The sequence below is a fragment of the Scaptodrosophila lebanonensis genome, unplaced genomic scaffold (genome assembly GCF_003285725.1).
Source record: "Scaptodrosophila lebanonensis strain 11010-0011.00,11010-0021.00 unplaced genomic scaffold, SlebRS2 tig00000053-arrow-pilon, whole genome shotgun sequence".
Lineage (NCBI taxonomy): Eukaryota > Metazoa > Arthropoda > Insecta > Diptera > Drosophilidae > Scaptodrosophila > Scaptodrosophila lebanonensis.
This window is the reverse complement of record NW_022060548.1, coordinates 1904879-1970328: the sequence shown is the minus strand read 5'-3', so window position 1 is coordinate 1970328 and position 65450 is coordinate 1904879. Positions and strand designations below refer to the sequence as shown.

Sequence of the window (65450 nt, the reverse complement as noted above, 5' to 3'; positions counted from 1 at the left end):
GATTTTTCGGGCGGCAATATTCGCACGAGATTCAAGTGGCCTCCGTTTGAATTAATAATAAATAGAAGTAACCTTTGGAATCTAGAAGTGGATGTTTATTTTATATGTATATAAATGGGCAGTAATAATCAGGGACTGTCTAGTTAACGTCTTTAAAGGAACAGTTATCTTGTCACACATTTGTTGGAGAAGCACAAAATCTTATAGGATTCTTAAATTTTTTTTGTCAGAGAATTCCTGACCAAACAGAAATTTTAATTACGATTTTACTATCATCTCAAACTATGTTATTTAAAAAATAAAAGAAGTAATATTAGCTGATAAATTGATGCACTTTTGTAAAAACGAGTCGATCATTACTTAATTAACAGATAACTCTAAATTTTTAACAACAAGTGGAGCTCGAAAATAAGCTTTTTACATCCAGAACAAATCAGATTGTCTTATTTTAAAATTATTTGCAATGCTAAGTTCTTCGAATTTCGATCATGAAGGTTAGCTCAATAGTTGCTCTGTATTATTTTCCATTTTTTTAGTCCGTCTTCTGGATTTATTTAAGATACAACTTATAGCTTTCCAATCAATAAAAAAGTGTATAATTTTGAGTAAGTTTTTTATGTTTAATCCATTATTGCATCATTAATTCGCTTCTTATAATGATTCTTAAAGCTTTTCCCATCGTAAATAAATCAAACATTTTCCTTTTCATTCGACATTTAACACCGAATCTTTTTAGTTGTTAACCGTCATTTACTCATACATTCTTAATTCTACTTATTGTTATGATTATTAAGCTTCCATTCATTAAATAAATAAAATAAAATTAATCTATATTCCATAACTCTTATAATTGTAATCTTTTTGTTTTACAATTCTGCTTGTAAACTAGACAATATTTAAATGAGTGGCCTAAGACTTCCTTTCCTTTTAAAATGCCGAAAATGTTATGTTCTAAAATGTTTGCCAACAAATTAATGAATTGCATAAACATGGCAAAAATTGTTCTGTAATTCTACTTATTAATGCCGAGCCATGGCATGGGGGTGGTCATCAAATGTTGGGCATCAATTTTAAGTACATTAACGAGCATGTTTATAAACAAATTATGCCTGTTGTGCCCACTTCATATACAGATGTGTAAGCTATTGGTTCGCCGGCAGTCTGACAGTCTGCTTCGCCATAGTTTTGACCATAAATTGGCATTTATGTTTATGATTATGCGCGAATGCCAGAACAAGAACAACAACTGCAACAGCAAAAATAATAGCATGAGTTAAACTCATAATGTTGCCTTCAAATGTGCACATCAAAACTTACACTGCGCACATTTTACGATGGCCCAAAGAAGTTGTAGAGTCCCCGGCCCCCAACCCGCCACTTCAAAATGCATATTTCAATGTCTGTCTGTGGCAAGGTAATAAAATATTTGCAAAAAGGAGAAAAAAAAAACTGAAAATGAACAACGCTCTTATGAAACAGCATCTAAATCTTGTCTAGCGTTTGCTACAAACTCCCTCCCCCAGCCCCTCAACACGAATGCTACTTTGATTGTTTGTGCCCTTTCGGCACATTAAAAAAAATATTCAAAAAAAAAACTGAACTCAACTCAACTCCTGCGCATCAAAGCGCTTGCTTCAAGGCCTTTTTACGAGCGCCTCATAAAAATGCATCGTACGCGAAAAGCTGCAGAGAAAAGGAGCCAAAAAAAAAATAGATTTTTATATTGTATGCAATTCGAAATGCCTGCGCATGTCAGGAGACCAGACATCATCAGCCAGCGGCCTAAGCCTAAGCATACGTATGAGACTCCACTTTTGGGTAATTAAATTTCGAAAACTACAAAGTCTGCGCCGAAGATCTTTGCACGTTTTTGTATGGTCATAAAAATATTTTTATACCCTGCACTCCAGGAGCAAACAAGCATCTTAAGTTATTGAAAGATTTCAGTCTAATGAGCGTCTGAATGTATGAACGCTCCCTACTTGATGACTATTTGAGCTAGATTCGTCAAATTTTGCTTAAGGACTCCTTAAGTGTCTCTGAGTGCAAAAATCAGCTAAACATTCTGAAAATTAATTAAAATCTATCGATATTATTATAGAAGTCTTACAAAAAATTACTTCGATTCATTGAGGAATTTGTATTTGCTATTCAGTTAGCTGTGCCCCGACTAAAACCATATAAAATATTTAAATTATTCTTTTGTATTAGATCTATTTAACATGAATTGTCTCGGATACTTTGGGGGAGATATTATAAAGTTTATTAGAAACAACAACAAAATTTGTATATATTTATTTCCCCAAAATTGTTCATAAGTCGCTTAGACTTTTTTTCGTGCCAGCAAATTAAAGGATGTCTAACATTCTGCTATACTTTAGCTTATGTTCTTCTCAAGGTGCATCAAACTGCGGTTGAAAGGATATCAGCTTTGTGTTGCTCAGCAGTAGCTTGACAATACAATTTTGCACGGTCCTTTTGAGGCATGAAAGGACAGCCCTTCACTGTCACTAATCAAGCTTAACAAAAATCGAAAAATCAAACAAAAGAAAATCCCCAAAAACTGTAGCAAAAATCAACAATTATTTAAGTGCAAATGTAAGGTAATAAAAACTGGCAAACAATACGCGCCAAACTTTTACGAGTCCTGGAACAACAACAACATCGTTTCATTTGTTTCATTTGCGACGCACTCCAAAAAGAGCAAGAATACGAGAAGAAAAGAAATATCCTTCGAATTGACACTTCAATTTCAAATGCGAAATGTCGACGGTCACCGTTTCCCCCTCTGTACCCCCCTCTCTAACCCATCTTACCTGCTCTGCTTCTTCTTCTTCTTCTTCTTACACGTCAGGGTTGGCAATAAATGCATAAGTTTTTATTTTACGATATTTTGTTTCCATTTAGTGTGCACAGCGAGAATATCATAAAAATGTTCCTCAGCTTCTGTGCGAGTGAAAAATGCAGAAAAACTTCCGCTTCTTTCTATTTATCTTTATTTTTGCAACACCCCAAGGGGGAAGTACCTGCTGGCCCCTGTTTGTGGTGTCATCGTTGAAGATGGGAGCTAATTTTCATGTTCAATTGCTAGGAAAATTTGCTGCAAATACATTTATTGCTAGTGCAACATCAAAGGTTGACATTCTAGCATAGGCAAGAAAGAAAAAAAAACATCAAATGCGAAACATCGTTTGATTAAAGTCTACGATTTAATATTAAAAGTATTTAGTATTTGCTGCCATTTTTAGGATCTTTTAACGCAAGCTTTCATTTGGCAATATAACAACTTTGTTGCATTGCAAATTGTATAGGAATGTTAAGCATAATAAACAGATACTATATTGTTATACTACTTATTTATGTATACTATAAGTATGTTGTTTGTAGCATTTTCTTGTGATATACAATTTCCGTTGATTTCTAATTTCCGCCGAGTCGTCATTAAAATGGTAAACAGCGAATCCCTTTATTTTTTAATGCTGCTCCCGAACCGTGCGTCTTCCGTACAGATCTTAAATGGCCAACCATAATAAATATGCAATGCTTGCCATAAAAATAAAGGGGCACAAAGAGCAAGAGAAGAAAAGTTATAGTTTTTAGTGAACGAGCGAGTTTCGAAGTTTCAGCTTACGCTGCTCAATTTTCGCCTCGACTTAGCCGTGTCCAATTCAACCATCCAGCCATCCATTCATCCGCTCGTCCAGCCATCATCCATTCGGTATTGTGTTTATTATTTTTTGGTGTTTCGTTTCGTTTGCTCCTCTTTTTGTTTTTATGAGGCCGCGCTACGATGCATTTTGTTTGCCTCCTTTTTTTTAGTGGACACGCATTATTAAAAAATAAACAATATTTTGTATATACACGCACTAATACTTATGTGTGTGTGTGGCTCTGTTGCTACTTTTTTTTAAGTGCTCGTAAAAATTCGAGCTGCAGAGCAACACAAATACATTCGAATAATAATAACAATCACGAGCTTGTCTGGCTATTTGGTTTCGTTTCGAATTCAACGCCTTGAGATTTATGCGACAACTGAGAGTGTGAGACTCTCAAGTGATTCTCAATGCGCACTTTCAAAAACGAACACACACATACGAGTACTCGTGCAAATATCATAAATTAATGTAAAGTGCTGCTCAGCTGTCTTGATTCAAAAAAGATCTTACATTTGTCGTTTCAACAGACAATATTTTTAATTATTTATTATTTGCATTGTTTATTTAAATTTCTTTTTTTTTTGGAAAAGTACGTAGTGTGCTTTCTTAAAGTAGGATTTTAAATTAGACAGATGGGTTTTAAGTTGGCTGGGATATTGTATCTATGGTTGGCAAGGATTGGCAGTACTTGGCAATATGGTATTCAACTTATGCTAACTAAAGAGCCAAAAGATTTCGATTAATTTATACATATCTTAATAGAAGAGCTACCTAATATAAGAAAAGAAGTTTCCTAAAAGGGGATTTAATCATCTTTAAGCTCCTATAGAACCTGATTAGGAGAATATATTTTTGATTAAATAATTAATTAATTATTAAAGGATCACTTTTTTGTCAAGTTATAAATAAGAGGGCATTTTTCATGATATTTTTTTCTCTTCTAAGAATACATTTAGCAGAAATGAATGAAACTTAGAATTTAATTAAGAAGTTATTATAACATTATTATTATTATTTTTATACCCTCCAAAGGGTACATAAATTAGATCAATTTTTTAATGAAGGTTCAAAATCCCTTCAACTTAAATTTATAATGAGCAAAAGCATAACAAAATGTTTGTTATTTTTTATAAATTAAATTCAAACCTAGGAAATGTCAGTTTAAAAAAAAAAAAAACTTTTCAATAAATGATTTCAAAAAGTTAATAAATTAAAGCACAATCATTTTTATCATAATAAAGAATTGAAGAATTTCCAAAATTATACATAAATTCAAAATACAAATCCACAATTTAAATACATAATTTAAATTGAATTAAATACATAATTTAATTTATACAATTGATATTTGTTTTTAAGTATTAAGTATTGCTTCCCATTCTTGAAAGCCAATGATGTCCCAAAAAATGGATTTAGATCTAGACATTCTATTTGCTAAGTACATCTGAAGTATAATAGTTCTGTTTTCCACATGAAACATAGCTCCTTACATATCCAACAATATCGAAGGATGTTGTGGATTTTCTTTGAAAAGTTTGTGATTTTTTTTTTGCTTAATATAAGTACGATATACAAAGTTTTTCCACGTGTATATTTGTATGCGTTGCGACAATTAGAAACGCCGCGCCCTAGAGCCAAATCCCAGCAAGCCTGCAATATCTTAAAGTGCATCATAAAAATCACATTTCGAATTATAAAAAAAAAGGAAAAGGAAAGGGTAGATGAGTGTGCAGAAAACGCAGCTGCTACCCAAAACCAGCCAACAGCCTCATATTATGCGCTCTGGACCTTAGGTAGAGCAACTAGCCAAGTGGCTCGCCAACTGGACAACTCAACGTTGCTACTATAAAACGTGCTTTTACGAGCTAGCGCTTATCCTCATCCTCGGCCTTAGTCTCAGTGTCGTCCTTGCCACCGCGCAGGTAAAAAGCTTATTTTGTCTTTGTTTGCCTTTTGACTGGACATTACAATGATTTTAATGGATTTTATGGCCAAAGACATTGGCGGACTTGGCAAGACATTGCACCCATATGGGCGCGTTTTAGTGCCCCCTGATCATTAAAAATTGTTTTATGCAGCAATCGCGCTCAAGAAAATTGCTGATAGCATATTGAATTTCTAACTAATTAGTGAATGCGGCTAAAATAATAAAAGCACAACAGCTGCCACTCTATAGAAAGGCTGAAGAAAAGTGTGATTATTATCGGTGGAATATTCTTTAATAATAGAAATAATTTACTACTAGTATAAATCTGAGCATTAAAACCGAAAGTAATAATGGAATGCCAAGTTTTCAAGGCCGTTGAGTGTAGTGTTAAGCTTTAGAAGGAAACTACAGCGTGCCTGACAAAGTAAGGAACACCTTTAGAAACTAAAAAAATTAAAAAATTGAATTGATTTTTTAGAGAAGTGAGTTTATTTAATTCCGCAGCTTTTAAATAGCGTTTTAGGTAGTCCTTTAGGATGGTGGTTTGAATAGCTTCGACACTCTTTCAGTGCATTCCTTTTTAATGAAAAAAGGCAATTGTCCAAATACATGTTACTCATGATGGTTAAAATGCGGCCTTATGTCAAAAATAAAACACAAGTGTCGACTGATGATATTCCGATATGAAACGCAGGTGAAACAAATTCTCGATGAACAGTTCTCCTCGAACCGAATAACCCAATCAAGATTGTCTTCTTTTTTTTTGAAAATTATATTGAAAACACGTTTAATGACAAGTCGAAAGAATGTACAAGAACATTTGGTCTTCCTTTGACTTCTTAATGATGATGTCTTTCGAATGTAGAATTTTATTATATTTTTATTTCATTGTTTAGTTTATTTTTGAATTGCATTTCTACATAATATACCCTTTTAAATCGTTACAAGTATCACTTTTGAAACTTTTATTTACGATTTAAACATTTAATTAAGCCATAACTGATAAAAGTCGCTACAAACTTTAAAAATTTGTAAGTTTAAAAGGTTTAAGTAACATAACACAATGGTAGTTATACAAACATTATTTATATTGTAATACTTATCTTTTTAAATATTGCTCTAAAAAAAGAAATTAAGCTTCCGCTTTATTCATATAAATATTAATTTGAAAATATTTTTTTATTTTGCCAATATGGTAAGGTCTAAAGACTGCTCGATGGGAAAAAAGGAAATGTAAAAATGCTCTTTTCAGGAGCATTATCTAATAACAATATATATTCCCATTCAGTAGCTCTTTTGTCTTTTAATAATAAGTTATAAGTATATAATCTACACTAGCTATATTTATTAATTTCCAATAATAACTCATTAATTTTGTCTTATTTTCCCTCATATAGCGATAATTAAAATGACACCAAAAGCTGAAGTCAACTCCAGGCCACTGGTTTTAAAAGAAGTCCTCCAATGTTTGTCGATGGCCACAGAAATAAAATTTAGTAATAAAAATTAACAAACATAATTGAATGAATAAATAAATAATTTATCAATTTTCCTCAGTCTTAAGGAATATAAAACAATGACAAATTATAAAAACGATTCGGGTATTTCAGCGAGTTGGTAAGCTGCTTGAACTTAAAGAAAAACTATTCAAATTATAAAACAACACTAAGACGCTGAAATGTCATAATCGCTATATAAATAGAGTTTTTCAAATTGATCTCACTTTGAATTGCATAAAACCCAACAATGCTTGTTGATAGTCTTTAATCCTCCTTTACTAAATATAAGCACTACGAGTATATACCCACATATTTAACATCAACTAACTACGCAAAAACAATTTTTCCAAATACTTGCAATAATTGTAAAAAAAAATCATTTTGAAAATGTAAACAAAATTAACTCAACAATAATTGAACATTAATAGCATGAAAATCAAAGAAATTATGTAAAATGTGTTGCTTAGTATATAAATAAAGTAAAATATTTAAATGAATTTACCAAATTCAATATAATGAAAAATTGTACTATGAACTTATTGTTTATAATGTAACCAATTAATTGTATTTGGCAAGATGTTTCTACTGAAGCTTTTCTTGATCACACCTTCGTATTTCTAAACAATTTTTATTTCCGATAGTTCAATTTTCTTATCATATGCGTAGTAATTTGATTTAATAATTGAGTGATTAGAAGAACGAGTTAGAAAGTTTTTGATTAGGCAAATGCTATGAATTCGGTAAAGAAAACAAATTTGTTCTGTTCCATTAACTACTTTGAAAACCAATTAACTTATTCTGTTTATAATTATAGAGATTGGCACATTTGAAAGGCACATCTAAGATTCGTGTGTTAAATAAAACTTAATATAGAAGCACAGTTTATAAGCTTTAATGTGCGCACGTAATGGGAACTCTAAACAATAAATATGAAGCACATTTTTCCTCAAATATATTATAAATATCTAGTCTCAAGCTTACAATTTCTTATAATAAAGCCGCACACGAATAATGAAATGTTCAACTAGCTAAAATCCTAAATCGAAATAAAACCCATGTAGCTATTCCAAAACACTATTTAATTTGTATGTAAAAATAAAACAATAATCATTATGTGGTTTCAACATTATGTATTTATTTATACCTATTTAATATAAACATACTGGGCTGTGTGGGGTTTGTTTTTCGACACTTTGCGCCAGAAGTGATGGCTGCTTTAAAAATATGAACTTAAACTCTTCTGTTTTTATATTATTTTAAACCAAAAACGTTATGCTATTCAAATAGTAATTAAATTTTGTTTGGCTCTACATAAAATATTAAAAATACAATTTTCAAAAGCCGTAGTAAAATGTTTGAACTAAAATAAACCATTGTAAAATTTGAAACTAAATGGATTGCTTCAAGTTTATAAAAGTCATTGCTAGAAATGAAATACGCCCATATCAAAATACATTGCGAGGAAACTTGAAAGCAATCAGGCAATAGTGAAAATGAATAAAAAATGCTGTAAATAAACTAAAATTGTTGATGCCTCTTTAGTTTAAGTGGAATGATTCATTTTCAGAAAGGAATTGCCTAACTTTAAATTTAATACAAGTATTGTGGCACAAATAACAGCACTTAAGCAATAACTAAAGAAATTTAGAAAAGAAAAAGAGGGACAACATGAAACTGAATTAAAAAACGACAAATAAAACTAGAATTCGAGCTCAATCCGTTACATGCCAAACAAACCCTTGAGATCGTCAATGGTGAGCTTGGAGCTCACCTTGGCGCCCGTGAGCACGCCTTCGGCCAATTCAAGCTTTTTATCCTGCAGCGCCTTGATGCGCTGTTCAACAGTGTCCAGGCACATAAACTTATAAATGATGACATTCTTTTTCTGGCCGACACGATAAATTCGATCCTGGGCCTGTGCCTCCAACTGTGGATTCCAGTGTAAATCAATTAACAGAAGATGATTGGCACCCACCAGATTTAACCCAACACCGCCAGCAGTTAATGATAATAATAGAATTCTCTTCGAGCTTTTGGGATCGTTGAACTGGTTGACAATGTCCTGACGATGTTTTACGGGAATGCTGCCGTTCAGCGACAAAGTGCTTATTTTGGCAGCCTCCAAGTGATCGCGCAAAAGGTCCAAAACAGATGTCCATTGCGAAACTATAATCGCTTTATCTTTGGACTTCAAAACATTGCTCTTTAAAATGTCCATAACCTTGAGCATTTTTGTTGATGGCCGCTTCAGATCGAAGACAGGATTGGTACGCTTCAACACATTCTTCGATGCCTTGGCAATGCGTGCCTCATCGCCGCCACTACTACCGCGTGAGCGACGCGACGATTGTGAGGAATCGTTAATGGCTAGCTTGTTCAGTTGATCTAGCAAGTCAATTTCTGGAGACTCAGCGTCGCTTTCATCGCCACCCAAGCTTTCAGAGCCCTCCAGCATCTACAAATTAGTTTGTGGTAGAGTTTTAAGTCGATTTTAAATTGAAATACTTACCGCATCGATCAAACCCGGATGGCAACAGATTTGCCGCAAGCGCAGAAGCAGGACTAAAATATCATGAGACTTGACTTCCTTATCGCCATGATACATCCGCGAGAACTTCTCATGCATTTTATAGTAGGCCCCATTGGGATCTTTGATTTGACTGTAGGTCGGTTTGTTGGCATCGTTAATGAAATTCAAATCGGAATCCTTTTCAGCACGCTGAAACAAGAATTGAGCAAACAGGGTGCGCGAATAAGTCATAATCTTTTGGTAGACATTCATTTCATCTGTATCGAGTGTAACTTCAATAAGACGCATCTCCTTATTCGGCAGATTATCCAGCTTGCCTTCGAGTTGCAGCTGAGCTTTGGTGCGGCGCAACATAATGGTTTTCATTAATGTATTTAGACGCTGTTGTCCACCAGCGCTCTTGTTATCGATCCACTTTTTCCAAGTTACCAAATCATCGAATGGCGAACAGCGCAGAAATTTCAGAAGCGCATAAACGTCCAGTTCCTTATTTTGTATGGGTGTGCCCGTCAATGCCCAACGATATTTACCAAGTAACTCGGAAACAGCTACCGACGACTGCGCCTTATGATTTCGCACCACATGCGCCTCATCCAATATTATGCGATGCCATTTTAGCCCAAACAGAGCCCCATGGACAGCCTTGTGCTCGCGTGCCACAATATTGTAGGTGGTGACAACAATGTCGTAGGTTCGCAAATGCTTGGCCTTTGTCTCACGATTGTTGCCATGATGAACGCACACAGTCAGTTTGTTGCGCGACACCTTCGATCCAACCTCACCCTCCCATTGCAGCAGCAAACTGGCTGGGCAGACAACTAAAGTTCCGCCTTTATAACCTAAAATAAAGCATAATTCAGCGTTCAGATTAAATTTAAATAAAATAATTTCCGCCAGTAGCTTACTTTCTTTGCGGCTTCCCTTGGAAATCCAGCTGCCACCACTTTTACGTTTATCACGACGCTCGCCTTCAGAGTCACTGTTGGAAGAATTGGCGCCAGCACCAGCCTCCCGACGGTTTTTGCAAGCCAATACTGAGGATATCATAGTCAGTGTTTTACCCAAACCCATATCATCAGCCAATATGCCACCACGCGGGTTCTGCTGCTCACGCCACTCCATCCAGGCGAGCGCATGTTTCTGATGGTCCATTAAAGTCACCTTTAAGCCCTTCGGATCGTCAGCCAGCACTTTTTCTGATGGACAGCCCTTCAAAGAGCCATGCAAATCCTGAAATCACATTTCACCATTAGTTTTAATATATTTCCTATCCAGCTTTCTCAATATGTCTGCATATTAGTCAGTTTATATTGTGTGCGACTAGCTTATAATCAGCGCATGCGCAAGGCACTTAGCCATTAGCCACGCAGGCGACAGTCAACGCACAGTAACTCGTGCCAAATTGAAAGCCAATCATGGCTAGCACCAAGCTAGCATGCGTCTCAGATATCCATTCTTTACAGATTCATCACGAAATATATGGTAAAGGTAGCAGAGAAAATGGGAGACTTTTTATATCCTAAATATTTTTATAGATTAAAACAAAGATTGGTGCAAACGTCGACAGAGACGACAATACTGATTGTTATATAAACATGTATCGTTTATGGAAAATCAAACTTGGAAGATGGAAAAGCCTCGCCCATATCTCTACCGCCTGATCAACTAATAGATTATATACGTTACCTTCAGACGATCTAAAGTCAAAGCTTTTTGTGTATTAAAAGTGGCCATGCCTTTGGCGCCCGTATGAGTTGGTTGAATTTGATGCACCGCTGCCGAAATATCATCCCAACTGGGAGCTCCAGTTTCGGGCTTACGTGGTGGTGCTGCTGCTGGCGGCTGCCGAGGCTGTGGACTCGATCCTGATGAACGCATTCTTCTAGGTTTCGAAGAATTCGGTTCTTCCTTCACCTTCAGTCCACTCATATAAGCTTCTTTTGCGTAAATGTCACGTCGCAAGCCGTCAATGCGCTTTTTTATTTGGCTACCCTTGTCCGACAACTTGTGGGCCACCATATTATACAGACGTTCGGCCTCGGCCTGCTCAACGCGCATCTTAGCTATGGTACGCAATTCCTGTTCGTAGACGTCTTTGTCCACGAACTGCGGTTCATCTTCTTTTTTAATTCTAGAGCGGCGTTGTGGCTCAGACGATGTGCGAGGCTTGGGATTTTGAATGTATGGTTGAATGGTTGGTTGCAATAAATTCTTGGTACTCTTTACCGCCGGAACTTGTCCGGCACTGTTACGTGGCGAGCGCGTGGATTTACGTGCAAATGGAGGCGCTGAAATGTTCTCCTTATTATAGCTCCTATCTGAATCAGTACTCGAAATTTCAATGGGTGTTTCCTTGTTGCTCAAAATGAGCACATCACTACCATTAGATTCGTCTAGCGAATGTGGAGCTTGAGTTATTGGGAACAATGTGGAATGCAAAGATTCTTCAATGTTGTTGGCAAACACAGTACTATAGCGGGGGGATAGGGCCTCATCACTGGTGGCTGCCCGATAGCGTGCCGCAGCAGCTTCTGCAGCTTCATTAAAAGTCTCTTCGGCCTCATCGGTTTTGTACTGTTCGTCATCCTCCTCCTGCATAACCGCCAATGTGGGACGTCTAACAGCATTCGAGTTTCGTGCTGGACGCTCTTCATCGCTATAGTCGATCTCGCTGGAATCGTCGCTCAAGTCCTGCGGTCGTACACCTGTAATGCTCATTCGTGTGGTTGGGGACAACGCACGTGCATCCAATTCGTCCTCTTCCGAGTCGGAGGCAATAGCAGGGCGTCGTGATTTCTGATTCTGACGCCGCGCCGGACGCAAGCTTTCCTCCTCGGACTCAGTGTCCCCAACAGTCACGTTGCTAGCGCCATTGTCATTGACGCTACGACGGGATGAGCGGCTTGATCGGCCTGAGCGTCCTTTTGAAAACACAATTACACATTATGTGCGTTTATGAAGGTAGTATTATACACACCTGTGGAGGCACTGATCACGCTCTCCTCCTCGCTTGTGAAGTATTCATCCTCGCTAGACATATTTCTCACATTAAATACAAATTGAAACGTGACACATGCACAAAAAAAGCAAGTTAATTTAAAATTTGTAGCTGTAAATTTCTAGAGTTGCCAGCTAATGCGCAACTATATGCCGCGCGATAAAATTATTGTATGGCAGGCTCCCGCGTTCTGTTCGATAACTTCAAAAATAATTATTTAAACGACATTCAAATTTAAAACAAGGCCAAATTAAAAGCAAGTATGTAAGCCCTAATAGGTACAGATGAAAATTATACCAAATGTAAAAAATTACGTTAAACGATTAGGTGAAACGACCAAAATATCGATAATAAATAAAAGGTGGCCACTTTATGTTACGTTTCAAAAGGTAACTGACACAGAACTCCACGAACTGGAAAACATCAATGTTTACCCACATCGTTTCGATGTTTTTGGGGGAAGAACATCGTTGAAGTGAACTAGAATACGATATTAATATATACTCGTACATATGATGAAAACACATACATAAATAAGACTGCAACTGCAAGATAATAATATCCTTTGCAATTAGAATTTTTCAAAAACATCTTAACGTACTTAGCTTTTCGACTTCGATTTGTTTTTCAGTGGGAAAGGAATAAAAAAACATCGAACATCGAAAAAACTATCGATATTTAAAATTAATTTCAAAACATCGATGTCTCATCCAGCATAAACAAATCAAAAATAAAGTCGAAATGGATAAAAATCTGACAAAATCGGATACAGACGATGAAAGCGAAAACGTCAACGGGATGTTTAAGGATGAATATGACAACGATACCACGCTCACTATATTCGTAAGTGCCGACGTGTACGAGAAAGAGATGCGAAGCTTCTGCGAGATGCTGGAGAGGGTTCAGCGGGCAGAAAAAACATTTCGTGAGAACAAGGGCAGCTCAGAGGACCACGCACTGTTGCTCAAGCTTCGCGACCGACTGAAACCCCAGGCCGACTATATGGATGCGCTGCGGATCAAGGATGAGGATAAGAATCTGGAGCAGCCGCAATGGACGTGTTTATTTTCCAGTCTGAATCGCCATCGTTACGACAATGGGGAATTGTCGCTGGAACAATTTTATCTGCGAAAGAAGAACATTATCTACGGCCTCAAGATACTCTTCGAACCGCTAAAGACACGACCTAAGGCAGAGGAATTTGCTAACCAACCCACGGCATTGCGTGTCCCATTGATGAAGCATCAAAAACATGCCCTGAAGTGGCTTAAATGGCGCGAGGATAAAGCTCAACAAATACTTGGCGGTATTCTAGCCGATGATATGGGTTTAGGCAAGACCCTAACCATGATTGCACTTATCTTGGATACACACGAGAAGTGCAATGTCAGTGCTAATAAACCGAAACTCGAATGCAGGCCATGGCAGTCACAATTCCAGTATTCCAACCTTGCAACGAGCATAAAGCTCAGGAGCAGTCTATTCGGCTGTGATGAGGACAATGTATATACAACCATATTTTATATATTTGATTTTCATAAAAACATTTCCGTTATAATGATAATTCTGCTGTTTTAGGATAAGGATGATGATATCACTAAAACACAGCTCTTAAGGACCGGACTAAAACGCAAAGTAGAAAACGAATTAAACCAACAAATTAAAAGCACTACCCATGATGAAGAGGAAGACGACGATCTGAACAGGTTGTGCAAACGCCAGAATAGACGGCAATTATTAACCGTAGGCTATGTCCAAGCTTATCTTAATATTAATTATGGACATAATTGTAAAAATAATGCTTTGGTTATTTTTTAGGATAGCGATGACGAAGATGGTAACCACCTGTCCAGCCAAATGAAAGGGAAAACAAAGAGTTATATAAAAGGTACACCACTTAGCGACACTTCGAATGTTGCAGGTCAACAAGCGAGTGAAAGACGTCGGAGACCAAATGCCGCAGGAACATTGGTCGTGTGCCCGGCCAGTGTTATCCATCAATGGCATGATGAGGTTAAAGAAAAAGTGAAGGAATGCCCTCTACTAGTCCATGTCTATCATGGGAGTAGTCGTCAAGATATTGGCTTTCAAAATTTCAAGAGCTTTGATATCGTAATAACATCATACAACACATTATCCGTTGAACGTCGAAATCTGGGCGATGCCTCTTGGCTATTTATGGTCGATTGGAAACGCATCATACTGGACGAAGCCCATATAATACGCAATGAAAAGACAATCGGTTGCGATGCCGTATGTAAGCTTCGCGGCAAATATCGCTGGGCATTAACCGGCACACCCATCCAAAATCGCGCCCGCGATGCCTTCGCCCTGATGTTATTTCTCAAAGTACCCGAATTCCAGAGCCTTAACGAATGGAATAAGAAAGGCCATCACCGCCTGGGTCTGATGCTTCATCCTCTAATGCTACGACGCACGAAGGAGGAACTACAGGCAAATGGGGATATGCCCAAGTTACCGAAACTGGAAATCAAGCAAATGGAGTTGAATCTCTCGACTCAGGAAATGGTCGCCTACCAAATAATATCGGCATTCTCTGAAATCTTATTTGCACAATTTCTTTATCAAATAGAAGAGCGTAATGCAGATCTCGATTATCACAAGTCGGACGAAGCGCCCCGTTTTCTGCGTTCATTCAACGAACACAAATATCAGGAACTCCATCAAAGATTCCTGCGCGCCCTTGGCCACAAACCGGGAGATCAAATAAGCGGCATTATAATATTGGTGCTACTATTGCGATTGCGTCAGTTTTGCTGTCATCCTGGTCTGATGGTGGGCGTAAGTATTAATTATTAAATTTATTTCCTTAATCAATTAAATTAGTTATTAATTGCATTCCATATTCTCACAGATGCTCACTGGCGTCCTCTCGGATGCAGAAAAAAATGAAATGGTCGAGGATGCGCTAGCTATGCAGGGTGAGCTCAAAATAGATGTGGTGGCCGAGGTAAAAAAATTCGAGAGGAGTGTGCATATTGATTTGGAAGAGGAGGAAACAGAATCCAGAACTGCAGCACTCAATTTGCTGAAACCCAGTCATCCGTTATACGATTTCAGCCAGCCCTCATCGAAAATGTTACAGATCCTGGAAACTGTCGATCGCATACTACTCGAAACAAATGACAAGCTCATCATTGTATCGCAATGGACTAGTTTCCTGAAAGTGATCCGACAGCACGTGGAGGCTAAACATTGCAATGTGGGTCTCGATTTCAACGGCCAATTGAATGTGCCTTTGCGGCGTTGCGTGCTGGAGGAGTTTAAGGATATCACGAACGATAAGCGGGTCCTGTTCCTTTCGCTCACCGCAGGCGGTGTGGGCCTCAATTTGAATGTGGCCAATCATTTGCTGCTCGTCGATCTGCATTGGAATCCGCAGCTGGAGCGGCAGGCACAAGACCGAATTTATCGCTATGGCCAGCATAAGCCAACATTTATCTATCGCTTTATGTGCGTCGAGACGGTAGAGCAACGCATTAAAGCTTTGCAGGATCACAAACTGGAGATTGCTAATGTGGTGCTCAACAAGGGTGTCATGGAATCTGGATCCGATGGTGGCTTAACATTGGTGGAGCTAAAGAAATTATTTGGCTACATGCCGCAAACTAACAATCGTACCAGTATAAAGAATTGAAATGTATATAATGCATGTTTTACAATTCACATTTTACTGTCATAAGCAAGAAAATATACATATGCGTTAGCTTTCTAACAGAAACAAGAATGGAATGCTAGCATCGAGTGAGCTCAACTCTTAAATGTCCTGTAAATGTACAAAAAAAAAAAATAAAATCAAAACTTATAAACCGTACATAGAGTCGTACAGTTAAAAAAAAGTAATTTTTTTTACCTTAATATTGTGTAGCAGCAACAGTGATAACACTTATCGCTATAACTTCCTTTACACATACACACTAAAATGATATAATTGAGAACTGAAGACTAGTCGCTGCCTTTGTAGGTGACCTTCTTCAACTAAAGACTTGGATGAAAGGTCACAAAAGGGTACTCCGGACGCAGAGAAAAGACGAGAGCGCATAAGATACCCCTCTTCGAAGCAAAGCGAAAGCACTACCAAAGTGGAGATAGTTGCAATGGCGGGTTTTAGTGGGTGGTAGTCCCACATACCTCCCTTTGACGGCAGATCGAGATGCATGCATCCAAAAAAATTAAGTTGAAAATTCCAAGAATTACAGGAGTCATGGAAAATCAGGAATAGCGTGGGGGAGGAAGGGGTTTGGTGCAGACACGGCTAGATCGACTCGTCTTGCCATACAGAGAATATACATACATGTATGTATGTATGTACATATGTATATACTTTGACTCACTCACTTTCTCCCTTCGGACAAATATAATATAAGTATATAATCTTGTACCTTTCCGGTACGTTTATTATGGTATCAAAAAACGTTATTCAACAAATGTGCATTGAAAATTTCGCATTACACTTTCAATTTTGTAAAGATTCAAAAGCACAAATGCATGCCAGAGGTGTGCTTAATTTCTAAATAGGGATGTGTAACATTCCGCAAGATACACAATGGAGCTGCTTAAGTAAATCCTGGATGACTTTTACTTCTTCAGAATGGCGTTGGCAGCGCTCACAATATTGCGAGCCGATATGCCAAACATATCGATGAGCACAGCTGGTGGACCCGAACGAGGAACCGTCGGCACATACAGATGCTTAACCACGAAGCTTCGATGCTCGGCCAAAGCGCTCAGCACGGCCTCACCCAGACCACCTTGCCTATGTAGAGAAAAGGGAAATTTGTTAGGTCAGATATGCAAATAGTTTGCACACAAATTCAGAAAATGTTAACTCACTGATAATGATCCTCGACGACAACAACGCGCCCGCCGCATTGTTTTCCGTGCTCCACAATCAAATCGACATCAAGAGGCTTGACTGTGAAGGGATCAATGACACGTGCCGTAATGCACTCCTTCTCCAATTGCTCGGCGGCGGTCAAACACTCGTATAGAGTGATGCCGGCACCAATTAGGAGGAGCTCATCGGAGGGCTTTTGACGCACCACCTTGCCACGTCCGACGACGAACTTCTCATCGTTGTTGTAGATGACACAAGTGTTGGGACGAGAGGTGCGAATGAAGCAGACGCCCTTGGTGTTGGCAGCCAATTCAACGGAACGTTCGGTGCTGACCGCGTCCGACGGATAGAAAATTGTGCTGCCTGGAATGGTGCGGAACAAGGCGATGTCCTCAAGACCCATCTGCGAGGGTCCATCTTCGCCGATGCTGCAGCCACAGTGGGAGCCTACGAAATTTACATTCGTTTGCGAAATGGCGCCCATGCGAATCTGATCGAAGGCACGTGTGAAAAAGGTTGCAAAGGTCGAGACAAAGGCAACGGTGCGACGACGACAGGCGGCGCCAATAGCCACGCCCACCAAGTTCTGCTCGGCAATGAAGCATTCAATATAACGCTCCGGGAAGGCCGCACGCAGCTTATCCGAATACGTCGAATTCTTGGTATCGCCATCCAAAGCAATCACGCGATCGTTATCGGCCGCGATCTTAGCCAAGGCCGTGCCGTAGGCCAACCGAGTGGCCACAGCATCGCCCAGTTTATAGTTTGGTGGCTCACACAACTTCACATTGGAAATATCAACCTCGGGCGCCGCGCCAGTCTTGCCCAACTTCTTGGGAGACAGCTTTGCATGCTGATTTATGATTAAACCCTGCAAGTGTTTAATGACCTCGTCGGCCTTATCGCCCAATGGCTTGCCATGCCAGTTATCCTTATCCTCAATTCTAGGGAAGTCCTTGCCCTTAAAGGTCTTACAAATAATGGCCGTAGGCTTCTTTTTGGTGCTGGAAGCACAATGGAAAGCCTTGCACAGCTCATCAATGTCGTGGCCATCAACAACCAATGCGTTGAAGCCAAACGACTCCAGGCGATCGCGATAGACATCCATTTTGTGCTGCAACGATGTGGGTTCCGATTGACCCAATCGATTTACATCGAAGATCACGCACAAATTGTCCAGCTCATAGTACCCGGCGAAGTGGAGAGACTCCCAAACAGAGCCCTCGGCCGATTCACCATCGCCCACAATCACATAAGTACGATAGTCGGCCTTGTCGAAGTTCTTGCCCACATACGCCATGCCAGCACCTACGGCAACGCCCTGACCCAACGATCCAGTGCCCACATCGATGAAGTTAAGACGTGGAGTGGGGTGTCCTTCCAGATCGCTGTCGATCTTACGCAAATTCTTCAGCTCCTCCACCGGGAAAAGACCAGCCTCGGCCCAGGCGGCATACAAAATGGGAGCGGCATGTCCCTTTGACAGGATCAGGCGATCGCTGGAAGGATCACGTGGATGCTTCAAGTTCAAACGCAACTCCTGGAAGAACAGTACAGAAAGGATTTCGGCCAGCGAAGCACATGATGTGGGATGTCTGCAAAATACGTAGAAGGAAAAATTCAATTACTGAAGAAATATCTTTTGGGACTAGAAATTTCGAGTTATTTTTTAATCGTTTTGCTTTACATAACGTAGTTTTTTGCTCAAAAACGAATGTTGCATTTCCATTTAATTAATTATCAATTTATTTTCATTGCTGAACTTTCAATTTTAGCTCAAAGTTTAGTATTTAGTGTAGCATCAAAATACATTTATTTACACTCCGGAAGAGTAATCTAAAATAATTTAATTTGCGTATATTTTATAATCTTCAGAAAAATTTCTGCAAAAACTGCAGTTTATTCTCATACATGTTTGGATAATTTTTCCCATGCTCTTGTTATTTAAAGCTATTTATACTGTATCTGTATCTTTGGCAAAACTCCAATAACTCAGCCGCAGAAGCCGCAAGATTTTTGCTGCTGCTGCTGGCATTGGCAACCCTACACCAAAAGAGGGGCTCGTCTTTCACTGTTGCTTATAAATAAACACATACACAATCGTCTTGACTTGGGCAAAAGATACAAAACCTAATAGGTATCTATGTATGTACATATCTACTCGTACATACATGGATCTACAAACATGCAGTAGAGTACTCCCTGCCAAAATTTGAAACCGGTCTCTTGGACCTTGAACCTGTCTGACTCCGTCTTCCTAAATGCTTTGTCTTGGAGGTAAGATTCTAAAATAAATAATTCGCAGACATTTTGTGCATGTATTCCCAGCCCTTTCATTTCATATTCAACACGTGCTGAACAAGTTCTTTCAGAAAAGGAACAATTTTTGTTATACTCAAGACATTTAAAAGTTCTGAGCAGCTTGCTATCAAAGATTAAAAATTCCTATCACAATCGAATGGGGAGGTGCCTATTTGTTATAAATGGAAAAGGGGTTCGACGCTCTGAAATATTTATAAGTATATTTAGATTTCTAACATTTAATTAAAATATTCCAGCAAACTCCTATAGCAACAATTATACCTAAACTAGTTAGCAAATGGGCGTTTATTATCCATTTGTTTGGCAATTAGGCTTATCTAAATCATTTTAATAGAAAGGTTGTAAAAACGTAAATGGAATAAAGTTGTTGAATGTACAAACAAAAAATTATCTTCATTAATGCTGTTGGTAACACTTTAAAAAGGTTATGAACGCGCTTTTCTCTGAAGCTTAAAGCAAAAGCTCATGTGAAGCAAACTTTTTTTTTATAAATATATTCCCTGCAGTGCGACAATTTACTATTTAACTACATTTTCGGGGAACTAGTTACTTCGCAACTATTTACTGTTACAAGAATTTACAAAGTCTGATTTGTTATAAAGTTATTAATTATCAAAATGGCAATATCGTAATCAATATACAACGTTAAAACAGAATCTCATCAATTTAATACTGTTTCGTTGCGTTTTTTATTGCACGAATTCAATAGGTTAAAGACAATGATTATTTAATTGTAATTACAAAATAAAATAAAAAACTCAATTATGCCTTTTAATACAATTCCGGACACAAAATAATTTTGTTACGAGTAGTTTTACACAAGTTCAAAAAACCGCTAGAGTTTCAGCCTAGTTCATAGAACTGCTGGGCTAAGACAATGCCGGTTAGTCGGATATGTATTAATATGTGTGTATATATGTGTACTAATTTCAACACTGAAAGTTGAAGAAATAATGCCTAAATAGTAATAAGAATAATTCGTGAAGGTCAATAAAGGTCAATAAAAAATTAAACAATCAGTTAAAATGTGTGCAAGTCGACTCTTAAGCTTATCAGCACATTACACAAACACACACACACGCACACACTAGGCACGCATTCGTGAAAAATCTGTTAACGGCGTTGCATTAAGAAAACACGTGGCTTGGTCTTTTTCAAGCAGGGGTCACCTTTGGCTTGAAGAGTCCAGCGATTGCAACAAGTGCCAAGGTGCACAACTATTTCATTTGTTTTTGCATACACTAATAGGCGTATATATACAGAAACGTATGACATACGTATATATTTAGTACGACTTCATCAACTTACCCCGATTTCGAGGCTTGCGTCGAGGTGATAGAATGTATGCGCAAACGTTGTGCCAAATCCTTCAAGGTCTGTACAGTTTTTGCCTCCGGCTTGTGGTATGACATTTTGACAAATAATAACTGTCCTAGGGAGTTCCGGTTAAAAAGTAGGTTCTTCTTAGTTAGCGATAGGGCGAGATTAACAGCTTGTTTGCCAACGACTGTAAATGAATATGCCGTCTTGAAGTGCTACAATAAACACTACGAAGTGGCTTCTCCGACGGTGGTTGCGGTGGAACTATGGGCGACGACGACAACGAACCGATGTAGCCGGCGTTTGAAAGCAAACTGCTACGTCGGGCTCTGAAGTTGTCGTCGTTGAGTTTGCCGCTTGGGGACGCAATTTTAGCGCTTGCTTCAAAAAGCTTTGTCATGAACAGCAAATATGTATCTTTGATTGCGACGCGCTTATTGAGCTGAAACGAGACGGTTATACACAATCCCAATTAGTTTTCTATTCTATTCTCATATGTTGTACGTATACAATAAATTCGTATTTGAACATCGCGCTTTTTGAACACAATGACGCGCTCGTAGCTTGCGTGTAAATTTAACGAAATAATAATCACACACACACAATGCGTCGGCAGCCAAATGCGTATTTTGGTCAGCGTCTCAACAACCCTTCGATAGCTCAGTTGGTAGAGCGGTGGACTGTAGAACGGTAACAAATGCAATAGATATCCATAGGTCGCTGGTTCAAATCCGGCTCGAAGGAGACAGAATCTTTTTTTCTACTTTTTTAAAATCTCTTTTTATACACGTGTGTTTGCGTACTTCAATTTTAGTGTATCTTAATAAGGTTTAATCTAACGCTTACCCAAATTATGGTAAACTTTCGGCGATGCTCACTCTTAAATTTTGAAATAGAAATTCCAAGGGCCAAAACAATTTTAAAATTCGGAATTTTAAAGTAAGTTGTGTATGAATGATTTTAAAACAAATGCTATAGAGTATTTTGATTCTCCATAGTGTGAATGTATATACATACATATATGTGATAAAGCCAAAGTATATTTGCCTAATTGTATAAATGCAATTGTATTATACAATTATACAATGTATTATTATTCAATTTAAATAAAATATAAAGAGAATTTCAAAAACAGTGAAATTAAAAAATTAAAAAAAATTCGATCCTTCGAGCCGGATTTGAACCAGCGACCTATGGATGTCTACTTTTTGTTACCGTTCTACAGTCCACCGCTCTACCAACTGAGCTATCGAAGGCTTGTGAGGTGGGCGTCAAAATACACATTTGAGTACACAACAAACAAAAACAAAGCATTTCACAACTCGTATGGTATTGTAATATTGATACATTTATTTAATCTATCTATCTTCTTTTATCTTATTTTAAAAATACAAGAGTAAAATTAGAAACATACGTAGTTTGCTTAGTATTATTATTATTATTTTTGTTCTTTTTAGTTTTTTTTTTGTTATTCTTTATTGAGTCAGAGCTTCTGTGTAAACGATATTTGATGTTGTTGTATCGTAAGGCAACAAAATAAATTGAGGGAGCTCCAACACGTAATAGCTCAACAAATTGTTGGCCATAACTGTGAAATAATTAAATAATAACAATAATATGTGCACAAATAGCGGAAGTTAAGATATTTTATAAAAATCTTGTAGTAGGTCACATGGGTATACGTAGAAAGAAATAAAAGAAATATGAAAAATATGAAACTATTTTGTATGCATTTGAAACGTCCATTACCAACAGGTGCGCGTCCGGCCAAGAGAGGTTTTCTTTCAAATTTGATGTGTGTATCCATGTCAGCGTTCGTTAACACGAGGTTCGCGTCCAGCCAATAGAGGCTTTAGTTTGTATTTCTCTAAAAATATTGTCCGCGTCCGGTCAAGAGAGTGTCCACCCAAGAGAGGCGAACTTGCTCTAAAAAGGACACCAAAACGGATGTTCTAGAAAAAGTGTCCGTCTAAGAGGGATGTCCGGTAAGGGAGTTTTCACTGTATGTAGGCTATGTTAACCGGGGATAGTGTAGCTTCCCAACAGTGAAAGACGCACAAGCAGATTGATTGTGTGACTACTCGATTTTCAGTAGGATTTACTAATCACCCCAACGGTATTTTTTGGTGTAGATGTTGTTGTAGGACTCCCGATTTAAAATTTCGTGCCTTAAATCGGTCCACTCTTTCCTCTTTATAATATTAGTATCGATAAGTTCTTCTGTAGTTCAAAAATGCCTTAACATTTTCAATTGACAAATTTTATCAATGCTAAAGGTGTTAACAGGCTCTTGTAGGGCTCTCGATTTAAAATTTCGTGCCCACTGCTGCTTTATATTATAAGTATCGGTAAATTCACCTGTAGTTCCAAAATGACTTAACATTTTCAATTGACAAATTTCAACCATGCTAAAGATGTTAACAGGCTGTTTCTTTTCAATTTCGTATCTGACATAAGCCACATCCGTGTCATTTAACAGTTCATTGTCATCGTAGAGACCTAGTCTACATTTAATGGATTTTGAGGAGACCGGGCCATCATATTTTGGAGCTTCATAAATAACCATTCTACGTGATTTTATTATTTCACTGGGCTGAATAAACGCTGATTTCCATTCTCCTTCGGCTTCGCAGATTCTAATCAGATAGTTTTTTTTAACATCGGAAAGTAATAGATGTATCCTAGTTTTCCCATCAACAGACAACTCGCTATTGCAGCAATAATCGATACGTACCATATCACTCGCATTAAGTATGCCTTGTGAAATAATGGTATCGGCTATTTTTTCACGTTTTTGGCCATTTATGATAAACGTGGTAAAAGCTAGATGGACCTTTAAAGGCGTAAAATAACATATTCAGAAAGGAAACTTCATAATTTTATTATGTATGGTGCACTTACCGTTTCGTCCTTGCCAGACTTCTTCAACATCACATCATCAGAAGGCATCTGAACTAAATCAGCGGTAATTGGTGCCTTTAATCTTGCTAAATTCTCTCGTATCTCTTTATATCCGCTCTTAACAATGCAATAGTTTTCTAATTCAAATTTAAAAGTCGTGCTGTATACATTATTAGAGTCGACTTTCATATAAGCGGACACGGGCTCAAAATTTAAATTGATTTCTCTCCTTTCATTTCTTTTCCGGGGCTTTTCGTAGCCTTCTTTTTGCCCAATGTACTGCAGTGTGTTTCCCGATACGAAATATTCTTCGGAACCTTCCATCTTTTTAACCAATTGACACACAATCATGATATCTTTGCCAAAATGCTTAGGGCAGCTCAAAGATACGGCCGGCCATTTGCCTTTTTGTGATTTCAGGGGTCCTCGCAGCCCTTCGCTGATGTAACGAAAGTGATGGCGACCCGAGGGCTGCGCCGAAAATTTAAAAGAAACTCCCATATTTTTCTTCATTCTTGCCTTGCTGTTGTATTGCTCTCTTATCGACAACTGCGAAAAAAAAACGGCATTTTTATTTATATATAGCGACAAAAAGCTTTTGAATCTTTGTATGTATGTATGTGTAACCACTCGGGGACTTTCTTTAATCACAATTCTATATTGCTTACTTGTAACCATTATCATTCTAATTAAAATTTTCTAGATTATGTTATTTTTGGGAAACCATTGTTTTGTATTAGGATATAATGTTGAACAATAACTAAACTAACTAAAATAGTATTTAATTTAAAAAAAAAATGTATTTCAAATCTTTTTCTCACCTCACTTTTAAAGATTTAAAAAATTTGTTTCTTAAGATAAATCCACAAATTTTGAAAATTAGAAAACTTACCGAACTGGCAACTTAAGACAGTTCTTATGGTCTCTGAGATCCAGGTGTTCATACGGACGGACAGACAGACAGGGCTAGATCGACTCGTTTTGTCACTGATCAAGCAAACCTAATATACACTTGTACAATATACCCATGTACAGTATTTAATCATAATCAGTTCTGATTTGCTGCAATAGGCTCATAGCATAATGGGTGGGACTGATAAACTAATTAGTAGCCAATGGGCTGTTATGATGTAGATAGGCTATTTTTTAAAAAAAAACATTTGAAACATACATATACTAAATATGCATATATAGCAAGTGGATTCTAAAAAAAATCAACAGTAAGCATTTCTTTATAATGCACATTCTTTAGAAAATACTCACTACATTCTGATTCCTAGGCACAACAAATTAAATCTACGAACACATGAGTACATACATACGTAGTACGGCGTATGTACACCCGAGAAAAAGGGGCCTTAGCCCAGGTTTCATTCACACAAACAAAGCGAGCTTTTTATACTCTGCACATGAAATGTACAAGAGTATATTAGGTTTGCGGGAGCTGAAAAATGTAACAGGCAGAAGGAGGCGTGGCAGACCCCACAAAGTATATATATTATTGATCAGCGTGACAAGACGAGTCGATCTAGCCCTGTCTGTCTGTCTGTCCGTCCGTATGAACACCTGGATCTCAGAGACTATAAGAGATAGAGACACCAAATTTTCCACAAAGATGCGTTATGTGTGTATTCTATACGAGTTTGTTTTATTTTTTTGATTTTCCCCCCCCACTTCCCCCCTATGGGGGTTTTCCCGATTTTCCATTCGTATAATCGCCTATATCTCGGAGACTATAAGACCTAGGAACACCAAATTTTAGTCCAAGATGCCTTGTGTGAATACGCAGAAAATGTATATTTTGGAATTCCCCTCCCTCCCCCCTCTTCACCGCAAATGCGATTTTCTCTAACTCCCGTAATTCTTGGAATTTCGAACTAAAATTTTGCAAATACCCCCAGTTAGTAATTATGTGTCCGTATGCCAAGTTTCACTATGATAGACCGATTTACCAAGAAGTTATAGCCATAAATATATTTGCTGCTGCAGCGCTGCTCAAGCGCTACTCAAGCGCTGCCCGCGGCTGTTGTTGATGTTGCTGTTTGGTTGACTGCGAAAATGCTTACACAGACACGAATTGATGCGCATAGGCATACATACACTCACACAGACGCAATTGCTATGTAAATGTGCAATTATACACCCTTTACGTGAGTTCGAATACCGAGAGAGGTAAAATCGATCGACATTTTTTTTTTATTTTTTTAATTTTCTTAATTTAATTTCAGTAATTATTCTGAACATATGTACAGAGTATTTCAAAGTCGCGACACCCGGCAAGTAAAAAAGCTAAAGTTACTTGTTTAAAGCTTTTTGTGCGATACAAAAGTATTTGTTCACGGCTAGCTTGTTAATTAATTACCGTTTATTTGATTTGATCCTTTCAAAAACTGGTGTTTAAGATTTGATTTTGCTGTACACTAGTATATGAATTGAATATTATAAAAAGTAAATATAACCGCAAAAACGTACTCCCCGTAATCACAAATACCTACAATGTAAGCTATAGATTGACAGAAATTAAGGGTATTGCTGTTATTTTGGACCCGATGTAAGAATAAGATTGCGAAATATATGCTATTTAATATTTTTTTGAATTTGTTGTTTTGATGTAAGGGCATTAAAAACCTTAATCCCCCTTTTTGTCTAAAAACGTTACACGATTAGAACATTTTGTATTTGTATAGATGATTTTTGTTAGATTAGTATGTCTTTTGTGGAACATATAATCCATTAATTCTTTGTTTGACTTGATAAACACAAAAATAACACTAGGGAGTGAATTTTAGCGCCAACTAACGCGACGAGTATTGTTTCACTAGTTCAGGGTAACTAGTTCGCGTGAACTGAGACAGCAGATGACCGACTCCACTCCAAATGGTCCTCACCGGCTGCGTTGACAGCTGAACATAAACTAAATCGTATCCATAATAACAAATCATGTCTAGCATAGCAAGGAACAGTTACAAGTTGTTTGTCGGTAATCTGCCGTGGACTACTGGGAGCAAGGAGCTAAAAATATACTTTTCACGCTACGGCCATGTGTCAAATGCAGAGGTGGTTTTCGACAAACTGGGCCTATCAAAATACTACGGCTTCGTGACGTTCAGTCAACGCGACGCCTATAATAGCGCCAGCAATCAGAACACACACTTTTTAGAGGGCCGCGTGTTAAACGTTCAGCGCGCCAATGAGAACTAGAGATAAAACGATGAAAACAGAAGTTAAAAATAATGTATTTTACTCAACCAAATGTTGATTAAAGAAGGTGACAAAAACGTTATTGTGCTGGTTTGGAATTTTGTTCAGCTCGCGTGGGTGGCAGATAGTCCCTGTAGTTGGAGCCCACCGCATCCTGCACGTTATCGAATCCCTTTTCGGCAATCAATATGGAGAGCTGCTCTTTGACACGTTCCACGAGTTCAGGTCCCTCGTAAACGAGTGCCGTGTATATTTGCACATAGGAAGCGCCTGCTTCGATTTTCTCATACGCATCGTAGCCGGAGGAAATGCCACCGACCCCGATGATGGGTATGCGGCCATTGGTGAGGGCATACATTTGTGCCACCATTTGGGTGGTACGTTTGCGTAGTGGCTTGCCACTCAGGCCACCGCCCTGAACCGCCGTCGATGTGTCCTGGAGATTCTCACGCGTCACCGTCGTATTGGCCACAATGAGACCGTCCACCCGACTCTTTTTCTTTGTAATCACATTTACAATATCACGCATGTCCTGCAGCTCCAAATCCGGTGACAATTTTAAAAGTACTGGTACATTTGGGTTCTCCGTAAGGCCTGCACGCGCATTGTTTACGGCCTCAAGAAGCTCTTGCAATCGCTGCTTGCTCTGTAAATCCCGTAGGCCGCGTGTATTTGGACTACTTACGTTCACTACAAGATAATCGGCCACAGGACCAAAAGTCTGCACCCCCAGCACATAGTCATCGACGGCGTTTCTTGTGCGCCGATTGCGGCCCAAATTAACGCCTATCACACCATTGAAATCCTCTTTTTGGCGTTCGTGACGCAATCGCTGGAGCACCGGCTGAGCACCTTCGCTATTGAAGCCGTATCGATTTATAATGGCCCGATCATCACTGAGCCGGAAGACGCGTGGCTTTGGATTACCTGCCTGTGGTGCTGGCGTCACAGTTCCGATTTCTATGAAACCAAAACCTAAATCGTGCAAGCCTTCGATGGCTTCACCATTCTTATCAAAACCGGCGGCTATGCCCACAGGATTACTAATCAGACGGCCAAAGAACTTCGTGTGCTGCAAATAAATGCTGATAATTCAACTTTAGGAATGACTTTCCTCCCACTTACCAGATTCAAATCGTCTGGATACTCAGAGGCGGGCTAGATTATCAATAAATGCAGTTTTATTATTTAATTATTAATATTATCATAAAGAGTATTATACTTACATATAGGCGGTGCTTGCAGGCCCACACTGCAAAATTGTGGCTCGTTTCTGCCGGCAAGCAGCGGAGGGCGGGCATAACAAACGTTCCAAATAGATTATCCTGATTGTGGTAAGCCGTTACTCCCATGAATAAAGCTGTGGCGCCGGCCGTTACAATGCTCAACGAGCGCAGGCGTCCCTATGCAATGGAATTTTAAACGAAATAATCCAATTTGCAAAAAATAAAGCACTCACGAATTTCTGTGCTTTGTCCATCACCATGCTTGCATACTCGCTGAATCGGCCCATTATCTCAGTCGATGGTTGGTCGTGCTTTACTCGCTGCCAACTGTTGCACGGTCGTGAGTGCCTAAGCGTGAGCGGGTGGCCTTGTGGTGTGGGGGTGGATGAAATTTATAATATGATTTATATTTTTTTGCATCAATTTATCATAAATTTTGTCATTATTTTTATTGTGTTGAAAATCAGTTTGATTTAAAATCCCAAGCATTTCAGCTATCGATAGCAATTGAACGACTAATCAAAAACATCAGATGAGCGAGTTATTAATGCGCAACACATGAGGGACTGAAATACATATTTAAACACATTTTTTTTCATATTCACAATTAAATTAGAACGGCAGCATTGTAAACAAAATGCAAAAGATATTTGGTATGATTTGAAAATACAAAAACATCGATATAAAAACAACGATAGTGCTATCGATTGTTAATCGAAATCGGTTAATCGAAAATAGTCATCTGGACGTGCGACTTCTTAGGGCGAAGACACTGAATCACAAATGTTGCTTACACGTAAATAACGCGAACAACACAACATGAAAGGCGGCACCTTTCGCAACACACAATGGGATCCCATACTGCTGACATCACAGATTGTATCCATGCAGTGTTGTGTGTACTTTACACTCGGCCTGCTGATCTTCATTGCCAACTACCTGGCTGGAGACAATTACACCCTAGACAACATATTCGAATATCATGTGAGTGTGGCAGGTTCTTTATTTATATCATTATGTACAGCTGTATTGCTTTTGCAGGAAATACATATTTACGATGTAGGTGGCCGGCTGGTTATCTGTGCTTTCATACTCAATTCCTTCCTTGCCTCATTGGCCTTGTGGTTCATTGTGCGGCGCGCCAAGCTGTGTCTGGACTTTAGGTGAGCTCTGCCAATAATTTGAGTTGCTTATTATGACTAATCATAACTCATTTAGCTGCACATTCCATCTGCTGCATCTAATAATCTGCTGGTGGTACAACCGCTCCTTTCCCGCCAACGTATCCTGGTGGCTACTAAATGTCATCACGGCGACGATTATGTGCATTGGCGGCGAATTTTTGTGCCTGCAATCGGAACTGAAAGAAATTCCCGTCGGCTATGCGGCGCTCAATCAAAAGTCGGATGTTTGATCAGAGTGTGTGCAACTTGTGATGTTGAAAAACAAACTAATACTATATCTCTACAAATGTAATTTATTGCCTACATTAGTTAATAATAAATAAGGTAAACTAACATTTCTACGATTAATGGAGTATTTGGTAGATAAATGGCTGCTCACGTCGCAGTTTCAACTCCTTCGGCACCAGTCGAGGCGGAAAATAAAACTTAGGTCCATCTGTATTCTCGCTTGATGATCCCAACACGGACCAAAAGGTTTGCTGATGCGGCACAAACCACCAGTAGCTTAATCCCAACAGTACCATCATAATGAGAGAGCTGAGCAGGAGAAGTGTCCAGCATTGACTGCCTTTTTGCGACTTGTGCATATCGAGAGAAGAGCTGTTAATGACTGGTAACTTGATTCAGCTGTAGGCATTAAATACATCAGTTGCATTAAATACGCACCGCAAATACCTGCCTATGCTCTTCAACTTTTAACAAAAACACTGTTTGTATTCTTGTTTTTCTGTTAATTTAAAAAAAGTCTCAAGCTCAAAGCTCTCTGGACTATGTTCTCTAAAAAAACAGAGAGGTAATCGACAGCGACAACAATTGCAAATACCAAACGTTAAACTTGTTCTCACATTCCGGTGCCGAGCACAATAACAATTCAATCTAATCATCAGGTTTGTCTAATCTAATCTCATTAGTTTATTGCGACGATCGCACTGGTTGCAGCTGGAGACGGGCAATGGACGGGCGACTGGAGCGTTCGAGATGAGCGACTAAGTCTAAGGAGAGAGGGGGAGGATGCAATTAGTGGGTGTGTAGGCAGGTTAGGTTTACTGCGATTGATGAGCTTTTGTAGCAATTGTCACATTTCGGTTGACGATCTGCCAACGTGGGCATTTAGTATGCAAATTAAAATCATAATGTAAATTAATTTTTTTATTGCTTTTCTGAAAGCTCATGATGAGTTTATTTCAAAAGTGGGAACATCGAAAGCTTTTGACAGCGGTTTATTGCCTGAATTGTGTAGGGCGTTATTTATTCTAGAAATGATGCCATAATAAAACCAATTTTTCGGTAAAACTCGATAATAAACAACGCTGCAGACTAATAATTAAATTTGTACATCATTCTCAGTTCCTTTTTGTAAATATATGTATTTATGTATGTTATGTATATGATAATAATAATGAGGAGATATTTATTACATATGCGTATGTATGTATTTGTTTAAATTAAATTCACCAAAAAACATATTTTTTGTTCAAGCCGCGAACGAATACAATGGCGAAAACGAAAACACAAGGACGGGGGATATGGAACTAACGGGTAGAATATTGTTGAGGCTGCCAGCTGTTTGCTTATCTGGTTCTGGCATAACAGCGTCCTTTATTGGGTCTTCACTTTCGTGACGTCATCAACTACAGCTCGTGCTGCCAGAATTTGTACAGTTCGTTTTTTTTCGAGTGTAACCCTAATGCGACTAAATAAGTTTTGGAATTTCATTTTCAACATTTCCTGAATAGTTTTTCTGTAGGAAACTAGCACCAAAGCAGTTCACATGATGACTGTTAAAGTAGTCAAGCCTGAAGCAACGAATTAAAATTAATCAAAATCTTAAAACACAATCATTTTTACGAACGGTTGTCCCTTTTGGTAGTTAATTGGAATGTACTTATTGATATTGAGATTTTTTATCTAATCACTAATAACTCTGTTCAATTATTTAAAGTAAATAATATAATAAATGTATTTGCTGAAGTTTAGCTAAAACTCACGTTGGTATTTATCATCACTATACCAGCGCTGCCAGCGTTTATGAAAAACATTTCATAAAAATTATAACAAAATAGTCTTTGTTTTCATACCCTTAGCATAAGCCACCTACATAGTTTACCTTTTAAGCTTAAAAGTTTTCTGCACATGGGGGATCCTTTGAGCGAACCTTTTTTCAAGATACCCCCATCGTCGATGACTTACAACCGATATAATTGGTCATTAGAATAGTTTTTATTCTAATTAGGAAAATAAAAATGCATTTTCTTGTTTTTGCATTTGCTAAATTTGTTTTCATTTATTATTAGCAAACTTTTAATGTTTTTCGTATTTTTGTGTGTTTGTGTTGCGTTCTTCCATATACATATATGTATATATATATATAGATTTATATATTTTTATATATATCTTCTCTAGGTTATGCTTTAAAATCATTGATCAATCGATTGAAGTTCTTTTGCTTCTTTTTGTGTGTTTGTAACGCGCTTCAACATACATATGACAATTTTTTTTTATATCATATTTAAGTCCGTTTATATGCATGTTTATTACAAATTGATGTTGTTCTTTGTTGTTGTCTAGTTGCTGCGCGCTCTGCTACGCTGGTTTTTGTTGTATTCTAGTAGTTGAATTCAAAATTACAGGAAAAAGAGAAAGTATAACTTTACTTATTGACAAAAATTTAAATGGCGGCAATGAAAAAAATTGGCCGCTATTATTATGTTTAAAATTAGCATTCAAGTTGCTGCTTCACATATTTTGTTGTTGTTACATGTGTATTCTCTAGTTATTTTTGTTGTTGTTGTTGTATTAATATTTGACGCGATTTATGCGTTTTAATAAAACTGAATTGAAACGTGTGGCAAAAATTTGTTTAAATTTCATTCTTGGGCTGTGTGTTGTACGCTTATTAATAATTACGGCTTATGGTGTGTTTCTTTGTTTGTGTGTATTTGTGTGTGATAATGATTTTGAGTGTTGCTTATTATAAACTATACATGAATATTTTATAATAATTCTGCATTTTATTTCAACGGTTCTTTATCATTTGCTTGCTATTGTATATGAGAGTGAGTGTATTATGTATGTTTTTGTATGTAAGTATGTATATAGATGGAGTGAGTGCATTGCAGTTGTTGCTTATGTATGTGTGTATGTTTATGTGTGTGTGTGTGTGTGTGTTATGCATATATATGTGTGTGTGTTTGCTGTGTTGCGCTGCGCACAGACAGTTTCTCTTTCACATTTGCTGTTCTATATATTTTATATAGTTGTTATCGGTTCCTCGCTTCTCGTATGCATATGCCGCTCTCTCTCATTTTGCTCTGGTGTTGTTGTTGTTGGTTGTTGTTGATTTATTCTTAAATTTTTCGATAATCGCGTCTCACAGCAGCCCGATGCGCCTGCTCGCCCTGCGGCTGACACGGCGCCCTTGCTCAGTTGCCCCACCAATCCGGTCCTGAGTTCGCATGCGAACCACCGTAGGAGCCGCCATAGGAGCCACCGGGAGCATTTCCACTACCTGTTTATTAAAAATATTTAAAATAAATATTGTCCTTAAAACTCTGCTTAATGAGATATTACGTATATTTAGTTTATAAGATGTTTTGAAATTTTCGGAACAAGAGAAACTATCGCATTTATATTATATAGATCTTGCTAATTTTTTTTTCATCGGTTTGAACTAAATATTTTGGAAATATCTCATTGTGCATTAAATATATGCAGCGCGTTTTTTAGGGGCACTCACCAAACTTACCAAACGAGTTTCCATTGCTGCGATAGTTTCCACCACCGCCGCCGCCGGCTCCACCACTTCCTCCGCCGCCGCCACTGCTGTACGAATTATAAGTAGAGCCGCCACCACCACCAGAGCGACTGACACCTCCACCACCGCCGCCGCTTCGGCCACCACCGCCTGATGACTGGCGGTAATCGCGTGAGCCGAAGCCGCCGCCATAGCGTGCGCCACCGCCGCCGCCGCGTCGCTTGGCGCCACCGTGGCCACGATCAGAAGAGAGCAAATCCTCCAGGAAGTTGGGTATCTCCTGCTTGGTCTCAATAAGCAGCTCCAGCAGATCGGAGCAAATGTTGCGATTTTTCTCGTTGAAGAAGGACGTGGCCACACCCAGGTTGCCCATACGGCCGGTACGACCAATGCGATGCACATATTCCTCGACATCAGAGGGTAAATCGAAATTGATGACATGCTTAACATGTGGAATGTCCAACCCACGTGCAGCCACAGCGGTGGCCACCAAAATGGGGCAATCGCCAGAGCGGAAGCAGCGCAACGCTTCTTCACGCTCCTTTTGTGTGCGATCGCCATGGATGCTGGTCACCGGGTGATTGCACTGATATAGGAATTCCTCCAGCGAGTCGGCGCCCTTCTTGGTCTCCACAAAAATCAATGTTAGACTATCCTTGCTATATTCAGGGCCATCTCGTATCGAGGACAACAAGTCGAGCAGATACGAGCGCTTATCCTGCTCATAGACCCACAATATGGTCTGTGTGATGTTCTCCGATGTCGAGCCTACTCGTCCGACAGCCAAAAATATATAATTGCTGAGAAAATCGGAGGCCAACTCCTGAATCTGTTTAGGGAATGTGGCCGAGAACATGAGCGTCTGGCGTTGTCCAGTGGGTGGCATATTTAGCTGCTCGACTATGCGACGTATTTGCGGTTCAAAACCCATGTCCAACATACGATCGGCCTCGTCGAGCACAAGGAAGCGTATATTCTCCAAGCCCACCTTGCCACGCGTGATCATATCTTCCAAACGGCCCGGTGTGGCCACAATCAAATGGCAACCACGATCCAATTCACGCATTTGTTCGCTAGTGTTGTTGCCGCCGTAAAGCACAGCCGGACGCATACGCGAACGATAGGCGAACTTTTTGGCCTCCTCAAATATTTGGGTGGCCAGTTCACGGGTCGGTGCCAGCACCAGACCGAGCGGATACTGCTTACGGCGACTGTACTGACGATTATTCTGCGGTGGCGGTGAGATGCCGTGCTCGTACATTTGATTCAATATGGGCAGCAGGAATGCTGCTGTCTTGCCAGAACCGGTCTGGGCGCAGGCCATCAAATCGCGACCGCTTATAATGATCGGGATGGCATATTTTTGCACCGGTGTCGGTTTATCATAGCGTGCTAAATTCACGTTGTTGCGTATAATTTCGGTCAGCTGCACGTCATCGAATGATGTAATGTGAGGTGGGACATTCTGGCCCGTCGCCTCCACGGGAATATCCTCGTATTTGTCAAAATTGATGCCGGTATTGCCGACGCCGAAGAGCTCTTGTTCCAAACGTTCGTCGCGTGCTCCCAATTTGGTAAAGTCCACGTTGGTGCCGCCGCCTTCCTTCCAGCGACTGTTGTAGCCGCCACCACCTCCGGCACCACCGCCTCTATTGAAGCTTCTGTTGCCACCACCACCAGCTGGGGCGCCACCATCGGCAGCGCCACCCTCGTATCCGCCGCCTTCCTGTGGACGACGCTCCGGCTCCTGCCAGCGATCGTTGCGTGGCTGCTGTGCCTCTGGCTCACCTTGCTCATTGAGCGCATTTGCGCTGCCTCCAGCGCCAGCGGCACCGCCGCCGCGAAAGGATGGACCGCGTCGATCGTTGTAGCGCTGATTCTGGCCACGTCCACGATTCCAATCGTCGCCGCCGCGACGTGATTCGAATTCACCTGAAAAACCATTGAAAATTTTGGTTAGGAAACGTTTTTACCAAAACTTTGCAAAAATTGAAGGATTTTAAGAAGACAGAGCTTTAATAGGTTTTCTGTAATCAAAATGACGAATGTCAAATACTCAAGAACAATAGAATACAATTTTAAGCCACTAAATATTCGAGGGTCATATTACACGATGGTAAAAAAAAATTTTGGCTACGATGATCTCCTCTCCAAAAATAAGGGCAAATTTCTATATCGGAATGAGGACAATATAAATTCGGTTAGATTCAATACATACCGTTATAATTATCTTCGTAGCGACCGTTGCCGCGACGTCCACCACCTCCACTGCCAAAACTACCGTAATCCCCGCTCTGACGATTAAAGCCGCGATTACCACCGCGATCGCCACCTCTGCGATATTCACCGCCCCGTTGTTGCTGCTGGTCCCTGCTGTCTTGACGCGGAGCGGCTCTGCTGTCAAATGATTGACCTTGCCCCTGATTTTCTATATCAGCGTTGTTATTGCCACCACCACCTCTAAGATGCGGGGGCACATAAACGCCACCGGTGACCGAATTACTGGAAGTCTTGGTTGTTATGGGGCTGCTATAGTTAGCCGTGCCGCCATTCAAGTCCAGACCAGCAACCTGAAAGAAAATAAAATTTACATATGTGAATAATAAGTCTGATATTTTAAAAGCCTACGACCGCAAATTTTCGCTTAAGGGGATTTTATTTATTTTTTTAAAGAAGTATCTAGGAAACAATATAGATATCATATCTGCTTTAAATAAAAGATATTTTTACACAATTCTTTGGAACTGTGCGGAAAGCATGCTCGTGGCGCCTTTTTTCTTCTTTTTTCGGGGAATCCCTGACATGTTTTTATTAAAAGCTGAACCATGTTGAAATTATATATGAAGTATATGTACATACATACATACACAAAATTAATTGATTGCTTTCGATGTACGTTTATACATACAGTATTGTATAGTGAATCTTCAGAGTATCCCTTACTACGGCTATCGGGGTCCCGTTAAAAATGTCAGAGGGAAAGATCAACAAAAACACACACACATTAAAATATAGAAAAACAAAAAAAAAAAAAATTCTAGCCAAGCACGCTTCTCAAGTTCAATGAATTTTGCTCGTCGGCTGCTGCTGGAGACTCACGAAGCATTGTAACAAGTTTTGCGTTGGCAGAAAAAAAAAAACGAAAAAAAGCACTAAGTTAGCTTGCTTTCCTATTGTTGTTGCCGGCCGTCGCTGCCGTTCCGAACGCTCTGCTTAGCAACATGTTGTTCTCTATTTCCATACCCTCTATGCGAAGCCAAGAAAGGTATATTAGGTTTGCGCAAATGTATGTAACAAAGTAAAGTATGTAATGTAAAGTATACATATGCATATGTACATACATACAGAAATTCTTAATCATGTTGAAGAGATCAATTGCAGTTATGACCGTCAACTGTCTGTATTAACTCAAAGATCATCGTGAGTACAAAAGATGGAGTTCGGGAAAGGCAGAGTTTTCAGTTTTTATCATTATGCCACCACCAAATCACCTCGCGCTAAATAAAAATTCCATCATCACTACTATAATCTTAGAATTTCAATCTTAAATTTTTCCAAATAGTTTCTTTAAAAGATAAACAAATTTATACAAAATTAAATATGAAATTATTTAATGAACCCGAATACAGGGTATATAAAGTCGGGCAAGCGTGCGACTCTAGCATTCGAATCGTTTTTCCTATATATGTATGTATGTATATATATGTATAAACAAAGTATGTACAACAAATACGAAGAAGCGCAACTAGTTTGAATCTTTGAAACTTGGTCGCCGCTCGTTGCACAAAGAGAACACAAATACACGCACACAAACGTACGTCATAAATTGGCAGTAAAGTGACACCCACATAGGCAATATTTTTCCCACAACCACATAAGGAATAAAAAAGAAGTTGCGGCCCGAAAATATATTCGCATATGTATGGTAAAAAAAACTTTAAAAAAAATTGTACACGTTTTGATGAGAATGCAAAATAAGAAAATACCTAACTCATCATGTGGAACCTAAAATTCACAAATTATAGTGGAGCAGTGTGCAGTGGAGCAATTTCAAACTCGACAAGTGCTAAATTATTGCTCTGCTTACGCACTTACCAGCAGTTTACAATTAAATTGCAAAAGAAAGTAAATTGACAAATTGTTAAAATGAAATCAACTCAAGGGCAGATTTTAAAAATTGATTCTGACCAGGTTGCCAGAGTGAGTAAATAAATCAGTAATTGTTTCTTTGCATTTAAGATAAATATGTTTGTGTTGCGATGGCAGTAGTGGGGGCGTAATTTGTTTTTGGGTTTTAAAAATATATAAAAACACATAATTTAAAATATTTAACCCGCCACCAGTAAACAGCTGTGTTTAGTAATTTCAAATCTTAAATACCAGTCAAAAGTATTTTGTTCTTCTTCTGTTAAGCTTTAATTTAGACAGAACCGAAAATCTGGAATGCCCTTAATATGAATTTGTACCATATATGTATGTATATGTATCGTATGTATTTTTCGTTTTACATGGCCACCTGGTAACCCTATTTACAATAGTCAGCTTCCACATGCGACAGAATGAGCGAAAAGTGGGAGAGACGAAGACAGTGAGAGAGAAAGACACACACACTCGCTGGTTTAGAATTGCGGCGCTACACACACACACATATGCATGCCAACTTATGTACACATGTCAAATTGGAGGCAAGCAAAAAATTATACAAAAGAAATTACAAATAAGACAGGCAGACTGTCCCACACAGCCGCACATACAACACACACACTTGCACAAGTCACTGTTCGTTGGTGTTTGTGTCGGTGCTGGCCATGCAAAATGTAAAATCGCGGCGCGCCATTGTACTTATGTATGTATGTATGTTGTTATGAAATCAATAAATTTTTAACCGAAGCAGGGACTGCGAATGTCCAATAGCTCTGTCGACCGACCGCATGAGCATCACCACTACGCACACACGCACAAATAAATACATACATATGCACAAATACGCACACAAAGGCACATGCACGCTGATATACATACATATTATACATACATATGTATATCATGCATTACTTTTTCCATCATACATCTCTATGGCCCTCTTTCAACCGCATCCCCCTGTCAACTTACTTGCTGCTCTAGACCTGTTCCATTTTGGTTAATAACATTACTCATATTATCCTCCAATCAGTTGCTTGTTTTTTCTTGCTTTCCGTTTAGGAAAATTTTGCAATTGTTCTTGTTCTTTTTATTTTTCAGAATGCACACACTGGCAATTTGCAACAAAAAATGCGTAATTGGTCTTTTTTCCTTTTTGTGTTTGTGTTGCACTTCGTGTCTATATCTATACGTTTTTCTTTAGATTTTTCCGACAACTTCTTACGTTCCACAAGCTTGCCTTGTTCTTATGTGAAATCAGACAGATCTGTACTTTTTTTCACACAATTTAAAAGTTTGTATTTTGCCCGTATGTAGTTACTGCCACGACAATTACAAGCGGTTTGTAATTGTTTTGCGCTTGATATATTTATTAGTTATTCGTTTTCAGACGCGTGTCCAATCACACAACGGTGAAAAACAATTTCAACTGCACTCAAACTGAGTTTTCCTCACAATGACAAGCCACACGGAAAAATGGTGGACTGCGTGTGAGTCAGAGTCGTGTGCGCTGTGTGTTATCGGTATCGCTTATCGACAATCAACGCTACACTGTGTCGTATTGGTTATTCAGCTGTCCAGTCCAGGGCTGCCAGATCGGTGTGACGGCGGCGGCCGTTAATGTCACTTTAATTTCTGTTCTTGCTCCTCTTCCTTTGTTGATATATGCTTTAAGATAATGGGCGCAGCTCGCTTTTTATGCTGTTAGTTTGTTCATGGAAGAGAAACGTTGCTTTGCAGTTTCAATTTTGTATCAATAAGGCCAAAATTTAGAGTGTTCTATGAGATGTGTAAGATTGTTTAAATTTTTTTTAGGCTCTGTGTGACACTATGAAGCAAAACTCAAAGGCATAAATGCATTTATGAATGTAATTTACAACAGTTAAGGTATTTATATATAGTGTGTGTACATAGAGTAAATACATGTCACATGTACTTATATATGGGTGTATATATAGAATAAATGCTTTTGGTATTGGCTTTAGCAAGATTATATGGATTCTGATTTCTGGAATGTAACTGCAAATACTTCAACAATAAATACAAGAGTATATAGTTATACAATCGCTGTGTGTAAATATATATGTATATATATAACGTCCACTGGTCCTCAGCTAGTTCTTTGAAATTACTAATCATAATCAATTTTAACCCTTCAGCAGACAACGCGTGTAAAACTCACGATCGATGGCATCATTTGGTATATAGGAGCTCCATTTGAATATAAGTGCGAGTATATCTGTTGCAGTCAGATAATCCAATGCAATGTTGAGAAAACAGTTCCATGTGTAGAAGAAATGACGCGTCATTTGCTCCATATTGCTAACACACTCACAATTGACGCACATAACCCGACCGCGCTGCAGCTCCACGAATTGCTCAAAACATCGCGCCCAGCCGCCCACTTGAAAATGTCGGCCTACTTCCAATAATAGTTCAGGCTGTCCGTAATTCAGCACAATCGGCAATACCTTTTCCAGATTGTGCTCTGCCAAATAGAATTTAGCCAGAACATCCAGCAGAGCGGGCACAGCGGATAGAACGTCGAAGCATTTTAGCTGCTCGTTCCGTGACCAGAAATAACGAAGGAGCACTGCACCCAAATCATGATATAGACACGTGTTGTCAAATCTCATTGGAAATTCACAATTCTGACAGCGCACAATGTCCGCTCCTTCGTTCAGCAACACAAAGCCATTGGCTATATAGTCCCTTGTGGCATCATCGACTTCCCATATAAGCTCAGAATTAAAATAGTCAAAGTACATCTCATAGCAATTTCGTTGGGCTTGCTCCTTGCTGTCGCCATGCTCCATCATCACTTTGGCGAGCTTGTCTAGCAATGCTATCAGCTCATTGGCCGCGTACTGGTCAAAGACATCGCGATAGCGTTCAACGCAGCGCATATTGCTGAACTTCGTGCTCTTGTAAATCAAATAGAGATTATATATGGTCTTTTGCTCTGGACTTATGTGTGGTGCAGAGAGCGGTGGGGCCCGTTTTGAGGTGCGCACCACAATTTCCTCATCCTCATCGGGGCCAGATTCGAGTTCGTAACGTGCCTTAACGTCCTTGAAGGGCAACGAACGTTCGCTGGCCGGTATAAGTTCGCGGACCAGTTGCTGTTGCTCGTCTGCGAAAATGTTGAATTTGTATTTTATGATATTTTTGCCAAATTTGCCCGTGACCGTCAGTAGCGCGTCCTTAAAGTGTCCGGATTTGGGTGCCTGTTTCAAATTATCGCAAAACGCATTCTCCAGCACATAGACGCCTTTGGGTGGTGCAGGTGGTGGTGGGGCTACTGCTGGACAACAAACAACACCAACGCCACTGCCACTGCGCTCGGTAGTTGCCGAGCTTCCTCCCGAGCTCTGCGTATCTCCAGCACTACCTGTACACTGAGAGATGGCATCAAAGATTACGGATATATCGTTGAGCAGCTCATATTCTTGGCGCTCGATGAGTAATTGCTTCAGCTGATTCAGGACTTTAAGCTCATAATTCTCACGTGCCTTGTCCGCAAAGTACTTGACATGCTTACGCATGAGAAGGGCGCATTCGAGTAGCTTGGACTGTTGAACGAGATGGCAGGCGTGCGCTTGAAGTGTCTGCAATTGGACGCTATAGAGCGATCCTGTCTGAGTGAAGACAAATATATTCGAGCCGGCAATACGGCAGTCCACAATGCGTTCGAACTGATTGCACCAGAGAACGACACGGGAGTTGCGTACATCGAATATGTAGAGACCAAGTTCTGTGAATGCCAACAAAAAGTCCTGCAAAAAGCGCTGCACTTTGCCAAATTGTAGATGCTGCGGCTGATAGTCCAACACCTCATCATTCTGCTCATCTGTGTCCGCGTCTGCATCACTGTTGCTACTGGGCTTGTGGATTTTGGTCGGCGGTGTGGCCAATGAGGATTTAAATTGATGCGTTTGCAGCACTTCTCCCTCAAAGTCCACCTCCCAGATGCGTGTGCCTGGTCGAGCGCAATAGATGCGAGAGGGCTGCACAGATTCGTGAGGAGACATGAAGAAGCAGGCGCCATAGGCGCCATCACGTGGACGGTTGCCAATCTTTAAATTGAAAATTGGTTTCGTAAAAGACTGTAATCAACACTTGTAAGTGTGTCTCACCTGTTTGTACTCCTCATACTCTGTATTACAGAGTATACATTTGCTGCAGTTGGATACTAGCAGTAGCGTCTCAAAGTCATCGATTTGCACAATAGGGGACTCCAGAAACAGCAAGGGATGCACACTCATATTCAGTAGCAAACTGTGGCCAATGAACGAGGAGAGCAACACCAGATTCACTTGTCCGCGTGTGTCACCATAATAGAACTGTTTCTCATCCTGCGTCCAATGGATGCAGCTTACTTGGACCGATTGATCGCTGCTCAAGTGCGTGACAATCACCTGCGGCGAGATCTGGGCTGACAGATTTACTGCATAGACACAAATGAGCGAACGTTGCGTTGCAAATGCTACATATTTCTCGTTTGAAGAAATGGCCAAATGGCTGATACTGCCATGTTTGTTGGGTATGAGGTGCAGGAATTTCCCCACGCGATTAAACAAATAAAGCGATCCGGACGTGGCTCCAAATATAATGAAATTTTCCGATATGTCGAAGCAGGTGTACTAGATGCGTTACAAGATATTGTGAAATTAAATATGCAAGGCGTATTCGACATTACAACAACTTACCTTAATACGATTGTGTTTCAGGGGCTGGTGGAGCGCCGAATAATCAATAAAGTTAGCCAGGCAATAGGCATCGGCCATGTTGTAGCTTTTCCGTTTGCAGAAGATAGACGGCAAATAATTCTAAAATTCCCCGCACTTTTACATGTTTAAATGAACAATAAATATAAAGAGATTTTGTTTTATTAAGACTATTTATTTTTTTCGTGATTGCATTGCAGTGTTTGCTGCTGCAGATGTTTACAGATGTTTGCAGGTGGAGTGTTGGTAATCGCCTTCAGCTGCAGATTATTATCAGAAATAATCGTTGCTATCAGTGCTTTTCTCACTTTTTTCTTTAAATTTAGTACACACCGAAAAGAAAAAACAGGCGAAGAATAATAGTGTTTTTTTTATTCAGTTGATAGAGCGACCATTTTAAAAAAATGAACAATTAAATTAGAATTCCGGAAAAGCGCTAAAACTTAAAGCATCACAGCATCTGAATAGTTACATGTCAAAAACCCGTGATCAATCAAAATCAGTTGTGTACATTTATATATGAAGAAAGTTGAGATTTTCGATTGTTTTGGTGATACACATATTTATTTATTACTGCCTAGTTGCACATTACTAAATTTATTCCGATATATTGTATAGTTTTTCTGACTTACCCTAACTGCAAAATAATTGCATATTGAAATCATAGCAATCAAATAATTTCTTATTTCATTATCAAATAATTTCGTATATCGTGAGTGGCAGAAAGAAAATAGCTAAAATTGGTTTCTGTGCGTGGTTGATCTCGCAATGTTGATTTATATGCAGGAACTCCCTTTAAAGAAAATCATGGCTATGCTGTTATTAACAGTATAATATATAGTTTAATAGTAAAATGCATGGAAAGATAGGGAATAACGTGATCCGACACCACATAACAAAGCAGCCAAAATTCGAATAACGACATTTAGGGAGATTCACGAGTCAGAGTGCGTGACACTGGCAAGCAGTCCCTGATAACTTAGGGCAATCGGGAAATTAATGCGTCGCATGAATAATCGATATTCCGATGCATCGGTGTTTTACTTACACCACTAAAATTTTTCGTTATTTATGTAAAAACAGGATCGAAATGTGTACGCCGCAGTTTAACAATTAGTTGAGTTCTACACTCAAATAAACACATAACGGTCTGCGAGCCACCAAGGGGTGGGTTATTGTTTTCGATTTTCGGTGCATTCGTGCGAAAATAATTCCGGCCTAGAGCGGCTGCTGCTGCTGTTGTTGTTACTGTTGTGTGCGACGTGGGCGCGCCCACTGAAAAAATCCAACTGACGGACGTCCTTTGGCAATAGTAATAGCATCAATACTCAGGGGGTACCAAACGAAAAACGGACACAATGGCCGAGAGACCGAAAAATTTGTTTGCAAGTGAGTAATGCCAAAAAAAAAACTACCCACGCATACACAACACGCACACACACACATATATATATATATACACATATACTGGTACTGACGCACGCTAGTTGGGACATTAGGTTGTGATAACGAACGTAAATACATAAATTACTTTACACACTGCACTTATCTTTCAACACAGCTGGACCCAGCCGCGCGCGAGACCCACCTGATCAGCTAAATTTTAACAATCTAACCATACGTCATCCGCCCTCGTCTACATCCTCAACATCGTCAGGTTCCACATCGTCAGGCTCAAGTTCCTCATCGCAACACAACAATGTGGCGTTGCGTTTCGGCCAACCGACGCTACCGGCGCCGCCAGTTTCTCAAAGTAGTGGCAACTCAACTGCCACGGATAGGCACCGGGAGCGCATACGTCAGCAGGCCTGCGGAAAACTTCAGTTTGGGGAAGGAGCCGCCAATACACATCATTTTACATCGGATGATCTCGAAGACTTGGGTGAGATTGGACGCGGCGCTTTCGGTGCTGTGAATAAAATGATATTCAAGGATTTGGGAAAAGTCATGGCAGTAAAGCGAATACGCTCCACCGTAGACGAGAAGGAACAGAAACAGCTGCTCATGGATCTCGAAGTGGTTATGAAGTCGAATGAATGCAACTACATTGTGCAGTTCTACGGTGCACTGTTCAAGGAAGGCGACTGCTGGATATGTATGGAGCTGATGGACACATCGCTGGACAAGTTCTACAAATATATATATGAGAAGAAACAACGGCACATACCAGAATCCATACTGGCCAAGATCACAGTGGCCACGGTGAATGCGTTAAACTATCTTAAGGAGAAGCTTAAGATCATCCATCGTGACGTGAAGCCAAGCAATATTCTGTTGCATCGGCGCGGTGACATAAAGCTTTGTGATTTCGGCATTTCGGGCCAGCTGGTCGACTCGATTGCCAAAACCAAAGACGCGGGTTGCAGGCCTTATATGGCGGTGAGTTCAAGTTGTAAAGAAGGCAATTAAGACGACTCTATAAAAAATACTTTTCTTGCAGCCGGAACGTATCGATCCGGAGCGTGCCAAGGGCTATGACGTGCGCAGCGATGTTTGGTCTTTAGGTATCACCCTAATGGAGGTGGCTACGGGCACATTTCCCTATCGCAAATGGGACTCGGTGTTTGAGCAGTTGTGTCAGGTATGTAAAAGATAAATACAAACCTAATTCTTTCTAAGAATCTATCCATCTGTTTCGTATCTAGGTTGTGCAAGGTGAACCGCCACGTCTGCAGACATCCTACAATGGCATGGAGTTCTCCAAGGAATTTGTTGATTTTGTGAATACTTGGTAATTACATTAACAGAAAACACATATACATTTTTATAATTAGATAACCAAATTACTTCCTTTATTCCGAGATAAGATTTCCTCAGTTTTATAGCGAAAGTCACAAGATCTGATTGTAAATTCTATTGTAATGTCCCCATTACACAACCTAATACTTTATCTCCTGTTCTTTTGGCATCATATGACAATCTATATTATTTATTAGAATATTTATCTTGTTTATTATTTGATTCGTCATTTCCTGTCACCATTTTATGCGGTTTTTAGTCGAATTGGTTCAAATTTTCTTCGAATCTCTTATATGTGAAATGTAAAATCATGAATAATTAAATTATTTTTTAAATTTTCATGACAAAAGTTTAATTGGAAGCAAATTTTACCCGAACATTTTTCAATATGTTTAAAAATAACGTCGTATATTTAACTTTGACAAGATTTTAAAATTTGTCATACATGTTAAAGGGTGGCAAGGAGAGATTATTCGGAAGATAAATTAAATTAGTCTCTAAAAAATTCTTTACTTACTCGAAAGCGTAAATCAAATTGTTTATAATTGTAAATTGCCTTATCTTTGACAGTCTCATTAAGAAGGAGAGCGACCGTCCGAAGTACAGCCGTCTGCTCGAGATGCCATTCATACAGCGCGGGGAGAACAGTCACACCGATGTTGCAGTTTATGTCACCGATGTGCTGGAATCGATGGAGAAGGACGGCATAACGCAGTTCACGGCAAATCAGCCGGCAGAGAGTTAATCAACTAAATCGATGAAACTGAAGCAAGTCATAAATTAAACTAAGCTAAATGCGTTAAGCAAACCCAAAAGCAAACTAAGCGTAAAGTTGTACGAGTATGTGTAGTGCATAGATAAAAGCAAAACATAAATTGTTGTCTACTTTGTAGCATTGTAGTGAACGTAGTGCGTATTTTGTTAAAACAAGAAACCATACAAAAAATTGTGTAAAGTTTTATATACATACATATATAAATATAAAAAAGAAGCAGAGGAAATTATTTAATTTTTTAGCTGCAAAGAAAAAACAATGTGAAACTGTAAGTTTTGTGCATCATCAAAATGTGAAACCTGAAAAGCAAAATTCCGATATTGTTTGTAAAAAGAAAGTTTTTGTTTAGGAAAAGTTAAGATGAGCAAGTAGCAAGGAGCGGGAGAAAGAGAGTTGTAGACATCAAAACATAATACCTTCCTAAGTTAGTCAGTTAGCATTTTAAATTTGATTTTTATAATTGTTACAAATACCGGAGTACAGACACATGTACTGTTGCTCTACAAAAGAACATAAAAAAGGAGAAAAAAATACATAATGCATTTTCAGTAAGCAACGCCAACAGTAAAAACAAAGCAATATTTTCAATACTTTTTGAATATGTTTTTGACATTTTTTAAAATATAAAATAATACAACATAGACAAAATGCCTACACAATTTTAAACTGGCATGGAATGTTAACTAAAAACACCAATTAAGCAAATAGTCTTAAATAAAGCAAAGCAAGCAACAAGCTTCACTTACTTTATTATTATTTTATTATTAAAATAAAATTTATGTATTTTTTTATACCTTTTCTTTGCCTAAATGATAGTGAAAAGCTTTAACACATGCCAAGTAGCGTGCATGTGCCCAAAATTTTTAAGTGCGCTGCATTTCTTACTTTTATTTTTGTATAAATTGTAGTAGAATTATGCTATTAAACATAATATACATAAACAATTTTTAACATGTAACTGAAATTATTAGACACCACACACACACTCACACACACGCAAATACGCACGTTTTTAATGCGTAGAAACTAGATTTAAAAAAAATTACAAATTATTTAGTAAAAATGCATAAGTTAAAAAATAAAACAAAAATTAAAAACTAAACACATACAACATACAAACATGCAAAGTGAATGTGGTATGAAAAAAGCAAAAATAAATGTATTGTGCCTAAGTATAAACAAAATATTTTAAACAAATCAATCAATTACATTTTTTAGTCATAATAATAAGTAATATAATATAAAAAAATTACGTAAATAAATTCGAGGCCCGAAATTGTTAGTGGCAGCTTAAACTAAGCGTCAACATTTTTTGTTTAAAGCCCAACCATATACCCACACCTTTCAAAAGACAAACACACACACCTGTCTAAAAACTCACACACCTGCCTAAAAATACATAAACACAGACACTGCGATGTATTTCCACACCGTCTGAGCAACCAAGCCATGCCAATTTTTTATTCTTTTTTGAAAATATTTATGCAAGCGCATATGTGAGAAAGCAAAGTTTATTTTATATATACTCTATATATATATATATATGTATATGAATGTTTAAAGAACAAAATCAGCTAAAACCACGCAGCGTCCACTTTTTGCAACAAGAAAAACCAAGATCTACTAAAATTTTAATGCAATGCAGTTCATCTGAAGACATTTTTATGATTGCTATGATTTTTGTTTATTTTGCCGAGCGTCAATGTGAAATTTAGTAAATAAGCTAAATAAATTGCAAATAATGAAGGAAATATTTTTCTAATAAGCATTAAAAACAAAAACTTAAACATAAAATCATTTCCAAATGTAAACTTTCTAACAATTAAACAAATGTCATTCAAACTATGCAAAAAAGTTGTTTAAAAAAAAAAAAACAAAAAACAAAATACATACAGCAATCAGAATTTTATATGACAAACATGTAATTATAATACTAAAAACGCTAAATATTATTCGGAAGCGTATAATATTGTACAACTAAATGGAAATGGAAGGCAATGCAATCGTTGAGTGCGTCAGTCGTCAATATTTTTTCGACAATAAAAGGTGTATGTGTAATTTTTTAAAAACTGAGAAGTGCTTAGGAGATACATACGAGTACATGTATGTTGAGTATAAAGGCTATTGCTAAACTACAGATATTCAAGCAAATACTATATAGTATCAGAAATCAAATAAAATATGAACATTCGCATAACGTAGTTAAAACGAGCGTATTAATTAAATATTCGCCCAAATAAGTAAAAACACCAATCCTCTCTACTAATTGACTTCCACTGTTGCACATTTGAAATGATTTACGAAATTTTCGATCGCCTTTTTAATCCAAAAAGTCAATAAATACGCGTATTTTGAAACAACTACAACTAACCAAAGTGTTACAACTACGTCCAGCCCAGGTTTGCCATTGCATGTAAGAGCTGTTTGTGAAGCTGTTTTTGGAAACCCGGGCATATTTGCAAGCTTTTAACAATAGCATAAAATCCGAATCCGAATCGTCGTGATTAACTACAGGGTGCGATTTGTATATCAAGGCTAGCGTGGACTTTTTGCTGTCTACACAGATCAGCCCAAATATACAATATACGAGTATAGTATATATATATAGCACTAGCGCATAACTTTAAACAAGCAAACTAAGTAGCTATACAAATTATCCGGCTTCTATTTCTCAACTCTAATAAATAAAACGATAAAGTGCATAAACTAACTAAATATAATAAAGGAAACATCACAAAGAACAAGAAAAAACAAAACCTATTAAAAAATAAACGGCAAAAGACAAGAAAAGCTAACTTATAAAGATAATAATAAAGATATATACTGTTAAACAATTGAATAAAATTGTAAAAAGAAACACAAAAAAAAAAGGAATAGCGAATAAAACCTACAATGAAAAGCAATTTTTTCGTACTATTTATTTTCGAGTAATAAACTAATATTAGGGTTTTTATATATTTCGCAAATACGTATACTATATTTTTATGAAAAATATCTTTTAATAACAAATTACTCCGCAGTGGGATCGGCTATGGTGTTGGCCATGAATCGTAAACTAGTGCAGATACGAATCTCCTTGGTTGGAGCGTCCCACCTAAGGAGTTTTTACTTTAAATTTTACTTTTAACAGAGAGACAGACTACTGCTTAATTTTTCATTTTTAAAGGTACATCCATGCTGCTACATATTGCAATGAAAATAAAAGAGAATTGAAATGGATATTTTCATCTACATCCAAAATAAGTATTTGAATACAAATCACTCTTCAGTTAGTGTCTGATTTACAATAAAAAGTTGAAAAAGTTCGAGAGCTTTAGCAATGGTGGGCATAAGGAAAAAGAACCTTTCACTTACACACTAAATAAAGTTTTCTAGTCCAAGAGTTTGCGGATTTTAGAGACGAAATACTAAAAAGTAGATTTGAATCTGATGGGGGAATTCTCTAGGGGTACGAATTAAAATCAAAGAACATCGGCATTTTATTAATAAATATATTTTATTTAATGAATTCATTGAAATGAAAAAAATAATTTTTTTTATTTATTTATTTTCTTTAGCTATTTTGTATTTTGTTAGGGCCACAAACTTCTAAAAAAAGAAGAAACAATCGAATTTCCACCAAGAACAAACAAATCTTTAGCATTTCTTTTAGCTTACTGAGTCACAACGTTTTTCGCTCGCCCCCACAAACACCTGAAATGTGAGTTTAAATATTTTATTGACTTAAGTCGTTTATGCTTGTACATTTTTCCTAAAGCATGAGTTTATTTCCGATTAAAGTGTTGAGCAATGCAGCCATTTAACGAATAAAGGCAATGAAATACATGAGTATTGACCATATTTAATATTTTGGTCTGGGTAGCTATGCGACAGCGACCTTACACCGCACAAACAATACAACGTACGCACATATGAGTATTTATATCAGATAAATCCACACACAACTTGACACTGGGCCGACAATTAAATAAACAAACATTGATTGAACATACATAGGCCTAGTATCGCACTTACCTGCATGTTGTGGGCGATATGTGTATTTTCTGGTGCTGGCTGGTTGTCTGACTGGCTCACTGACTGGCCCTCTACTCGTATTTGTCTATTGCATGGGCATTGTTGACTTACTGCCATAATTTGGATGGGTACGCAGTCGGCATGGGAATGCGACCCATTAGCATTGGGACGTGAGGCGCCTGCAAAGAGTCGCATTTGCGGTCCACAAATGCGTAATTAGCTCTCCGTCTTTTCGATGGCTATACAAAACTCAATGAATTTGCAGTAGCAGGTGGTATGGATCCGAGTTTCGGGGTCTCAGTATTAGTCGGAACGCTGCGCGTAAAGCATTTCTCCGTTGCGCTTGCCGGGTGGCGGGACCCCAAACGAAAATCAAGTTCAACGACATGTTGGCGCTCATTGTATTAACCAGCTGGCTGCTATTGTTATGGCTCTATTTTCTCTGGACACGTCGGCGTTATTATAAAGCCGCCTGGCAATTGCGTGGACCCATTGGGCTGCCGTTCATTGGCATGGGACCGCAGATGATGAATCCTGAGAGTAAGATGACTTGTAGAGTCTATAGAGGCGAAGATTTGAGTAATTTTTGCACAGCTTTTTTGCAGTACTTGGAACGCACCTCATATAAGTACAAAGCGCCATTTATATCTTGGATGGGAACAAAGTGTTTTCTTTACATAAACGATCCACAGTCTGTGGAAACGATTTTTAATTCATCCCACTGTACAAACAAGGGAGATTTCTATCGCTTCATGAGCTCCGCCATTGGCGATGGACTCTTTACATCGAGCTGTAAGCGACACTCGAAAGACAAATTGGCAGCTTTATCTCAAGATCTTTATTTCCTCAAAAGCACCACGTTGGCACAAACATCGACGTCTCATCAATCCCGCCTTCAGTCGTCAGATTTTGTGCAACTTTTTGCCAATTTTCAATGCTGAAGCGGATGTTTTGCTCGACAAACTACAAACGGAGGGTGTAGAGCAGGGCAAGCATCTGGAGATCTATCAGATATTGAAGAAAATTGTGCTGGAGGCAGCTTGTCGTAAGTTGAAGAAAGATTAAATAAGTAGCTTAATAAGACTTGAAAAATGAATGACAGATTTACAATTTAGAAAGTTTTAAGCTTAACACTTTGCGGCTTCATTTGCAGAAACAACTATGGGCAAGAAAATGAATTTTCAGCATGACGGTTCAACGGCAATCTTTGAGGCCTACAATGGGTAAGTGTGGTCGTCAAGATTAATATTTTTATATACACGTACTTGTATATCTCTGTTGTTACTTTAAAAAATCGAAGCCAATTATTTTTTCATTCTACGTTGGGGAACATTTGTAAACTATAGAATAAAGGTTATTAAAATAATATTAAAACAAACTGAGCAGTTGGTGTAAAGGTTTTACTTTTGTGTTGTTGCAAATTATTTTAAATGTTGACCAAATTTTTCTGAATGAATTTATGAATTAAAATTTTGTAGCCATCTTTATTCAAATACATCATTTGTTCTATTTAATATTTCCTCTTTTACGCATTTATTGACGTAGTTTTTGCAATGAACTCATTGGCATTTGGCTAAAAAAAATGTACGTGTCTTGAATATTTCGGTACTATTTAAAAAAATAATATTCATTCATCCCATCTATCAGATCAGGTACTATATGTGAATGTATATATGTATGTACATATGTATTTTCAATGTAGCCGACAGCTGGCTGTTTTGAATGCAAGTCACAAGCCATTTTTGTTATCTATTCTCGATTTTCACTTCAGGCATAGAAGAAAGGAAGAAACAAACAGCCACGTCAGGAGTAGCACTCACTTTGTCTTACCTATTAGCTAATTACAATCTTGCAGCTTTTCTGCCCACTGAGTCATGGCTAATGCATTGCGACAAGCGTTCGCAGTGTGTGTGTGTGTGGGTGTGTGTGTGGTGGTGGTGGAGCATGCAAATTCCCAGGACTACGGCACCAGACCAGCTCAGTGGCGAATGTTCCTTTCCCTCCCACTGAATTGTTTGCTGAGTGTTTGCTACCATTTCCTTCCTTTTTCAACTACATCTTCCTTTCTTCTTGTTTAAAATTTTGCTCCCGCCTCGTCCTTAGCATCACTGAGGTCTGCGTGAAGCGCATGCTGTCGCCATGGCTTTATCCTGACGCTCTGTATCGACGCTCGCGGCTCTTTGTGCGACAACAAAAGGTGGTCGGCGTGCTCTTTGGTTTCGTGGAACAAGTAAGTGGTGCAAGCATTCATCCTTGTTCTCCTTTTACAGACACTGGCGTATCATTTTAATGGTACTGGGTACTGGTTTCCCATCTACAAGTGTAAATATATATTTTAAAAAAATAATCAAAAGTAATGCAGTTTTTGAAAGTGCAAACATTGCAAAGGGAAATAGTTTTAAAAATATGATAGTGTAGATAATTGCAGAGTGAAGAAATTTTGACCTATTTAAAAAGAAGGCCATCTAGAAATTTGCTCTTCGTTTAGATTTTGATCTGTTTCTCATTTATTTTATTTAATTTAATTTAATTTTAAATTTAGAATACTATCGAGAATGTATTCTCAAAATGTCTAATATAGATTTTGGAGTCAATTGGATATTTCGACTCAAAATTCGAAATAACTTGGCACTTTAATCCATTTATGTAATATTCCTCAGCTTTTATTATAATTCTAAGCTCTATTTAGAATTTAAAAAAAGCTGAGGAATATTATACAAATGGATTAAAGTGAAGCGCTATTTGAAAATTATGGAATATATTTTTATCCTTTGCGTAAAGGAGTCTTTATTTATCAGTTATGCTAAACGTTTTTAATAAAATTCCTTTTCTATGGTAAGTAATGAACACTTGTGAGTATATTTAAGTTATCGCTGGTGTACGAATTTTTTACACTCTCACCATGTTGTACACTTCCTTTCAGCTACTGGAGTTGGGAGGCGTCGTGGCAAGTCAAACAACTTCGACACAATTGCAGTCGGTGGGTGTGGCTGAACAGCTGCAGCCCCAGTCCGAAACAGATGTCAATGACGAGGACATGGAAGCGCACATGTCGCGCAAGTCAAAGTCCATTTTCATCGAGCAAGTGCGGGAGCATGTGGAGCGGGGACAGCTCAGTTGGCAGGATGTGCGCGACGAGGCAAATGTGACCATTGCAGCGGTACGTAAAAAAAACTTGTAACTATATTCTCGGCAGATAGTAGAAAGTCGAGGAATATGTGATTAAAATGTGATAAAAACAAATACACTCAGAAAACATATGTTCTCAAGTCTGTCCGAAAGGCATCTTAAAATGTAGAAAAGGGTTATGTCTACTTTCTTTATGAAAGTAATAAGCAATAATAGAAACTAATATTTAAATATTTAAGAATGTATTTTCTTGATATTAGAACTTTCACTGTAACAGATTTAAAAAATTAAATTTAATAGCAGCTGATGAATTTTAAATTTGAAAAAAATTATGAGACAGTCGAATAGCTTCAATTTCCATACATTTTAAATTCTACAAGTTGTATCAATTTTAGAAAATTTGTTTTGTGTTAGAAACAAATTTATATAATCTGGGAATTAATCTGTGAATGAATAGCAAAATTCATATTTTTCATTTAATGTTAACATTCAATTTTATTGAAGAATTTAAAACAGGACGTATTTTGTTAAATCCTTTTATAAACATCGCAATAATACAAGTTGTTAACTATTCCTCGGGTTTTTAAAATAAATGCCTGCTAAAAATGTTAGAATGCAAAAATGTATGTAATTAAAATTACTTTTAGAATTTGGCCTAACATCTGACTCATTTTATTTTGAAGATTTTTTCAATTAAAAATTTTGTAATAGAGCAGAAAAATAATCAAAAATATTTAGCTTCCACGAGTCTATTGAATAGTGTTAAAAGATTTAAATATTAGTGAACATATTACGAGAAAACAATTTATTTAAATACGCAATTTGTATTAAAATAATTACCATTAACTAATTATAAGTTCTGTTGCATCTTATTCAAGCATTTCATTACTTAAAGGAGACAAACTTCTATACATTTTTTAGACATTTGAGACCACCTCGACGGCGCTGTACTTTGCGATTCTCTGTCTGGCCATGCATCCGGAGTTTCAGGATAAATTGCACAACGAACTGGTCACGCTGCTGCCCAGCAATGGACACATCACGCAGGAGCAGCTAGAACGGCTCAGCTACACGGAAATGGTAATCAACGAGGCAATGCGACTGTTTGCTCCGGTGCCGATGGTGTTGCGTCGTGCCGGTCAGGATATCCGATTAAGACGGGAGGATGGGGAGTACGAGGTGCCACGTGGCGTACAGATCGGCATCGACATCTACAACATGCAACGTGATGTGCGCATTTGGGGGCCCTTGGCACGCACATACAATCCGGATGCACATTTCGGGCCACAGGCACCGGCCCATCATCCCTTCGCCTTTGTGCCCTTCACCAAGGGCCTACGAATGTGCATTGGCTATCGGTATGCGCTGCTGCTAATGAAATTGCTGCTGGCCAAAATATTCCGACAGTATCGCATCAGCACCGAGGCGCGCATGGAGGAGCTAATTGTGAAGGGCACCATATCGTTGAAGTTGCGAAATTATCCGCTATGCCGTGTAGAAGCCAGATAGCCAAGAGCCTCTGTGCTTTATTGAAATAAAACATGCGAATTTGCCGACAACCAAGATACATCTCGAATTCACTTTTCTGGCCAGTCTCTCACGGAATGTGTGAGCAATTGGGCTCGAAATTATTGGATAGCTGCACGTTTTTCCGTGCTCTTCCTTAGATAGTTGGCAGATGGAACTTTTAATTACACTGTTAATTGCTTGTGTCATGCACTGAACTCACAAAATAGCTTAAATTTTAAAGCTTAAATTAATTTAGAACTCTCATTTATAATTTTGGAAATACGTTTTACAGCTTTTGAGTGGGATGAGCTTCTAGAAACCATTAAGAAATTGGTTTATAAAAATCAAATGGAGTTTTCAAATTTGGCTTTTACAGTTGCGTGCTGATGTTGTACGAAATTCATTTCTATCATTTGTTATGCAGGCGATTTCTATATCTAAGATTGATAAAATATCTTGCCTAAAATATAGCTTCAGCTCTGGCAATAAACAAATAAATATCTTTTTACAAATTAATTCGAATAAAAAGAAATCTGTTTACAGTGAATAACAACTAATGTTCTTGAAATAAAATTAAACTCTTCTAAAATCGACTTACCTAATCTAAAAATATTTATATATTTGAAAGGTTATTTATACTTATATTTTAAAAGGGCAATTGAAACTAATATAGGTATCAGTATAATTATTTTTAATAGTAGAAGCTCGTATGAAAAGTCACTGCCAACTTATAATGTCTTTTGTGCCCCAATTTCAAAAGATATGAGAAATGAGGGAAAAAATTGCATTGTGCTTAAAGAGATTAATAGATCAGTGATAAAAGATATTAAAAAGGATTTAAAAAGGAATGAAGTAAAAAAGTTTAAATTAGCCATGTTGGTACAGAAAAAAATATTATCTTGACCTTATTATGAATGTTAGCTTTTGAGAAATCAGTATGAATTCTCTAGCTTTAATTCAATTTCTTAAGTACTCCTTAATCTGCCCTCGCCCATATGTTGTACAGTCAGCAGTTTATTTTGAATTTCACTTGAGCTGCTGTGTTATCAGCTTACACCACTGTGATACCTCGACAGCACCCGAGTGCCACTTCTAATTTTCCAATTAAAAATGTCATTTTTGTAGAATTTTCTTCTAGAAAATTGAATTTGCGCAAACTTGCGCAATAATTTACTTTGCCAGAGTGTTGCGCAAGCTGCCGTTCTTATCTGCTTTCACCTGCTCGCCTCTTGGGGACTCTGGGACACAAACTGGTAGCTGGAAAATGGTACTAAATGGTGTGGGAGCTTTTACTTTTCTCCCTAATACTGCAACAACTTGCTGCTTCTCAATGTGCCCGCTGTGCCCATTGCGTATACGTAATTGATTGAATTGCAAATGCAACAAACTGCCAAAGTGGTAAAACGCTTGGGACATTGAAAGTGGCAGCAAGTATGCACAAATTGCTCATCTTTGTTTACCTGTAAGTGAAACGGCAGAGACCTCTTTGGAGCCATGGCCCCGAGTCTCACACTCCACTGCATATTAATCAATGGGGCTGTCAGAAAGTTGTCGTTATCGATGTCTCGAGGCGTTTGCCTTGCAACCAATTTGACACAATTATGGTTTCTTTGAATTCGACTCAACGCATTTCAATTTCAATTTTATATTACATATCATTATAACGCACGAGTATAGTATTTCTTTCATGTGCACGGAAAAGTCGGACAGCTAGACAGACGGAGACAGTGAAGTTGAATACACGCTGACTGCTGTAAATGAATAAATTGCCGTTTTTGAATGCGATTCCTCAATTGGGGTACCCATCAGCCCCTCAACAGCTCATCCCCTTCAGACATCGTTCAGTCACAGACGTTCGCTATGCCAATGCAGCTGAAGAAATTTGAGAACTACAAGTATGTACTTAATTGTAAGAATCTTAAGTGCTTAAATAAATATCACATACGAAAGTGATAGCCTTTTGCACAACACAATTATATTTAAGTTTACCATAAATTTAACTGTAACTGAAAAATAAATTTAATGTCAATGTGAATCTATAGTTAGAAATGAATAGCTGTTGACCTAATTTATTAAATAAGGATATTATTTAAATTAGCTGTTGACCATTAAATAAATATGCCAGTATTCGACTTGAGCGCCGTCATTGAACATTTTCTTACAACTGAATTTATGGACACTTAGAAAATAACACAATTTTTAGTGTATCTCTATATGCTTACTAAATAGCCTTAAATTAAAGACGCTTACTAAGCTCTTATTTTAAAATGTTTTCTAACAAATTAATAGTAATATCATATATTGATATTTAATTTTTAGTTTTCTTTTTGTAGCATTTGTAATTATATAAAGGAACTTTTCATAAATTCAAGCAAAATTTAATACTTTCTTATAAATATAAATATATTTTTTAATGCTTAATAATAGTAATTTAATGATTTTCACTGCAAATTGAATATTTTGAGAGTAGTATTTCTATTTATTGTAGTTATATTATCAGAATTTATAGCTTATAATTTGTACGTTTTTTTATAAGTTCTTTATTTAAATATTACTGTGCTTATATAATTTGTGTCGAAGGTGTTAAGTAGAATTCGTGGAACTCATATATTATATCACATATTTCATTTTACTCGCGATTACTCCCGATTTAAATAAATTTAAAACTTTTTATTTTTGTAGAAACTTTAGGATACGAAGTATAAACCATAAATAGAATACTTATAACGGGCATGCAAAGATAAAACGTATGGATTTAAAATTTAACACAAATTATACAATTTTTGCAGAAGTTTTCAAAAATGTCTTTGCATGATTTCTGGACAAAAAAGAGAGTTTGGGCAAGTGAAAATTATGACGCTTGAATACCTGCTGTTTTTTAGAGAAGACTGTTCATATCATTCATTCATATCATGCAAGGCTCAGTAAAAGCACTCCCCTTTAAAAATGCAACTAATATTCTTAAAGATTCAATTTGCAATTCCATAGATTTTGCTAATAGTTTCAACACATACGACTGTCAATATAAAATGATGAGAGAATCGTTTTTAATCTATTGGATTTGGTTCTTAGCCCACTGTGTGTGGTCGCCTGCGTTGCTGCTGTGCAACGAAATATGCATAATTTAATGCTCTTGGCTGTTAACTCATTGCTCTTGGCTTCCCCACTTGCACTAACTTGCATTAAAAGCCAAAGCTAAAGCCATAGCAGTAGCTATGTATATTCAGTCCTTACACCATAATGTTTGCGCTGAAAAGTATGCAATAAACGACTCGTTAACGCTTGAAACCCAATTAACAGCAGCAGTGGCAGTATATGAAGAAGAAGAAGCAGAAGAAGCGGAAACAGTTCGCATAGATGATTGTGTTTATGTTTGGGGTCCGGCAGTAATCACAACATTAATCTAAAGCGCGAGCTAGGGGCATAAACTTAATAATACCTTTTAAGCGTCTTGTAATAATTAAATCATTTATAACAAATCAAACGGCAACTCAGTTAGCAAATAATCTGCAGCAAGCTCTCACACCCCCTAATGCCACCCCTATATTATAAATGAGCTAAAGTTTTTTAAGTTTTCAATTAGTTAGGTATCCAGTCTCCCGCCGTGGTGACCCCAGGCGGTAAAATCTGCTGCTGACTATGCGCATAATCAAGACAAACAGTGAATGAAGAGGACTGCCTGTCATAATGAAATATTTAAGTGGATATTTCTTGGGCCCCAGCGTTTTAATTGACCGGCGACCAGTTATTTGTAGCGCCTCTATAACGAGCGTGGGCGTGAGCTATTTAGATAGACATCTGATGTTTATGCAGCTTTAATTTGAGCAGACAGGCTGCATAATTAAATTAATAGGTAAAGTAGCTCATTAATTGCCGGAATGGGCCAAGCAATTTATTAAATATCCGAAATGAAGGGCGAAAAATACCCTAAAATTGAGAGTAAGGGGTGCGACTTTGAAAATGTTCGCTCCACTCGCATGTAGGAGTAGACAAGTTTTGTTTTAATTTTTCTTGCGAATATAAGTATAAAGAGCTGCGCCAAAAGTGCAATTCAATACACTGCGGAATTGTGCCCTTTTATTGGCCAATTGCGTTTTTTTCTGGAGAGTACATGCAATCTTTTTTTAATAAGCGCACTTCAGTATTTTTCCAGCTAATTGGCTTGCAGTTATAAGAGATGGAATAGCACTTCGATTGTGTATACGATATGTGGGCGCCGGCAATACATCCGAAAAGAGTGGGTACTTATGCAGAAAAAAACGTATGATTGAAATAAAATATGTACGTTTGTGCTTTGCTGTAGTGGATTAAACTAATGAGTAGATTCGTGTGGGTAATGATGATTGCAAAAGCCAGTGTCGCATAATAATCACTTGTTGGATTTAATTATAAAGCCAGTGAATTTATTTTAATGCGATTAAAGGCTTATATGTTAAACTATAAATTAATTCATTTACTTTGTTTTTGTGGCAAATCACTGTTTATTAAGCTGCTGACAAAACTAGTATTTAATAAAGACTAAACTATCTAATTTCAATTACAATAGCAGCCAATGAAGATGCTGAAACTAAAATGTGTCATACTTTGATTTTTAAAGGTCAGAAATATGGTTTTCTTAAAGTTGTGTTCCTTCATCTTTTGCTTTGAAAGTGAAGGGGAAACATTTTATTTATTGACAGTTGTGGAAGATATATATAATGCCTTATAATTTGGTTGTAATAACAAAACTTTTCTTGGCCAATTGCTAATGATGGCGAAGCACAGTAGTTGTGTAAATTACAGAGTATTGCCACTCGGCTGGGTAATAAAGAAGGCATTTAAGGCCATAGGGGCTAAACAATTGCGAGCATAATTAAGTTTAGTTTAGTTCTGTTTTATTTGCCGTAACCGACTAAAATATGTATGTGTATCCTACCCCCATTAACTAGGCAACAATGAAATGCTAAACGAGCTTAAATGCATGAACGTGTGTGCATGTGCGTGTGTGTGTGGCTGTTGCTTTGTTGTTGGCACATCATCAATGCTGCCTCAATACAATCATGTTTAATTGTTATTGTAGTTTGATGTGAGCTGTAAAGACGCTTAAGCCATGAACGCGACCCGCAGCGCCCGCATTATTCGTATGTTAGGCAATGGAGTTAAAACGAGAATGCGAGCATTCGCCATTAAAGGTGAACACATATATACTTCCATTTATATATGTACATACGATATGTTCCACGTCTCGCTACTTAAATTAAGTTACAGAGCCCAGTGGCAGCTTGGCAGCCCACAAAACGCACTAAACGCTTGCCGCATGCTTGAAGACGACGATGGTGATGAGACGAACTCTTAACTCAATTTTGTAGACTGAAAGTTCGGTTGCCACAGTTGCCGCAAAAATTACGGTCACATAGACACAAGGTGGTACGGAGCCGCAGAAGTCTGCTGCACACTTGTCAAAAATTATATTGTAGGAAACCAATTTAATTGGATGTAGAAAAGAAAACTGTCAACGTAATTGATGTCATACAGAAAGCGTTTGAAGCGATTTCTCACACATTTGTTGAAGGAAGTTTCGCATTCAGACTCAAACTTCAATTAGTGATAAAATGTTTGAAACAAGACGGAAAAACAAGCTCTGTTCGCGTAATTGACAACATTTTATGTTTCGTACACAATTATGTTTTCTGCTTTTCTTGAAATGTATGTACATGTGTATATATTGCCTAGAGCCTTCAATTATTGATACTCAATATTTATTTACTTAAGTTAATTAAGAACAAATTGTTGAAAAACTTCTTGAAATAGATTTTTAAAATTACAATGAATTCTCATAACGCCTCAGAGATTTTGAGGAAACTTTTTGTTCTATTATTATAAAATTGCCAATATGTATAAATATATAAAGGAGACTGGTAGAAAAGTTTATAGTATAATATGTAGGTAGAAATAGATGAATAGATAGATGGATGAATAGAAAGACAGATAAATATATAGATGGATGGATAAATAGACGGATAGATAGATGGATAGAAAGATAGATCGATAGACAGATAGACTAACTAAAAGAATTTTCAACACCTATGCTAATGGAATATTTCTCCGTTCGTAACTTTTAAAATGGAGGTGATGTAAATGTTTAATTTATTTTTTTGTTTTTGAATTATTATTATTTTTTTTTTAGTAAAGAATCGGCCTACAACTTTGGCCATAACAATTATTACAATATCTCCACACTTAACAAGTTCACAAAAACTTAATGCTAACAAATAAAAATCATATTCTAATAACTGACCTGGCTGAGGGAGAGAGAGATGATCTTTTAGTAATACAAATTGGTTACTATTCTTATTATTGTTATCAGAGACCACTAATTTTCATTCGAACCGGCTGTTCTTTTTAGGCACTCGATTAGTTTTTATTCTTCTAGGGACTGGGACTGGGACTAGGACTGGTTCTTAAAATTGAGGTGAAGAGGTACATCGTACTTTTTCTAGTTAGTTGTTAAATAGAATTAATTTTCCACCTTCATCTACTTTTTGTATAGTTTTTTAGGTCTTTAATGTCTCTGACCACATACGGCTGTGAATCGGAGCATAGCTGGCCAACTGGCAAATAAAATTCCCCCAACGTGTCGTCATTGTACAGCTTTGTGTTAGGCTTTCTTATCTTTTAAGTTTAGTTTAAATTGTTATATTAAGTTTTATAATATAATCGACAGTAATATTATACTATAAGGCAATCCCAGAAAATCTATATATAATTGCGATTTAATAGATTTTACACAACATTTCTGTGAGTGCATTTCAACTATTTTTCACATAGGCCATGGACAATCAAAGCGCAAAATCTTCAAATAAAATTGCATTAAAAACTTTTGCACAATGTGGCCCAAAAACGTTCCGGCCAAGAAAAAACTGAAGCACAGACACCGTGACCGAAAAACTTACACCCATAGTCCTATATATGTATATATGTACATATATTTGTACGTACATACAAACTAGTATATATATATATATATGAAGCGGGAGAGTTTCGCAGAAACGAGCTAACAGACTGTGTCTACTTGGCTTTTGGCCCGACTGTCTTGGCCTTTTGGCAATAATAACTTTTAATGTGTTGAAAATTTGGAATGTGCAGAAAAAACTTTATTTGTTGTTTGACAAATTGTATTGTGCAAATGAAATAAGGGGAAATGGAAAAATGGAAACTTTAAACTCTAAATGTGTGTGTGTGTGTGTGTGTGTGTGTGTGTGCGATAGAGACAGGGAGTAGGGGGAGGGCAGGGGATGCGCTGAAAGAGCATGGTTGAAAGCACGAACTGGCAGACAAGTGTTAAGCTTAAAGGCAAGGGTCCCTAACAACAACAGCAAAAGAAACAACAACTATAACAATGGCCAAGCTGCCACTCTATGTCAGTTGGCAAACTTTTCGCTGACCGTGATGGTTGTCGTTGCCCAAAGCCTGCGGCTGCATTCGCATAAATTAGCCTCAAACAGGGAGCTAGTGATGCGAACGGAGCGATTGAATTGTAATAATAATCATAATAAAGATGATGTTGCTAAGATTTATAACAATGAGAATAATGATTTTTTATACTATGTACCCAAAGGGAGTAGAAGAAAGTTGTATCCATAAATGTAATCTCTGCTGCTTTGATTTAAAATTTTAAACACATAAATGTATGCTGCTGTAACTGTACATAAATATATGTCTCCACTTATGTATGTATGTATTTAATAATTTTTGAACATTTTTATTATAAATCTTTTAGTTTAATTTTTTTTACTTATAATCTTTTTTTCCTTTTTGTAGGTTTAGGATGCTTAAAAGTTCAGCGTGCTCGAATCTAGCAGTCCTTTGTTGTTTTCTATTACCCTTATTTGAGATTTTTGTATGCAATATATTTTACGTTACAAAGGAATCTGTAGTAAAAGGAATCTGTAGTAAAAGAAATTCCGGATATTTGCAGCATATGACAGGTATACATATAAGTATAGTATGTATAATTTCTAGTTAAATTAACATTTAAAAGAAAGTACAAGAAAGACCCAATTTTTTTAAATTTTGTTTTATTTTTTAAAACTAGCTTTTAATTCTAAATTCTAAGCTTCCTTTCTTTGTTAAATTTTTTGTTTCTATTTGGTAGATCTATTGACGCCTTTGACCACACTTGGCTGTGAATCGGGGCATAGCTAACCGAAAGGCACAATATATTCCTCCACCGAGTCGGAGGCATTTATTAGATATTATTGTAATTTAATAAAATGTCTCCCACTTAGTCTTATCTAGCTTATAAGATTTTCTTACAACTTTTATTTTGTTTTCTTATATGTCAAGTGCTGATGTTTGTTGATATAAAAATATAATAAATCAATAAATTTCACATAATGTCGATAAAATCCAATTTAATTTTATTGAAGTAGCCAATACTCGCACTTCTATTCTATTTACTATTTCTATTTCTATTACTGAACTCTCTACCATCACTATTCGCATCAGCGAATTCGTCACGTGGAACCGAGCTGTAAATTGTGTGTGTGTGTGTGTGGCGCCCACGCATATGGCCAACTGATTGCTCTGCATTGCGGACGCGATTTTGAAAGCTCTAGCCCCACCCGCACCCGCACCCGCACCACCACTCCGCCATCGCGCATGTAGCTTCCTGCAAATTAGCCATGTTCATGCGGCTGCTTGGGCCAACCAATGTCAGTGTCGACTTTGAAATACTTTCACAGCGCTGCCAACTGCTTACCCCACACCTCTAATTTACCGCGAGTTGGACAGAGCAGAGAAGACAGAGTAGCTCATTTGCAATAAAAGCTATGACTTCCAATGCTGACTGCTCTGACGTGGCGCACAAAATGCCACGCAATTAATTAAAAAGTTTTTGCACGGAATTTGCAGCAAATGCAATGAGGCGTGCATAGGAATGGGAAAGGGTTGGTGGGGTGGCTAGGAGTGGATAGTTGCTAGCCTCACTAATTTGGCAGTGTGTTTATAAAGGAGCTCTACAAAAATATTTTGGTATGTTGAAAAAGCAGCAGTTCTGCAAATGTTTAATTAAAATTGCTCATGCAACGTGTGCGGCTGCCAAAATTTAGAATTAACCCTTACCTTTTCCACTAATTTCAATGAAATAAGTAGTACAATAGTTTAGTAGAATTCCATTTTTGTGGAAATTTAAAAAAAAAATTAAAAACAAAAGTATATATTTATTAGAAACACATATTCACACTTATTAAAAGCAATTTACAATTATATTTTGAAGTAATAGTCATTTTTGTCCACCTTTAAGTAATTTAAATATATTGCTCATACGCCAGGTGTTCCTGAAACTAAATTAAATTTTATTTTAAGCTGTTATGGTAAAAACATTTTTTAAAGAACACCTTAGGCATGTAATATTTGGCATATGGCGTGTGTCGGCTACCAAAGAAGGATATGTATGTATATACGAGTATATAATATAAATAAACATGCCGCCCGCCAGCCAGCTTCAAATAAACTTGACTTTGTCTTACCGCTGTTTTCTTTCTATCTGTCTTTCTTTTTTGTCATTTTAATAAATATTATGCAGATTAAATGTGGCAACAAACTTTTGCTTAGGCAGTGAAGTGACATTAAATTCGCATAAAGTACAACAACAATAACAGCAGCAGCAGCAGCACAAGTGACAACAATAACAACAAGAAGCATGTCTAAATAATAAAAGAGCAGCAGGAGTTGTTGGTGCGACGCACAAGTTGATTGAATAAATCACAACAGGGCCTACATTTTAGACGACATGCGTGGCCCACACTTGTATGTATATACATACAAGTATATTGACTCACACACCCACACACTCTAGATTCAGTTCACATGCACACTTAACTGGCTGGCATGCAAAATTTATACAAAGTCTGCTGTCGTCACTTGCCAACCTGTAGTCGGCTGGCAGGTTGTTTGCAACATTCACTGTAAACTTTTTACAACCCGCTCAACAATTTGGACGAGTAGCTGTAAATTCTCTCAGATAACTCAATGCCAAGACGCCCAATAGGGATGGGCCAGGCATGAAATGGTTTATCACGCCGGTCATGCCTTTAACTCTAATTGTTTTCCTTTTTTAAAATGTTAGCTTCATTTTTCAAAAGTTCTTAAAGGCTTGAATACTTTATTTGAGCAGTGGTGCATTACCAATTGCTGGGTGGCCATGTAGCATGTGCAAGGGTAGAGAGTCCAGAGAAAGAAGTAGTCTAGGAGCTGGCCAATGCCAAGTAGCTCGGATTACAATAGAAGACAAATACGACAAATCCAAGGAAGTAACAGATCCGCTGCCGCTGCCCATCACTATAAACAACAGTTATATGCTACTGGGACTATCGAACCACTCTCCGAACTAGTTCATCGGTCTTGCCTAACCTTATCTATGCACTATTTTACTTATTTCTTATTATTGGTGAGAAATATACAACATATAATTATATTTTTTTACGATATTTACTAGTTTTGATTTTCATTATTATTATTTTTTTTTTAATTTTGTACTATATACTTGTATTTTGTATATATTTGTATATATATTTTTTTATTTATATTTTTTTCTAATTTAATTTTAGTGATTTATAGGCACCTTTTTAAATATTGACTCTTAAATTTTATTTCTTTAGATTTAGATATTATTTTAGTGTCAGGCATTAAGATCAAATCTACACGCAGAACCATGTCTAGCAGGTACTAAGTATAATCCAACGATTCAAGAGAAGTGAGATTGCAGACTGTACCGATTAGCCCTAAAAGATTTAAAGCAGGGACTTTAATCATTATAAGTGTTATTAAAAAATTACAAAATAATGATTATTTTTTAATTTGTATTCATTCACTAAAAATTTAATAATTATTTTAAATATAAACCAATAATTATTATTTTTGAGCCAAAAAAATAAAACTTAGAAAATAATGATTATGCTTTGAGTTTTATTTTTTTGATCAAAAATAAAGTTCAACCTGTAACTTTAAATTTTTCTTAAGGATTAAGGAGAAAATTTATATATACCCTTAATCAGTGAGT

At 37.7% G+C, this 65450-nt stretch overlaps 12 protein-coding genes and 2 non-coding genes across 14 annotated transcripts; 6 read left to right on the top strand and 8 right to left on the bottom strand.

Annotated features, from left to right (window-relative positions):
- Positions 1-8656: 8656 nt before the first annotated feature.
- LOC115624037 (transcription termination factor 2) lies at positions 8657-12708 on the bottom strand. The gene is made up of 5 exons (XM_030518615.1): positions 12590-12708; positions 11299-12533; positions 10518-10842; positions 9592-10451; positions 8657-9537 (listed from the first exon to the last, which is right to left on the bottom strand). The coding sequence occupies exons 1-5, from the start codon at positions 12648-12650 to the stop codon at positions 8803-8805; spliced, it is 3216 nt and encodes a 1071-aa protein (XP_030374475.1). The 5' UTR covers positions 12651-12708; the 3' UTR covers positions 8657-8802.
- A 643-nt stretch (positions 12709-13351) lies between these two features.
- On the top strand, positions 13352-16392 carry LOC115623926 (transcription termination factor 2). Its single transcript, XM_030518485.1, has 4 exons — positions 13352-14113; positions 14189-14353; positions 14429-15412; positions 15486-16392. Exons 1-4 carry the CDS (start codon positions 13352-13354, stop codon positions 16266-16268), a joined length of 2694 nt encoding a protein of 897 aa, XP_030374345.1. The 3' UTR covers positions 16269-16392.
- Positions 16393-16998: 606 nt separating this feature from the next.
- LOC115623827 (transketolase-like protein 2) lies at positions 16999-21509 on the bottom strand. The gene is made up of 3 exons (XM_030518370.1): positions 21099-21509; positions 17465-19063; positions 16999-17387 (listed from the first exon to the last, which is right to left on the bottom strand). The coding sequence occupies exons 1-3, from the start codon at positions 21200-21202 to the stop codon at positions 17210-17212; spliced, it is 1881 nt and encodes a 626-aa protein (XP_030374230.1). The 5' UTR covers positions 21203-21509; the 3' UTR covers positions 16999-17209.
- Positions 21510-21759: 250 nt separating this feature from the next.
- Trnay-gua lies at positions 21760-21854 on the top strand. The gene is made up of 2 exons: positions 21760-21796; positions 21819-21854. It is a non-coding gene; the product is annotated as a tRNA-Tyr (tRNA).
- A 419-nt stretch (positions 21855-22273) lies between these two features.
- Positions 22274-22366, bottom strand: Trnay-gua. The gene is made up of 2 exons: positions 22330-22366; positions 22274-22309 (listed from the first exon to the last, which is right to left on the bottom strand). It is a non-coding gene; the product is annotated as a tRNA-Tyr (tRNA).
- A 299-nt stretch (positions 22367-22665) lies between these two features.
- Positions 22666-24524, bottom strand: LOC115624174. Its single transcript, XM_030518770.1, has 2 exons — positions 24012-24524; positions 22666-23943 (listed from the first exon to the last, which is right to left on the bottom strand). The coding sequence occupies exons 1-2, from the start codon at positions 24522-24524 to the stop codon at positions 23338-23340; spliced, it is 1119 nt and encodes a 372-aa protein (XP_030374630.1). The 3' UTR covers positions 22666-23337.
- Positions 24525-26869: 2345 nt separating this feature from the next.
- LOC115623569 (glycine-rich RNA-binding protein RZ1A) lies at positions 26870-27294 on the top strand. Its single transcript, XM_030517966.1, has one exon. It carries the CDS (start codon positions 26952-26954, stop codon positions 27210-27212), a length of 261 nt encoding a protein of 86 aa, XP_030373826.1. The 5' UTR covers positions 26870-26951; the 3' UTR covers positions 27213-27294.
- Positions 27231-28884, bottom strand: LOC115623568 (dihydroorotate dehydrogenase (quinone), mitochondrial). The gene is made up of 4 exons (XM_030517965.1): positions 28672-28884; positions 28439-28615; positions 28338-28370; positions 27231-28284 (listed from the first exon to the last, which is right to left on the bottom strand). The coding sequence occupies exons 1-4, from the start codon at positions 28723-28725 to the stop codon at positions 27292-27294; spliced, it is 1257 nt and encodes a 418-aa protein (XP_030373825.1). The 5' UTR covers positions 28726-28884; the 3' UTR covers positions 27231-27291.
- Positions 28885-29185: 301 nt separating this feature from the next.
- LOC115624091 (protein SYS1 homolog) lies at positions 29186-29957 on the top strand. Its single transcript, XM_030518681.1, has 3 exons — positions 29186-29422; positions 29480-29601; positions 29657-29957. The coding sequence occupies exons 1-3, from the start codon at positions 29258-29260 to the stop codon at positions 29850-29852; spliced, it is 483 nt and encodes a 160-aa protein (XP_030374541.1). The 5' UTR covers positions 29186-29257; the 3' UTR covers positions 29853-29957.
- On the bottom strand, positions 29893-30211 carry LOC115624092. The gene has a single exon (XM_030518682.1). The coding sequence runs from the start codon at positions 30207-30209 to the stop codon at positions 29967-29969; it is 243 nt and encodes an 80-aa protein (XP_030374542.1). The 5' UTR covers positions 30210-30211; the 3' UTR covers positions 29893-29966.
- Positions 30212-32538: 2327 nt separating this feature from the next.
- LOC115624367 (ATP-dependent RNA helicase bel) lies at positions 32539-39035 on the bottom strand. The gene is made up of 5 exons (XM_030519027.1): positions 38489-39035; positions 35595-35946; positions 33470-35308; positions 33359-33427; positions 32539-33130 (listed from the first exon to the last, which is right to left on the bottom strand). Exons 1-5 carry the CDS (start codon positions 38531-38533, stop codon positions 33045-33047), a joined length of 2391 nt encoding a protein of 796 aa, XP_030374887.1. The 5' UTR covers positions 38534-39035; the 3' UTR covers positions 32539-33044.
- Positions 39036-39371: 336 nt separating this feature from the next.
- On the bottom strand, positions 39372-42442 carry LOC115624366 (Hermansky-Pudlak syndrome 5 protein homolog). The gene is made up of 3 exons (XM_030519026.1): positions 42226-42442; positions 41653-42159; positions 39372-41592 (listed from the first exon to the last, which is right to left on the bottom strand). The coding sequence occupies exons 1-3, from the start codon at positions 42301-42303 to the stop codon at positions 39664-39666; spliced, it is 2514 nt and encodes an 837-aa protein (XP_030374886.1). The 5' UTR covers positions 42304-42442; the 3' UTR covers positions 39372-39663.
- Positions 42443-43179: 737 nt separating this feature from the next.
- LOC115623478 (dual specificity mitogen-activated protein kinase kinase 4) lies at positions 43180-45983 on the top strand. Its single transcript, XM_030517846.1, has 5 exons — positions 43180-43632; positions 43805-44622; positions 44684-44824; positions 44889-44974; positions 45553-45983. Exons 1-5 carry the CDS (start codon positions 43602-43604, stop codon positions 45725-45727), a joined length of 1251 nt encoding a protein of 416 aa, XP_030373706.1. The 5' UTR covers positions 43180-43601; the 3' UTR covers positions 45728-45983.
- A 4157-nt stretch (positions 45984-50140) lies between these two features.
- Positions 50141-54463, top strand: LOC115624036 (probable cytochrome P450 313b1). Its single transcript, XM_030518614.1, has 7 exons — positions 50141-50311; positions 50366-50563; positions 50625-50816; positions 50925-50994; positions 51875-52001; positions 52695-52931; positions 53822-54463. The coding sequence occupies exons 1-7, from the start codon at positions 50158-50160 to the stop codon at positions 54407-54409; spliced, it is 1566 nt and encodes a 521-aa protein (XP_030374474.1). The 5' UTR covers positions 50141-50157; the 3' UTR covers positions 54410-54463.
- The last annotated feature ends 10987 nt before the right edge of the window (positions 54464-65450 follow it).

What these genes read in the sequence shown, in the direction of transcription:
- LOC115624037 (XM_030518615.1), bottom strand. Translation starts at nt 12,650, where the DNA reads ATGTCTAGCGAGGATGAATACTTCACAAGCGAGGAGGAGAGCGTGATC. An exon ending in TGACTTTAGATCGTCTGAAG is followed by an intron (nt 10,843 to 11,298) that starts GTAACGTATATA and finishes ATGTGATTTCAG; the next exon opens with GATTTGCATGGCTCTTTGAA. An exon ending in ATCCGGGTTTGATCGATGCG is followed by an intron (nt 9,538 to 9,591) that starts GTAAGTATTTCA and finishes ACTAATTTGTAG; the next exon opens with ATGCTGGAGGGCTCTGAAAG.
- LOC115623926 (XM_030518485.1), top strand. Translation starts at nt 13,352, where the DNA reads ATGGATAAAAATCTGACAAAATCGGATACAGACGATGAAAGCGAAAAC. An exon ending in ATAGACGGCAATTATTAACC is followed by an intron (nt 14,354 to 14,428) that starts GTAGGCTATGTC and finishes GTTATTTTTTAG; the next exon opens with GATAGCGATGACGAAGATGG. An exon ending in ATCCTGGTCTGATGGTGGGC is followed by an intron (nt 15,413 to 15,485) that starts GTAAGTATTAAT and finishes ATATTCTCACAG; the next exon opens with ATGCTCACTGGCGTCCTCTC.
- LOC115623827 (XM_030518370.1), bottom strand. Translation starts at nt 21,202, where the DNA reads ATGTCATACCACAAGCCGGAGGCAAAAACTGTACAGACCTTGAAGGAT. An exon ending in ACGCAAGCCTCGAAATCGGG is followed by an intron (nt 19,064 to 21,098) that starts GTAAGTTGATGA and finishes CGTATTTTGCAG; the next exon opens with ACATCCCACATCATGTGCTT. An exon ending in GTCGTCGAGGATCATTATCA is followed by an intron (nt 17,388 to 17,464) that starts GTGAGTTAACAT and finishes TTCTCTACATAG; the next exon opens with GCAAGGTGGTCTGGGTGAGG.
- LOC115624174 (XM_030518770.1), bottom strand. Translation starts at nt 24,524, where the DNA reads ATGAAGAAAAATATGGGAGTTTCTTTTAAATTTTCGGCGCAGCCCTCG. An exon ending in AGTCTGGCAAGGACGAAACG is followed by an intron (nt 23,944 to 24,011) that starts GTAAGTGCACCA and finishes ACGCCTTTAAAG; the next exon opens with GTCCATCTAGCTTTTACCAC.
- LOC115623569 (XM_030517966.1), top strand. Translation starts at nt 26,952, where the DNA reads ATGTCTAGCATAGCAAGGAACAGTTACAAGTTGTTTGTCGGTAATCTG.
- LOC115623568 (XM_030517965.1), bottom strand. Translation starts at nt 28,725, where the DNA reads ATGGGCCGATTCAGCGAGTATGCAAGCATGGTGATGGACAAAGCACAG. An exon ending in TGGACAAAGCACAGAAATTC is followed by an intron (nt 28,616 to 28,671) that starts GTGAGTGCTTTA and finishes TCCATTGCATAG; the next exon opens with GGACGCCTGCGCTCGTTGAG. An exon ending in ATCCAGACGATTTGAATCTG is followed by an intron (nt 28,285 to 28,337) that starts GTAAGTGGGAGG and finishes ATTTATTTGCAG; the next exon opens with CACACGAAGTTCTTTGGCCG.
- LOC115624091 (XM_030518681.1), top strand. Translation starts at nt 29,258, where the DNA reads ATGAAAGGCGGCACCTTTCGCAACACACAATGGGATCCCATACTGCTG. An exon ending in ACAACATATTCGAATATCAT is followed by an intron (nt 29,423 to 29,479) that starts GTGAGTGTGGCA and finishes TTGCTTTTGCAG; the next exon opens with GAAATACATATTTACGATGT. An exon ending in AAGCTGTGTCTGGACTTTAG is followed by an intron (nt 29,602 to 29,656) that starts GTGAGCTCTGCC and finishes TAACTCATTTAG; the next exon opens with CTGCACATTCCATCTGCTGC.
- LOC115624092 (XM_030518682.1), bottom strand. Translation starts at nt 30,209, where the DNA reads ATGCACAAGTCGCAAAAAGGCAGTCAATGCTGGACACTTCTCCTGCTC.
- LOC115624367 (XM_030519027.1), bottom strand. Translation starts at nt 38,533, where the DNA reads ATGAGTAATGTTATTAACCAAAATGGAACAGGTCTAGAGCAGCAA. An exon ending in GAACAGGTCTAGAGCAGCAA is followed by an intron (nt 35,947 to 38,488) that starts GTAAGTTGACAG and finishes ATTTTCTTTCAG; the next exon opens with GTTGCTGGTCTGGACTTGAA. An exon ending in CAGTCGCTCTGGTGGTGGTG is followed by an intron (nt 33,428 to 33,469) that starts GCGGCTCTACTT and finishes GCGGCGGCGGAG; the next exon opens with GAAGTGGTGGAGCCGGCGGC.
- LOC115624366 (XM_030519026.1), bottom strand. Translation starts at nt 42,303, where the DNA reads ATGGCCGATGCCTATTGCCTGGCTAACTTTATTGATTATTCGGCGCTC. An exon ending in TGAAACACAATCGTATTAAG is followed by an intron (nt 42,160 to 42,225) that starts GTAAGTTGTTGT and finishes TAACGCATCTAG; the next exon opens with TACACCTGCTTCGACATATC. An exon ending in AGTATGAGGAGTACAAACAG is followed by an intron (nt 41,593 to 41,652) that starts GTGAGACACACT and finishes TTCAATTTAAAG; the next exon opens with ATTGGCAACCGTCCACGTGA.
- LOC115623478 (XM_030517846.1), top strand. Translation starts at nt 43,602, where the DNA reads ATGGCCGAGAGACCGAAAAATTTGTTTGCAA. An exon ending in TGTTTGAGCAGTTGTGTCAG is followed by an intron (nt 44,825 to 44,888) that starts GTATGTAAAAGA and finishes TTTCGTATCTAG; the next exon opens with GTTGTGCAAGGTGAACCGCC. An exon ending in GTTGATTTTGTGAATACTTG is followed by an intron (nt 44,975 to 45,552) that starts GTAATTACATTA and finishes TATCTTTGACAG; the next exon opens with TCTCATTAAGAAGGAGAGCG.
- LOC115624036 (XM_030518614.1), top strand. Translation starts at nt 50,158, where the DNA reads ATGTTGGCGCTCATTGTATTAACCAGCTGGCTGCTATTGTTATGGCTC. An exon ending in TCTTTGGTTTCGTGGAACAA is followed by an intron (nt 52,002 to 52,694) that starts GTAAGTGGTGCA and finishes ACTTCCTTTCAG; the next exon opens with CTACTGGAGTTGGGAGGCGT. An exon ending in CAAATGTGACCATTGCAGCG is followed by an intron (nt 52,932 to 53,821) that starts GTACGTAAAAAA and finishes TACATTTTTTAG; the next exon opens with ACATTTGAGACCACCTCGAC.